This window comes from Hibiscus syriacus, unplaced genomic scaffold (genome assembly GCF_006381635.1).
Source record: "Hibiscus syriacus cultivar Baekdansim isolate YM2019G1 unplaced genomic scaffold, ASM638163v2 tig00111095_pilon, whole genome shotgun sequence".
Classification (NCBI taxonomy): domain Eukaryota; kingdom Viridiplantae; phylum Streptophyta; class Magnoliopsida; order Malvales; family Malvaceae; genus Hibiscus; species Hibiscus syriacus.
The window spans coordinates 66,920-139,008 of NW_024062980.1; the positions used below are offsets into that span (position 1 = coordinate 66,920).

General features: G+C 35.3%; 1 protein-coding gene and 4 pseudogenes across 1 annotated transcript; 3 read left to right on the plus strand and 2 right to left on the minus strand.

Annotated features, from left to right (window-relative positions):
• The first annotated feature begins 816 nt into the window (after positions 1–816).
• LOC120152597 lies at positions 817–4,641 on the plus strand (annotated as a pseudogene).
• Positions 4,642–15,023: 10,382 nt separating this feature from the next.
• LOC120152751 lies at positions 15,024–17,798 on the plus strand (annotated as a pseudogene).
• Positions 17,799–40,340: 22,542 nt separating this feature from the next.
• On the plus strand, positions 40,341–41,415 carry LOC120152752 (annotated as a pseudogene).
• Positions 41,416–42,258: 843 nt separating this feature from the next.
• LOC120152620 lies at positions 42,259–47,654 on the minus strand (annotated as a pseudogene).
• Positions 47,655–51,735: 4,081 nt separating this feature from the next.
• Positions 51,736–52,689, minus strand: LOC120152753 (F-box/kelch-repeat protein At3g06240-like). Its single transcript, XM_039164905.1, has one exon. It carries the CDS (start codon positions 52,687–52,689, stop codon positions 51,736–51,738), a length of 954 nt encoding a protein of 317 aa, XP_039020836.1.
• Positions 52,690–72,089: the final 19,400 nt, after the last annotated feature.

Below are 72,089 nucleotides of genomic sequence, written 5' to 3' on the forward strand. Positions count from 1 at the left end.
ATAGGTACTAATACCTAAAGGGTACCAATACCCAAAGGGGTACCAATACTACTTTACATAGTAATATAGATACCATGAAGGATAATATCGATATCGTCAAGCCCAACGGTCTTTAACGGCTAGTTTTATTTAAAAATAACAAAGGAAGTACTGATACTCATTATAGGAGTATCGATACTCCTTATCCTGGGCAGTTTTATTTTGTAGATAAAACATCTTCAACTGCTTCAAATCACTCTCAACGGCTAGAAACGGTTACAAACACATTACAACCTATAAAAACAAGCCAATGACACTTGAAGAATGGTTAGAACACATATCCAAGTAATCAAACAAAAGAGAAGAACTTTTCACTCTTTATTTCATTTCTCTTTTAAATAGTTGTGTTTTTGTGAGCTTCAATTTGTAAACAACTAACTTGTAAGAGTTTTCTTGTTTACACCTTTTCTTTTTATAAAAGGTGTTTTGGTTCTATCTTAGCCAATTGAAAAGATAGGGAGTTGTAAAGGTTATCTATTTATCCTTCAAAAAGAAAGAACAAATTAGTGAATTTGTTGGAAAATCGTTAGTAAGGAGCTAAGGTAGTGGATGTAAACTAATATTATTATACAGGTGAAAGGATAAAATCATGTGAAATTCAAAATACAAGTATTTGATCCCAATTTTATCATAGTAGAGGGACTATAACCATAGTTTCACAAAAGTAAAATTGTCTCCACGTGGCGCCCTCCACACATTCTCACTATATATACTGTTCTTCACCGTTTCATTCCTACGAAACAGCAAGCAGAAGAAAAGGATAATCACTACAAAAATAAAAAGAGAGGTTTGGAGGGGGAAAGTGAAGAAGGTTGATTAACGGTGGTGATGGAGATGAAAGACATCGACGATCTCCCGAAGAACGCCGCCAACTACACGGCGTTGACGCCTCTGTGTTTCTTGGAGCGAGCCGCCACGGTTCATCCCACTCGAAAAGCGGTGGTCCGTGGATCCCGTACTTATACTTGGCTGCAAACTTACCAGCGCTCCCGTCGCTTGGCTTAGGCTCTCGCCAATCGCTCCGTTGGCCTCAGTAGCACGGTAATCTGATCATTTTCTTACCGCTAACATTTCACTTCTTCTCTTTTGATTGCTAAATTGAAATATTAGACTTCTGTTACTTTAATTGTGTCTTCTGAAGTTTTTAATTGCGAATATAAAAATAGGATTCGTGCAGCTTAATCAGTGAACCAAATGTTTCATATTAATTTATTTTTACGGTGAACTGTGTATAAACTCGTAGAGATGTTCGTTGATATTCTGTTCAATTAGTAATTGATTATAATGAAGAAAAAATCGGATTGGAAGTTAAATTGGTGAGACTTCCTTTCAACCAATTCCGTCTTTGCTTCCAAAAAAATCATTTAAAAGAAATTAAATATTAAATACATTATTTTGATTTTAAATATGTATTAGTAGTAAAAAGAAAGTTTTATCAAATGGTACGGTCTTGAATGTGTAACTAAGAAGTTAAATTTATAATATATAAAAAAAAGTCGCAAAGTTCAATTAATTATTCCGGTTTTCTTTCAATACTGACCAATGGCTAGTTAGGTATCTTTATGGCAGCTATTGATCAAATTTTACTATAAAAAACCGAAACGTGAATATATTTGATTCCCTGTATGTACTTTGGTGCTGTTACTATTTAAATGCATAGAAATGCATCATGTACATATACATATTTTATTTGTGCTTTAGAGAAGATTCTGTGTATTTGTTTTAATATTTGATGAGAATTGGTGGATGTCTGTGTTAATCTATTGAAAAATGTTAAGGTTTTAAAGAATAGGTTACAAATACTAGTGATTTTGCACACTTTTGACTTATTTATAATTTATTTTGAAATTAGAATATCATAAATTATTGGATGTTTTAGCACAGTTCTTCAATCCTTAGTTTTAAGTCTGAATTAGCATGCGAATTTTGGCTTCCAATGATATGTATTGATAGTTTACATAATGGACTGCTTTATGCAACTTTGCTGGTTCTTTGCGCTGTTATAATATATTTTGTTTGTTCTGATTACATTTTATTATTGGCAGGTTGCAGTAATAGCACCAAACGTCCCTGCTTCATATGAAGCTCATTTTGGAATTCCGATGTCTGGTGCTGTTATAAACCCTGTCAATATTCAACTGAATGCGTCAACAATTGCTTTCCTTTTGAGTCATTCACGATCTGCTGTTGTCATTGTCGACCAAGGGTTTTTCACATTGGCTGAGGATTCTTTGAAAATCATGAAGGAGAAAAGCCACGGCAATTTCAAGCCCCACTTTGATTGTCATTGCTGACGGAAGCTGTAATCCGAAAACACTGAGGTATGCATTGGGACAAGGAGCTATTGACTATGAGAAGTTCTTAGAAAGTGGTGACCCTGAGTTTGCTTGGAAGCCTCCTCAGGATGAGTGGCAAAGCATTTCTTTGAGTTACACTTCCGGCACGACAGCCAGCCAAGGGGTTGTATTACATCACCGAGGTGCATATCTCATGTCTTTGAGTAATCCTCTCATATGGGGGATGAATGAAGGAGCTGTATACTTGTGGACACTACCCATGTTCCATTGTAATGGTCGGTGTTTTACTTGGTCACTCGCAGCTCTTGTGGAACAAACATATGCCATAGACAGGTAATTAGTAGGCAAAATAATTTTCACTTCTACTTTAGCATATGAAACATATTAGCTTATTTTTTTTCTCAAATCATCTATTGATCTAGCTCTAGGAATGATTATGTTGAAACCTCGAAGGTGCATATTCGGTATAATGTTGTCTTCTTCTCTTCTATGAAGCCGTCTGATGTTCTGTTTTTGTTCATGTCATGATTTGAAACTCTTACATCCCTTGTACCTTGGTGTCAGTGTTAATGTATGAATTATGTTGAAACACAAGATATGTATTCAGATAATGTTGTACTGTTGAAACCTCGAAGGTGCATATGAAACAAATTAGCTAATTTGTTCTCAAATCATCTATGATCTAGCTCTAGGAATTATTATGTTGAAGCCTTGAAGGTTCATATTCGGTTTAATGTTTTCTTGTTCTTCTATGAAGGATCTGATGTTCTTTTGTTCATGTCATTATTTGAAACTCTTACACCCCTTGTACCTTGGTGTCGGTGCTAATGTATGATTATGTTGAAATATGGAATCTGTATGTTTGGATAATCCTGTTATGGTATGAGGCCTTCCAATTTTATGTTTTCTTTCTTGTCGTAGACTCTCGAGAGAGTTCTCACATCCCTTGTACTTTTGCTTCAGTGCTAACATGCGTAATTATGTTGAAACCTGGAAGGTGTGTATTCGGTATAAATCTATCGTGCTATGAGGCCTTTCGGTGTAATGCTTTTGTTCATGTCTTGATTTGAAACTCTGAGAGTTCATACATCCCTTGTACTTCGGTGTTGTGCCAATGTGGGTAATTGTGTCCTCCCATGTTCCCCTTTCATGCATGTAATGATTTGAGCCTGCAAGAGTAATTTCATCCCTTACAAATTTGTGGTCGATGCTAATGTTTTTCTCTCAAATGTCCTTTAGCTATGGTCATAGCATGTTACTTGCCGATGACTGATCTTGTTCCTTTTGCATTTGCAGGTAACAGCAAAGGGCGTCTACTCAGCCATAGCGAAGTATGGCGTGACACACTTCTGCGCTGCACCTGTGGTGCTCAATTCCATAGTTAATGCCCCATCTGAAGATACAATTCTGCCCCTTCCCCATGTTGTTCGTGTAATGACAGCCGGTGCTGCCCCACCCCCTGCTGTTCTCTTCGGAATGTCACAAAGAGGCTTCCGTGTCACCTACACTTATGGTCTCTCAGAAACCTATGGTCCTTCAACAGTGTGTGCATGGAAGCCTGAATGGGACTCGTTGCCACCTGAAACCCAAGCTCGCTTAAATGCACGCCAAGGTGTTCGATATATTGGCTTAGAGGGCCTAGAAGTCATCAGTACCCAAACTGGTCATCCTGTTCCCGCTGATGGAAAAACTATCGGAGAAATAGTGATGCGCGGTAATCTTGTGATGAAAGGTTACTTAAAGAACCCGAAAGCTAACGAGGAAACGTTTGCGAACGGATGGTTTCACTCTCCGGATGGCCATATCGAAATAAAAGACAGATCAAAAGACATTATAATATCAGGAGGCGAAAATATCAGCAGTGTGGAGGTAGAGAACAGTCTCTACATGCACCCTGCAGTACTGGAGGCGTCAGTGGTGGCAAGGGCGGACGAGCTTTGGGGAGAGTCTCCTTGTGCTTTCGTGACGTTGAAGCCCAACGTATCGGATTGATCCGACGAACAACGGTTAGCGGAGGACATAATAAAGTTTTGCAAGTCGAAGATGCCTGCTTATTGGGTCCCGAAATCAGTGGTATTTGGTCCATTGCCAAAGACAGCTACAGGGAAGATTCAGAAACATGTACCAAGCCAAGGCAAAGGAGTCGGGACCTGTAAAGTTAAGTTATAATGTTAATTTAGAATCGAGATATCTCCGTATTTATTCTCTCCTTTCACTGAGATCCGAATCTGTAATTGTGAAATTACGTACAACTGATACACTGCTTGTATTTTATGTGTTTTATAGTTTGTTGTTCTATCAATAAAAGGCTCATCCAATTTGTTTTTCGAACAGGGGTGTAAACAGTGGCGGAGCCGCATATGTTTGAGGGTAGTCATATGTGTAACCCTGAAATCTAAATTTTCTTCGTCTAGTTCTTTATTTTACTGGTAGTGTCTATTCTGAAAAATATTTTTAGATCTGCAACTGCGTGTAAATGAACATACATTCGTGAACTGAATTTTAAGTTAAATAAATGAGTATGAATAGATGTTTTTATGTTCATTTAATAAATAGATGAACACAAATAGATGTGTGTTCGTGTTTATGTTTACAAACAATCTTATTTAAAACTCGTTTATAAATTTACTCGTTTACTTATTCTTTTTTTAAATCTTGATGAAGGTAGAAATTAGATCAATATAGTGTGAATTTCGGAATTTAAACTATGGAGCTTAAGGACTAGTTGTGTGATTTATCATTCTTCTGTACCTTCTAAATAAAAGGATAAAGAAAGACAGTTGGCTATTGAAGAAACTATAATCATATAAATAAATATGTTATAAACGTTAACTGAACATGTCGAGATAAATAAATAAATAAATAAAATTTACGAATATGGTCATGAATGTTAACGAATCGATTTTCAAAATAATAAATGATATAAATACAGTATTAAAAATTTAAACGAATACGAATCAAACATGAACACCTTAAAAAATAAAGAAATCAATATAGACATTACCTTGTCCAAGTTCGATTCATTTGCAACCTTATTTTGAATAATTAGATTTAATATAACTTATAATTATTAAATAGGCTTAATACACTTTTAGGTGCCTAAACTATACATCAAATCGACTTTTGGTGTCTAAAGAGTTTTTCGTTAAAAATAAGTGTCTAACATTTTTTTCGTTACACTTTGAGGTGCCTATATTTTCTTTTTGATTTTTTAATGCTTAATACACTTTTAGGTGTCTAAAATTTTTTCTATTATACTTTTAGATACCAATTATTATATATTTTTTAAGGCTTAATACACTTTTAGGTGCCTAAATTATACCTCAAATTGACTTTTGGTGTCTAAAGATTTTTTTATTAAAACTAGGTGTCTTAACGTTTTCAAAGTTACATTTTAGGTACATAGATTGTAACTGCCGTTAAATTTGGTCATAATCTGACACATATCATGCTTATAAAATTTTAAAAAAATTATTTAAAAATATTTAATATTATAATTAAAAAAACTCCAAATTCCACCGTTGGTTTGTGGACGTCACCGTTGATATTATCAGAACCGTCTCACCGCCGTGACCAAAACTCAGTCCCTCACTCAACGTGAAACTGCGTCGATCATCGTAAAATACGTCGTGAATGGTCACCGGTTTTCTAAGTTTTCCTTTATTTTTTTCGATGATTTTGACAGTTACTATTGGTCGTAAGTTACATGGCCGCCACCATTGAATTCCTCGCCCAACTCATAACAAAACACAATCGATTGTGACCATTCGTCGTTATCGAAGGTGGGGGATGGGAGGGAGAGGGACGAGGGTGGTTTTTTTTTTAATTTTATTAAAAATAATATTTTTATTATTAAAAAATAAAAATATAACGCTAGACACCTAAAAGTGTATTTTTTTAAATAGTACCTTTTTAAAATTTTATATGTGTAATATGTAACACCCCCAACCCATACCCGACCCGGATATGAGTCAGAGATACTACATTGACTTTAAAACACAACTCTTAATAAATAATAGTAAAATATTGGGACTTGTATTAAGAAAATACAATAATATACATACTTTAATATAAGTTTACAAAAATATTCAGAGCATACACAACTTAACTCTTTAATTACATGCCAACTGTTATTTACATAACAAAATAACCTACTGATAAGTTGCTTCTGATCTGATGGTTGCAGGAGTAATACTGTCAAGCTGCTTCACCTGTCTCTTCTATTTTCCTCGGATCCTACGTGTGAAACACTCACACGCTAAGTCATCGACTTAGTGAGGCAACAATAATAAGGCAATGTATTGTACTGAATATGTCAGGATCATATGAGATGAGATGCAAAACATGTAACTAATCAATGTAGTATACTTTAACAATATCCATACCTGTAAGCGTATGACTGTAACATTCATTATTCAGTATTAATAAGTTTATTGGCCCATGATAGCATATTGAGAACCTAAGTATTTGAGTAATGTGAGGTTGTGCACTATGCTGTCACCACAGCTCGTATAAATGCACCGAAGTGCCCGTAGAATTTGCACCGAAGTGCCCGTAGAATTTGCACCGAAGTGCCCGTAGAATTTTGTCCATAAGACCACGTAGAATCCTTTAAGAATCATATACATATACTATGGATCAAGTATGTGTCTTCCCAAGACTTCACACAGGTTCCAAAGGATATACATATGTCCTAAAGAACCGAGTATACCCTCTACCCTTGGCATGCCAACTATACCTATAGTTCTCATCTACATAACATGGGCTTATACATTTCCCGTAGTTCATATCGCGTAGCCATAGTATTTTCATACCTTTACACATAGGCTATCATTTACATACCTTTATCACATAATGCATATAACGTTTTCTGCATATTCATGTCATGTAATACATATAATATGAATTCATGTCATGTAATACCTTTAATACGAATTCATGTCATGTATCATAATATGGAATGTAATCATATGTCAAAAATGGAATCTAGACTTATACAAGTCTAGAACTGATATACTACTGTATTCGGCTATGCATATGCACTCACCTACTTCTTGGCCTTTTCCTCGCTCGATCCTACTGTAGTGCTCCCGAACTCGAGTAGGTCGTATCTAACAAAATTTTTAAGATGATCATCAGACGTCTATGTCTTGCAATTAAGCTTTAATAGCTTACTAATTAAAAGAATTAATAGCTTAGTCTTGCTTTCTTTCTTTCTTCTTCTTCTCATGGGGAACGGTTCCCCCCCTTAGGGGTATCGATTCCCCTAAGCAGTCTGGAATTTCATATACGATGAGGGGGTATCGGTTCCCCCCCTTAGGGGTACCGATTCCCCTCTAGCATTCTGGAAATCATATTCGTTGAAGGGGTATCGGTTCCCCTTGAATGGGTACCGATTCCCCTAACCCAGAATTCCTAATTTGAGCTCGGAAATCATCCCATTTCAGCTCAAACATACCTATTTCAATCCTTTTTCTACTCTTAGCTCTCATACACTTACTTAAACTAATTACTATCCATTAAATACCTCTAATACTTAGAAATCTAATTCTCCATGTAGAATTTAAGAATCCAACTCAAATTCCAATATGTTCTAATTTGAATTCTAACCCCTCATACTTCTTAATTAGCTTATTGACAAGTCAAAATTCTGATTCCAACATCAAAACCTCATCCATATCAAAATCTCATCTATAAACTCATTTTCCAAATCATTCTCTAAAACACTAATCTTGTTGTTTTAATGTCATATAAGCTTTCCTTTAGCTTATATAACATCCAAGCTTTCATTTCCAATCATAAAACATCAAAACTATCAAGTTCAGATTCTTACCTTAAATGCAAGCCCCACGTTGAGAGAAGGAAGAGAAGAAAATAAGGAAGAATGAAGAAGAAATGGGAGGTTCTGGAAATCCAAATCACACGTGGGTATATACCCCAACATTTTATTTTAATTAAAAATCCTTGCAAATGACCATTTGGTCCTCACCTTAATCTCATATTTACCAACCTTTATTTTTAAACTATATAATTGTTCTACTTTAATCACCAAATGTTGAAACTTTGCAATTAATCACTTACCCGGCATGGAGGATGTTACAAATCTCTCCCTTAAGAAAATTCGTCCTCGAATTTTCATTGCACGAACAAATGAGGGTATTGATGTGCATATCTTCTTCACGCTCCCATGTGCTTCTTCTACTTTGTGATTTCTCCACAACACTTTGACCAGAGGAAGGTCTTGTTCCTCAATTGCTTAACTTCATGTGCTAAATTTGAATCGGTTCTTCCTCATATGTCAAGTCAGGACGAACCTCAATCTCTCTGGTGTCACGATATGAGAAGGGTCAGATTATATCTTCGAAGCATTGAAACGTGAAAAAACATGTCTCTTTCCATCCCAGGTGGTAAAACTAGCTGATAAGCTACCGGTCCTACTCTCTTTACAATCTCATATGGTCCAATAAACCGAGGACTCAATTTTCCTTTCCGACCAAATCTCAACACCTTCTTCCATGGAGACACTTTTAAAAACACCTTATCTCCAACTTGAAATTCAATTTCCTTCCTCTTAAGATCAGAATAGGACTTTTGCCGATCAGAGGCCACTTTGAGGTTATGTTGAATTCTCGAACTTTCTGTTCTACATCTTGAATTAAATCCGGACCAAGAATACTTCGGTCTTTGAGTTCATACCAATTTAATGGAGTACGACATTTTCTTCCATATAATGCTTCATATGGGGCCATCTTGATACTAGACTGATAACTATTGTTGTAAGCGAACTCTGCCAGCGGTAAATACTTTTCCCATGATCCTTAAATTCCATTACGCACGCTCTCAACATATCTTCCAATATCTGAAATAGTTCTCTCTGATTGCCCATCAGTCTGAGGATGAAAGCCGTACTAAAGTTTAAACGAGTCCCCAACGCTCCATGCAAAGATTTCCAGAATCTAGAAGTGAATCGAGGGTCCCGATCAGAGACTATGGAAAAAGGTACTCCATGCAATCTAATAACTTCTCTAATATACAGCTCTGCATACTTTTCCATAGAGAAATCCGTTCTAACAGGGAGGAAATGCGCTGACTTAGTTAATCTATCAACAATAACCCAGATTGATTCTCTTTTGTTCGGGTCAAGGGTAACCCGTAACAAAATCCATCGTAACATTTTCCCACTTCCATTGAGGAATGATCAGCGGTTGCAATAATCCTGATGGAACTTGATGCTCGGCTTTGACTTGTTGACATATCAAACATTTAGACACAAATTCTGTGATGCTTCGCTTCATCCCTGACCACCAAAATCGATCCTTCAATCCATACATCTTGGTTCCACCCGGGTGCATCGTTAACGGACTGCAATGAGCCTCTGTTAATATCTCCTTCTTCAGTCGTCATTGTCGGGTATTACAATTCTTCCTTTACAATATAGATTTCCATCTGACTTAATCTCAAGTCTTTAATCTCTTTGTTCTTTACTTGCTCAATTTCTTTTCAAACATACTTCATCTTTACATTGCAATTCTCCTATTCGTTCCAACCATGCTGGTCTAAGGTAATTCTGCACAAAGACCACCGTCCCGTTAAAGATAATCTTGCATCCATAGCTCGTAAAGCTGCAAACGTCTTTCTACTCAGAGCATCTGCTACCACATTAGCCTTTCCGGGATGATAGTCAATTATCACATCATAATCCTTTAAGAACTCTACCCATCTACGTTGCTCAAATTCAATTCTTTTGAGTCATCAGGTACTTCAGGCTCTTATGATCCGTATATAAGTAGCAAACGTTCCCCATAAAGATAATGACGCCAAATCCTGAGAGCGAATACTACAGCAGCCATTTCTAGATCATGAGTGGGGTAATTCCTTTCATGTGGTTTCAACTGTCTCGATGCGTACGCTACCACTTTTCCTTCTTGCATTAATACACACCCAACCCGTTATGGGATGCGTCACTGTATACTACAAAATTCTTGCCAGATTCCGGTTGAACCAATATCGGGGTTTCCGTCAGAATTCTCTTTAAAGCTTCGAAGCTTTCTTGACATTCAGAGTCCAAACAAATGGTATGTTCTTTCTCATTAGCTTTGTAAAGGCAGCACAATCATCGAAAAATTCTCAACGAATCTTCGATAGTAACCGGCAAGTCCCAGAAAACTCCGAACTTCAGACACATTCTTAGGAACTTCCCAATCCATTATAGCTTTAACTTTCTGAGGGTCTACTCTAATCCCAACTGCCGAGATCACATGCCCCAGGAAAATTACTTCCCTTAACCAGAACTCACATTTGGACAATTTGGCATACAACTTTTTATTTTAAAATTTGCAAGACGATCCTCAGATGTGTGCTATGCTTCATGGGATTTCGAATACACCAGTATGTCATCAATAAAGACAACAACAAACTGTCCAAGTAGGGCTGAAAAATCCTGTTCATAAGATCCATGAAAGCAGCAGGTGCATTCGTTACTCCGAATGGCATTACTATGAATTCATAATGACCATATCTCGTTCTGAAAGCTGTCTTCGGAGTATCTTTCTCCTGGATCTTCAATTGATGATAACCCGAACGTAGATCGATCTTTGAAAATACCGAAGCTCCTTTTAGTTGATCAAACAATCATCAATGCGCGGAAGGGGATACTGTTCTTGATGATCACCTTATTGAGCTGTCGATAGTCAATGCAAAGACGCATTGATCCATCTTCTTTTTAACAAATAACACCGGAGCTCCCCAAGGCGATACACTTGGTTGGATAAATCCCTTCTCTAGCAATTCTTGTAATTGATTCTTTAACTCTTGCAATTCTTTCGGAGCCATTCTATAAGGTGCCATTGCAATCGGAGCTGTTCCCGGCATTATTTCTATTTGGAATTCTACCTCTCTATCCGGAGGTAATCCTGGCAATTCCGCAGGAAAAACATAGGGAACTCTCGAACTATTGGAATTTCCTCTAACTTTTTCTCTTGAGCTCTTGAATCAATCACATTTGCCAGAAAACCCTGACATCCTTGTAGCAATAATTTCTTGGCAGACATCACTGATATTACATTCGCTAACGGATTAAACTTTTCACTGTTCACACTTATCTCTATTCCGTCAGGACTTTTTAGAGTTACCTTTTTCAATCTGCAACTAACATCTCCATAATACGGAACAACCATCCATTCCCAGAATCACTTCAAACTCGTCAAAGGTAATTCCATCAGATTAGCAGGGAATTCAATTCCCTGAATCTTTATGGGGACACCCCTTACAAACTTATTCACCCGGGCACGGCCTAACGGAGTTGTTACTATATTCTCATTACTCGTAGCTTCTAAGGGAATCCCCAACTCCTTTACTAACTTACTTGTAATATAAGAATAATTAGAACCCGGATCAATCAGTACCAATACCAATATCATACAACTGAAAAGTACCTGCTATATATCAGGGTCAATCACGGTCTTCACTTGTCTTTAGGTTGTATACTCGAGCAGTGGATCGAACTTCAGGTTGAGCAGAGAATTCAGACGGGTTCCTTCCTCTGCCTCTTCCTCGGCCTCTTGTGAAAAGAACCAGCTCTTCCAGATGGTGCCGGCTCCCCAACAATCAAGGGACAGTCACGGACAAAATGTCCGGCCTCTCCCATCGGAAACAAGTCCCAGCTGCCATACGACAAGTTCCATAATGGTTTTTCCCACACTGCTGACACTGTCTCCCTTGCCCCGGAGTAGATCTCCCAACACCAGATTCCACTGACTGCGTCTGTCTAGGTCTTGCCTGACTTGCTCCCCTAGCAGACGATGCAACTGATTCTGATCTAGCTTGTGATCGAAATCCCGAGTCTCTTCCCCTTTTTGTTGGTGTGAACCAGAATAAGTAGTCGTCCTCTTTGATGTCTGAACTCTCGAGTCCCCAAATCTTTCATTCTGAGCCTTTCAAGAGCTTTTGCACGATTGATCACCTCCTGGAACGAGGACAGGTTTAATACTATCACATTTCCTTAAGCCTAGGGCGCAAGCCCTCCACGAACCATTCGCAAGCTCTTTCTCAGTGGGCACAAGCTCGGCTGCAAACCTGCTCAGCTTATTAAACTCACATTCGTACTCATATACCGAGCGGCTCATCTGCTTCAAATTCATAAATTCCTGCTTCATTTGGCGGATAAACTGATCTCCAATATACTTGCTTTTAAATTCTTCTAGAAACAAAGACCAAGTCAACTGGTCGGTTGACATCCTCATGGAGACATTCGTCCACCATATCCTCGCCTGACCCCTTAGTAAAGACACAGCCATCTAATTTCTCCACTTCGGAACAGTGGAGACCATCTAACATGATTTTCAAATCATTCAACCAAAGATCCGCTGACACCGGGACCTTCCTCAGCTTCTCCCTTAAATTCGGGAGCTCCTAAACTTCTCATTTTTTGCTACATTAATTCTTGGAGTTAGTGGAGCAGGAGGTTGAAGACGCGTCAGAATAGCGTCTAACGTTCTGAAGAACGTATCTTGATCTTGCACAGGCATTCCTTGAGATGCCCGTTCTTCACTGCCTGGCCAGGGCAGGTGGAATTACTGCTTTCAGCATGCCTATCTTCTCCCGCTCACTTCGGGAGCTATTATGTCCGGACATCTAATAAGAATACCCACATTATTCTATTAGCAAAACAGCATACTCATACTATACCAGATCAGAAGTTTCGCTATTAGTTGGCATGTATTCCATTTAAAGACTCCATAGACTCTGGTTTATGCCTAGAATCGGCTAAACCATAGCTCTGATACCATTAAATGTAACACCCCCAACCCATACCCGACCCGGATATGAGTCAGAGATACTACATTGACTTTAAAACACAACTCTTAATAAATAATAGTAAAATATTGGGACTTGTATTAAGAAAATACAATAATATACATACTTTAATATAAGTTTACAAAAATATTCAGAGCATACACAACTTAACTCTTTAATTACATGCCAACTGTTATTTACATAACAAAATAACCTACTGATAAGTTGCTTTGATCTGATGGTTGCAGGAGTAATACTGTCAAGCTGCTTCACCGTCTCTTCTATTTTCCTCGGATCCTACGTGTGAAACACTCACACGCTAAGTCATCGACTTAGTGAGGCAACAATAATAAGGCAATGTATTGTACTGAATATGTCAGGATCATATGAGATGAGATGCAAACATGTAACTAATCAATGTAGTATACTTTAACAATATCCATACCTGTAAGCGTATGACTGTAACATTCATTATTCAGTATTAATAAGTTTATTGGCCCATGATAGCATATGAGAACCTAAGGTATTTGAGTAATGTGGGTGCACTATGCTGTCACACAGCTCGTATAAATGCACCGAAGTGCCCGTAGAATTTGCACCGAAGTGCCCGTAGAATTTGCACCGAAGTGCCCGTAGAATTTGTCCATAAGGACCACGTAGAATCCTTTAAGAATCATATACATATACTAGATCAAGTATGTGTCTTCCAAGACTTCACACAGGTTCCAAAGGATATACATATGTCCTAAAGAACGGTATACCCTCTACCCTTGGCATGCCAACATACCTATATTTCTCATCTACATAACATGGGCTTATACATTTCCCGTAGTTCATATCGCGTAGCCATAGTATTTTCATACCTTTAACACATAGGCATATCATTTACATACCTTTATCACATAATGCATATAACGTTTTCTGCATATTCATGTCATGTAATACATATAATATGAATTCATGTCATGTAATACCTTTAATACGAATTCATGTCATGTATCATAATATGGAATGTAATCATATGTCAAAATATGGAATCTAGACTTATCACAAGTCTAGAACTGAATATACTACTGTATTCATGCTATGCATATGCACTCACCTATACTTCTTTGCCTTTTCCTCGCTCGATCCTACTTGTAGATTGCTCCCGAACTCGAGTAGGCTCGGTATCTACATAAACATAATTTTTAAGATGATCATCAGACGTCTATGTCTTGCAATTAAGCTTTAATAGCTTACTAATTAAAAGAATTAATAGCTAGTCTTGCTTTCTTTCTTTCTTCTTCTTTTCTCATGGGGGAATCGGTTCCCCCCTTAGGGGTATCGATTCCCCTCAAGCAGTCTGGAATTTCATATACGATGAGGGGTATCGGTTCCCCCTTAGGGGTACCGATTCCCCTCTAGCATTCTGGAAATCATATTCGTTGAAGGGGTATCGGTTCCCCTTGAATGGGTACCGATTCCCCTAACCCAGAATTCCTAATTTGAGCTCGGAAATCATCCCATTTCAGCTCAAACATACCTATTTCAATCCTTTCTACTCTTAGCTCTCATACACTTACTTAAACTAATTACTATCCATTAAATACCTTAATACTTAGAAATCTAATTCTCCATGTAGAATTTAAGAATCCAACTCAAATTCCAATATGTTCTAATTTGAATTCTAACCCTCATACTTCTTAATTAGCTTTGACAAGTCAAAATTCTGATTCAACATCAAAACCTCATATCAAATCTCATCTATAAACTCATTTTCCAAATCATCTCTAAACACTAATCTTGTTGTTTTAATGTCATATAAGCTTTCCTTTAGCTTATATAACATCCAAGCTTTCATTTCCAATCATAAAACATCAAAGAACTATCAAGTTCAGATTCTTACCTTAAATGCAAGCCCACGTTGAGAGGAAGGAAGAGAAGAAAATAAGGAAGAAGAAGAAATGGGAGGTGGAAATCCAAATCACACGTGGGTATCATATATACCCCATAACATTTTTTAATTAAAATCCTTGCAATGACCATTGGTCCTCACCTTAATCTCATATTTACCAACCTTTATTTTTAAATAATTGTTCTACTTTAATCACCAAATGTTGAAACTTTGCAAATTAATCACTTACCCGGCATGGAGGATGTTACATAATACGTGTCAGATACAACCAAATATAATGGTTGATATGGTCCATGCACCTAAAATATGATGTTGAAAATATTAGACAACTATTTTAACAAAAATTCTTTAAGCACAAAAATTAATTTAAAGTGTAATTTAGGCACTAGAAGGGTATTAAACCTATTAAATATAAGATTGAACCAATCTGAAGTAAACATTCTTTCCAGCTTGGACCGGGCCAGGGTCGGCTGCGACATTATTGTCCATCTTTAACTGGTAAACTAACGACGTCGTTTGGAAACTTTATTCCTTGCAAACTAAAACCAAAAGAAAAAAACCTGGTTCCATTTGGTTTGTAGCTGGTGATTTGCAGACGGGACATGGGAAGGCTTCCTCTTTAGCTTCAAGGTCAAAACCTTCACTCCATACCTCACAAAATCCCCAAAAAGCGTTTCCATTTCACACAATTCCCACTCACTCAACCTCCCCCTTCTTCAACAGGTAACTCTCATCATCATCCTCACTACATTTCCATTTCTCTCTCCAGAAATGATTGGTTTGTTCTGCTCAACCTCGAGTTAAAAGCCAAGAGACTAGTCTTGAATCCTCAGTTCGTGATTAGTCTCTTGCAAAATCAAGATAACCTACTGTCCCCTTTGAGATTTTATATCTGGGTTTCCAATATCGACCTTTTTCGCAAAGGATCGATCGGTCAAGGCCACTTTAGCTAATGCCCTTTATCAGAAAGGTCCCCTTTTGTTGTCTGTTGAACTGGTTAATGATATTAGGAATTCAGGGTTTTGTGTCACTGAAGATTTGATTTGTGTTTGATTGGGAGTTGGGGGAGATTAGGATTAGCTAAGTATTGTGCCGAGATATTTGGGCAGATTTCATTTTTGGGTCTTAGACCTACTACGAGATTGTATAACTCTGTGATTGATGCTTTGATAAAATCTAATTCACTCGATTTAGCTTATTTGAAGTTCCAACAAATGTCAACTGATAACTGTAAACCGGATAGGTTTACATAATATTCTCATTCATGGTGTTTGTAAAACCGGTGTCGTCGATGAGGCGGTTCGGTTAGTCAAGCAGATGGAAAGTTTGGATATTTGCCAAAGTGTATACCTATACCATCTTAATCGATGGGTACTGTAATGCTGGGAGGGTCGATGATGCGCTTAGACTTCTCGAGACGATGAGGAAGAGGAATGTGTTCCCCAATGAAGCCACATGAGATCATTGATTCACGGTGTTTTCCGTTGTGTTGCTCCACCTAAGGCATTTGGGTTGTTGATAATGTTTTTGGAGAAGGAGCCTATGATGCAGAGATTGGCTTGTGATACTCTTCTGTTTTGTCTATCGAAACATTTTATGGCTAGGGAAGCTGCATTGTTTATGAAGAAACTTTCGGGGAGAGGCTATCTGCCTGATAATTTGACATTTAACCTTACGATGACATGTTTGATAAAGGGATTTGATCTTGATGAGGCATGTCGGATTTTGGATAGCTTTATTGAGCTCGGTTTGATACCGGGGTTTAATACATATCTTGCACTTATGCAAGCCTTGTACGGTATAGGAAAATGCGCCGAGGGAGATAGGTATTTCGACTTGATGACTAAGGGTGGGTTGTTATGCTCCATTATTTCGTATAACATGGTGATTGATTGCTTATGCAAAGCTACTATGATGGACAAGGCAAGAAACACTTTTAGTGAGATGTGCCTTAGAGGTATAGCTCCTACTCTTGTTACTTTCAATACCCTTATTGATGGGCATTGCAAGATCGGACAAGTACATGAGGCTAGGAAATTTCTGGTATTGCTTCTAGAGTCCGGTTTTGATCCAGATATCTTCACATTTAGTTCACTAATTGACGGACTTTGTCGAGCACAACATGCTTGATGATGCTTTTGATTGTTTCTCCGAAATGTTTCAGTGGAATGTCACCCCGAGTGATGTTACATACAATATTGATTCGTTCTTTGTGCATAATCGGGGATGTTGCTAGAGCAATGAAACTTGTAAGAAAAATGCAGTCAGCCGGAATAAGTGCTGATGTTTTCTTTCAATGCTCTCATTCAATGTTTTTGTAGAATGAAGAAGATCGAGGACGCTAAAAAGCTTTTGGTCACCATGCTGACGTTGGATTGGATCCCGACAGATATACTTATGGTGCTTTTGTTAAGGCGTTTTTCGAATCCGAAAGATATGATGAAGCGATTGGGGTGTTTCACTCGATGGAAGCGAAAGGTTGTTTTCCTGATCCTTATACATGCAATTTAGTTTTGGACTCTTTAGTCAAGAAGGGTACTCGGAAGATGCCCGGGATATTATAAAACGATGCAGCCGGAGGAGTACTAAGGTAAACGTGATTCCCGGGCTCTAGGATTTGTGTATTTAAATGATGATGTTGGGATTTAGGCTGCGAAGGGCAGACAGATTAGCCAGTGGTTTTCAAACCACGGCCGATGCAACGGAACATCAGGCAGTCTATTCGTTCATTCACGTCACGCTATGTGCTCAAAAAGTTATGCTTATTATATGGTGGGATATGTGAGTGCAGTTGCTAGAAGAATGAGCAATGAACTTCATCGGCACCATTTACTTCAGATCATCTTAAACTTTTCAAAGAAATACTGGTATAGTGAAAAAGAGGAAGAAAGAAATTTCGCTACATACTAAAGGAAGTTGTGGCCGGAATGAAGAACGGCTATCGCGTTCGACGGAAATGAGTTGAGGGTGGTGAGTTCCAGCAGCTATAAGTTTCCCCAGGAATTGACATGGTTATACTTGAAGTGCTAACATAATTGAAATGTTCATTTTCAATTAAGCCTATTATTGCAGTACTAGTAAAGTAATAATGTATAGTAAAGGTCATCCCTAGCAAAAGAGACATGGTTTATTTGAAGAACAGATAAATATTTGTGCTTGGATTCCCTCTCCTTTTTGTCCACTTTTTTCTCACATATCAATTTGTCCCTTAAATTTTTGAGTCAAATAAGTCAAATACAATGCTCAAATCATTTAGTTATTAAACTTTTAAAAATTATAAAATATTTACACTTTTTTAATCATTAATAACACACATTCTGTGTCATTCGAATTCAAGAACTTTAGGTAAAACAACGCTCAATTCTATTACTAAGACTAAACTAAAAGAAATTCATTGTGAAGTAAGTATATGATATTGGTAGTTGTAATTTGACTTTGGATTAATGGAACTTAATTTATCATGTTCGCTTCATTTCGAAAAGCCTTTTTTCCCCAACACGTGTACTTCAGCCATCAAGTGGTTCACATAATACTTGTAAAAGACGTGTAACTTTAACAAAAAAAAACGCAAGGACCACTCAAAGTCTCCGTTTGGGATTTGAAATCAAAGAAACGTTATAAACTTTTTAAATTTACCTCCTTTAATAATATTTCTTTTATTTAAAAAATCAAAATCCCATCTTTACTCGCTCTCTGTCTGCATATATCGATTTGAACTACAGATTCTCTCTCTCCCTTTCTCACATTCAAAGGAGGAGCCTTTCCACTTTTGTTTTCTCAATAAATCTCAACTTTCAGCTTCGAAGTATATACAAGTTGAAAATTTTCAGCTTAAGTTAAGCTGATCTTATTCATTGGTTTCAATGTAAGTGTTCTTTCGTTTAAAGATTTGAGTTTTTGTTTTTGAGGTGTTTTGTTGCTTTTATGATATTTTTTCTTATCATTTTTGATTTTTTTTTACATTGGGCGTGTTTGGTAGCAGAGAAAATCAGGGAAAGTGGGTATGACTAAGAATTTTGAATGCTCAACTTCAGTGAGATTGAATTGCCTGGTTCATTATACAAGAAATATATAGTTTGATTTACTGATTGGGAATCTGAGGTATTTGTTATAGTGAAATGAGTGAATGCAATTAATCTTTATATGTTTTTTTATCTCCCATTACAGTAGAAACTTCAAGGATTAATGCTAGAATGTAGGTTTTAATCAGCTTAGTTTTGATAATGTGCCTGGAATGTGTGGAATCCAGGATTTAGAGATGGTTTGCGTTTTCATTTAATGTTATTCAGTTCTCGTTTGTTCGACAAATTTTGTTTGTTTGAATTTCTGCAATGTGTCTTCAAGTCTGATGTGAAATGAAGACTGGTATACTGCAGTTATCCGTGTTAAACTTGATGCATGTTTTGGACATCCTGAAGTCGAATTACTGATGCACATCGGATCTTTCATTCATTAATCGGATATATTCTCGACATCTGAACAGTGGAGTTTGTAGAAAAAGGGATTATCTCACAAATTCAAGTGTTTTAACATCTTACAGTGGTTTGGAATCTTGTAGGAGCTATATTGTAGTGTCTGATTGTGTTATAAATTCAATCCTTGGTAGCTGATTGTTCATTGTGTTTAACAACAGGCAAATTTGATCGGATTCTGTTTGTGTTTCTCATATAAGTAGAGTTCTCGGGGTTGCTTTTAGTAGGATGGGTGTAAACAAAGAAGGTTCGACGAATGGAAGAGGTTATGTAGGTGGATTCTTTCAGCTACTCGACTGGACTGCAAAGACTCGGAAGAAGTTATTCTCGAGCAATTTTCCAGGTATAACTGCCTTCCCACTGCATTGTCACATGCATATTCAAGGGAAAATCAGTTCTTGCACCATAATAGTTAACATCATATGTTGTTTCTGATTGGTTTATGTCTTCAAAATTTTAGTGTTCAAAACAGGGAAAGAGAAGTGATGGGAACATACCGATGACACGTATTCATCTGGTGAGAACAAAGAAATCTGAGATGATATTGGGTTGATGATTATCTGAAACTGCTTTTACAAGTGTTGTTGTGATTATTGCAGAAAGAAAGAGGATGAAACGGGAGCCAGGATGAGTTTCAAAGGAAGTAGTGATTATAGTTGTGCTTCTTCGGTTACGGATGATGATATGTATGGAGCAAAGGCCCGAGCGTAGTGGCTCGACTTATGGGATTAGATTCGTTACCTACATCTCTTACCTGTACTCCACCCCGTTTTCGAAACTCAATCTCTTCGAGATGCTCATTTCCATAACAGAAACCTTAGTTATCATCGTGATGAGCAAATAGTTTATCCAGATGATCCATTCAACAAGATCAAGGGTAGCCCTCTGAGAAACTTTGCAGATTCGAAACCTCGGAAAATGGTCAGCAATCCTATGAGAAATTCTGAACCAAAAGTTTGCCTCCGAACCAGCTAAAACAAATCCAATTACACACCATAAACTTTTGTCCCCGATAAAGTGTACGGGTTTTTATCCTACAAAGGATGCTGCTCGTATAATGGAAGCAGCTGCTAGAATTCTCGATCGTGGTCCTCAAGTCATTGCAAGAGCCAAAATGCCACTGGTTCGATCGTCCACTGTGCCTGTGGAAGTCCGTGATTTCAAAGAAAAAATGGAGGCTGCGCAAAGAAAGCCTCCGGTTCAATCTTCTTGTGTGCCTGTGAGAGTTAGAGACTTAAAAGAGAAATCTGAAGCAGCACAGAAAACATCCTGGCTCACAGAAACCAAGAGCTGGAATGGATTAACATAGGCACCACAGTTCTGACTTCCCATATCGAAGAAATTTCTCCGGTTATAAAGAGTGAGGGGAAATCTATTTCGCTTGCAATGCAAGCAAAAATCAATGTGCAGAAAAGAGGACTGATTTCAAGAAGCCGCCCAAGTATGATAGGATCAAAAGACGAGAGTGAGGTTAAGTCAAATAAATCCTTAAAGAGCCAATCAAGTTCTCAAAAGAGCTTGCATAAGAAATCTTAAATGCGCAATGCTTCCGGTGCATTCAAGCTGAACAACTAGAAGCAAAATTGTATAACTGATCAAAGCCTATAGGTTCCAACTTGCATGGTAGAAGAGTGCAGCCTATGGATTCTGCTTCGGGGCGACACAAGATATCAGCTAAAACCACTGGAAATTCCAAAACCGGGCCAAGGAAGTTCAATGTAGGTGCAATGGATAGTGAAAGAGATCCATATTCTAGTTCAAAGAACCCAAGGAAGAAAAAATCCATTGATAGAGATTTCGAGTTTCGGAAAAATCAGGGTGTTGATAGCATGTTGATTGAAGAAAACCGGAAGGAATATGCAAATGTCCTAGCCAACTCGTAATATGCTTTTGAAACAAATAGGCTACTATGCATGCTGATCATTTGATTTAGCCTACTTCTGATCATTTTCAACGTCATTTAGCTTCCAGCAAAATTGTTCGATTCAGAAACGTAATATCCTTTCAAAACTAATAGGGGACTATACATGTTGATCATCGGATTTAACCTACTTTGATCATCGGATTTAACCTACTTCTGATCATTTAGCTTCCAGCAAAATTGCTCAATTAAGAAACGTGAATAATCCCCTCTTCCCATTTTCATCATCTAGACAAAATGAAGTTTTAAAGCAAAAGATGCTTCAGTGTACAGAGCAAGAAAAGATGTTAAAGTATTTAGAACACTCGTACTATAGTCAAAAGTACAATTTAATCTCTGTACCATAGAAACGAGGAATTTAATCCTTTTACATTTGACACGGGGGCAAACAAGTCAAATCGACAAAAAGTTTACGGAAAACTGTCTAAATACTGAAGTGGATTTCTGAAATATCAAGTAAGCATCAAGTGACTCCATTCTATGGTACGGGACCTCATGTTAAAGATATATTAGCATCTCAAAACATGACCATGACAGAAAACAATTGTCTAACCATAAAACATTTGTATTTGCACGTTTTACTCCTATATTTCATTGAATTCAACGACCTGATCATTAGGGGAAATGAGAATCTACCTGGATGTATCGGTAGGGCCCATAACAATTGCAATTGCTTCCGGTAACATAATCTAGATAAGTTCAAGAGAAAAGATTGTCAAAAAACATATAATATGTAATTCATACATTTGAGAAGGATAAAAGGAACTAGATGTAGTAAGATTGAATTTACACAAGAAAATGGAGTGTATGCATAAACACTCGCATCTCAAGTACGAGTTCTTGTACCTGATACAAGTAATGAGTGTGAAGATCAAACGCCTGAGTAGGCTGTGTCTGAAAGAAAAGGCATTTAAAAGTTTTAGATGTGTAAAATTTGTCTACAAACTTGCACTCAAACATCAAGATGCACGCTAATTTCTTACTACCTAACACATAAGCTAAAACTCCAACATAAATCCGGCCTCACGAAGGAGATTAAGCAATGCATTGAATATTACAACAACATATAATGCTAATCAAAGGAAGAAAAAATAAATATCGGAGGAGATTGAAAAGAAAAATTGAGAGCGAAAACAACAGAACTAAAAGAAGCATGAGTTTCATCGAAACACATGTAGAGAAAACGGAACTACATTAGTGCAAGGCCCAAGAAAAAGAAAATCCATTACAGGTAATAAACCAATTACAAGCTACAGCCTACAGTAGAACCAGCTTGTCATATATCTAGAAGTGTTTTATCCATTACAATTACGTCAAGCTCAAGCAACAAACATAAGCTTCGTTAAACCCCAAAATCATGGGTTAACTTCAAAATAAGGTCATATCATGCTATTCATCCTTGGACTATGCGACATCTGCAAATTTAGTCCAACGGCACAGCAAGATTTTGGGAAGGGAAGAAGGCAGTTTGGGAAGGGAAGAAGGCAGTTTGTGAAGAGAGGAAGAAAACCTTCCTATTAGTTGAGTAATTAGTAGTTATATGAAGAAAAAATGATTAATCAGAAAATTTTGTAATCTATGAAGAACACCCAAACTGAATACACCCAGATTTTTTCTTTCTATATTTTCTCCAAAGTAAATAATTACAGCTGATTCCAAGAAACCATAGACAAGGTCTAAGCTTCTACTTCTACAAAATTAAAATTGTGATTAAAGACATGATTTTAAATACTAATAATGCAATAAATTAAAAGGGGGATGGTAATATCTCTTTAAACAATCACTCCTTTTGTAATCACTCCTTTTGTTCAATTTTAGCTTAACCTCAGTTGTAATCACTCCTTTTGTTCAATAAAGTTTTAATTGCTAACGAATTTATAGTTTGGATGATTTGATTAGCTCATTTACCGTTATTATTTATCTTAATATTTGAAAATGGTGGTAATTTAAGTGCTTATTAGCTTTAATTTGTAACATTGGCTTTTGTCGTAACCGGTTTTCGCCCGGGCACGAATTTTTAAATATTTGGCGGGACAATTGATGTGAATAAATGGTTTTGAAAATAATTTGGGAGTCGCCATCGGCCTTTTGGGTCAGGTAGGTCGAATACCTAAAAATTATTTTTTAAAAGAGTTTTAAGAAAACACCAATTAAAAAATGAACTGATCTGCGTTTATAACCAAAAATTCGTTCTTTTTAATAATAAAAAGGGATTTGTGGTTGATTACGTTTAGGGAAGGATTAGCACCCCTACAACGCCCAAAATTGGTACTTTTTAATTATAAATTGTCTCTATTATTAAAAATATTAAAAATTTCAAAATATATTTAATTTATAATCCTATTATTTCAAAATTATAAAAAAAAAATTTAAAATATCTGAAAAGGACTTCTAGGTGCCTTAAGACAGCTCTTTTCTTTGATATTGATAAATGTTAATTTAAATTAAATAATATTTAAAAAAAATTAATTATTAAATTTTAAAATACCAGAATAGGACATCCAGTTGTATTAAGACTGTCCTTTCTTCGATATTGAAAAATAAATAAAAATAATTTATTTTAAAAATTAATTTTTATTTATTATATATATGAATACATAAAAATATTTAAAAATATAAACAAGTAAAATTAAAATAATAAAAATACAACTAGAACGATATATTTAAAAGCAGTAAAATAAATGAAAACATTTAAATAAATGACTAAATTATAGTAAAAGTAAAATTAAAAACCTAATTCATAATTAATCAAAATTATAGGGATTAAACATGCTATTTCTTTATTTTATTTATTTAGTGACTAAAATAAAATTATCTAAAATTCGGATATTAGAATAAAATAAATTAAAAATATAAACTAGGGATTAAATATTATTTATTAAAATTAAGGGATTAATTCTGTTATTTATCCTAAATATATTATTTTAATATAAAGGACTAAAATAAATAAAATTAAAATTAAAGATCTGAATTAAAAGTATTATAAATTTGATTTAGTGACTAGAATGTAAAGTTTACAAGTTGGAATGGCTTCGGACGGGGTTTAACTATTATTTAATTATACGCATAGTCCTTCCCGAAATGACGTCGTTCGGGAAGGCCTATTTAAGGTCCAAAACGGCTGGCCCGAAGGGCCAGCTCTCTCATTTCTCAGTTTACTCTCTCTCTCTAAACTGAGAGAGTTTTAAAACTCTCTCGCCTCTCTCTAGCTTCCCTCATCGAGGGAAGCCGGTCACCGGGCGGCAGTCGTCTGCCGCCGTGACCATCACCGCCGGCCACCGCATCCGGTGGCCGGAAAATTTTATTTTTACATTAATGGGTAGATCGGACCGTCCTAAGGACGGTTCTGGTGTTATTTTCTCCTAAAAAGCTCCCAATCGGAGCAAATCTAGGAAAATACCTTCGGTTTTCGAAGGTTGTTGGTGACGTTTGGAGGGTTCCGGTGGTCGTGGCTTCCTCGGTAAGCTTCTCTCCTCCCTTTTCTTCTATTTTTGGTTGCTGGTTGTTGTGATTTGGTCTCTATTTTGTATCTTTTGCTCTCGGTTTTTGTCTCTCTGGGATATGTTGTTCTCTCTGTCTCTCCGTTTTTTCTGTCTCTTTGTCTCTGTCTCCGTTTTTTTTCTTTGCAGGAAATGGTGGCCATTTATATGCCTCGTCGAGAGGCTCCTCTGACCGGTCATTAAAGTAATTTTCGGTGAGTCACCGAACTTGTGGTGACTCACCCTTGAGCATTGACGTGTGGAGGGCAGCTGGGTCTTCTGGAGGCTTCGTCAACGAGGTGGCATGGTACTGTAGTGTCGGCAGCATCTGGTTGAACCATCTGGCTTGGGAGGCGTCGGCAGAGGCGGCTGCTGAGATCTCTTGGAGCGGCGGCGGCAGTGGCAACAGTGCTAGGGTTTAGAAACCCTAGTTGAAACCCTAAATTGTTTTAGGGTTTCCTTTTGGGTCTGGGCCGGTTCTGGTTGTTTGTAACTGGGCCGGTCCAGTTTTAATTGGGCCTGTAATTAATTATTTTTAATAATAATAATAATAATATATAGTAATAATAATTATTATAATAATAATAAATAAATAAAGAAAATGGGTAAAAAAAATTAGTATCTTCAGCTGCCCCTCTTTGCTCATTCTTGTGTTAACAGGAATAGGGCAAAGACGAAAAGATAATAAATTTTTTATCCATTTGACTTCTCTTGACTTTGATGGTAACGTTGAATAATTTCTTCTTTGGGATTAGTTCTTCTAATTATGAACTTTTCCACTGGGGATGACAATTTATCTCCTTCTGTGATGTAATCTAGCAAAGGTTGCACAAGCTCTTTTCATTGTGAACTTCTTCTTCTTCAGATGAGTTCTTCTCATTGTGAACTCCTTCTAGAAATGCTGATGATGATATATCTCTTTCTGTGATAGAGTCATGCAACATGTCGAACAAGCTCTTCTTATTATGAACTTCTTCTTTCTTCAGATGAGTTCTTCTCATGATGAACTCTCTCTGAAAAAGTTGATCCATCGAGTGATAAATTCGAGCGAAAAATTGAACAAGTTCTTCTTATTATGAACTTCTTCTTCTTTCTTCAGATGAATTCTTCTCATTATGAACTTGAACTGGAAATACTGAATCATCGAATGATGAATTCACGTGAAAAGTTGAACAAGTTCTTCTCATTATGAACTTCTTCTTCCTTCTTCAGATGAGTTCTTCTCATTATGAACTCTTTCTGGAAAAGCTGATCCATCAAGAGATGGGTTTGAGCAAAAGGTTGAACAAATTCTTCTCATTATGAATTTCTTCTTCTTCAGATGAGTTCTTCTCATTATGAACTCGAACTGGAAATATTGAATCATCGAATGATGAATTCAAGCAAAAATTTGAACAAGTTCTTCTCATTATGAACTTCTTCTTCCTTCTTCAGATGAGTTCTTCTCATTATGAACTTTCTCTGGAAATGTTGATCCATCGAATGATGGATTTGAGCAAAAGGTTGAACAAATTCTTCTCATTATGAATTTCTTCTTCCTTCTTCAGATGAGTTCTTCTCATTATGAACTTTCTCTGGAAATGCTGATCCATCGAATGATGGATTTGAGCAAAAGGTTGAACAAATTCTTCTCATTATGAATTTCTTCTTCCTTCTTCAGATGAGTTCTTCTCATTATGAACTTGAACTGGAAATACTGAATCATCGAATGATGAATTCAAGCGAAAAGTTGAACAAGTTCTTCTCATTATGAACTTCTTCTTCCTTCTTCAGATGAGTTCTTCTCATTATGAACTTTCTCTGGAAATGCTGATCCATCGAATGATGGATTTGAGCAAAAGGTTGAACAAATTCTTCTCATTATGAATTTCTTCTTCCTTCTTCAGATGAGTTCTTCTCATTATGAACTTTCTCTGGAAATGCTGATCCATCGAATGATGGATTTGTATCTTTGCTAAAATCTTTGAAATTTCTGTCAAATATTCAACATGGATAAAATGAATGAAAATGCTCCTATTTTGCAAATGTCTATATATGATGCATGAATGTTGATGCAATCTTCGTTTAACTTCAAAATGATGAACTCGGTTTTCCTCCACTTCATCATTTATTGCCAGGGTCACCTTTGGATATCAGTGTAGCAACTTATGCTATCAAGCTTGCATTTCTGAAGAACCATCTGATCAACTTGTATCTTTATGTCCTCTTTGCTTCATGAAAGTCTCATAAGAATTGTTTCATTTGTGGAACTCTTGTCGTAGTCAGAACTATGACCTTGATACCCCATTTTGTCTTGGATAAAACCAACTTTCTTTGCTTGGAGTTGTGCAGAAATCCGATAAAGCTTTCATCTTTGAAAAGAGAATCTGTCATCTTTAAAAAAGGAATCTACCATCTTTGAAGAGTGTAGATGTAGATATGCCTGACTCAGCAAGGATTAATTAGGAGAGTAGAGTCTGTTCTGATTTGACTCTTGAAACACATCACAAGGAAGATTTATTCCAAATTTTTTCATGTCTTCACATATAATCAGATCTCGAATAAGGCAACTTGGACCATATCATGTCGAGATGCTTAACAACAACTTGTCGTTTAACTAGTTTCTGTGGTTAAAATTTCAGCTCTCCATCTGCGGAAAGAAATCTTCATCATATCTCATCTTATAATCTTGAAGTTGAAAAAGACAAACTTCATCTTGGATCAAAATGGAAACCATATGATCACAACATTGGTTCAAATCATAATCACTGGGTCGTAAAACATTTGATAACATTATCATTCATGTGGCTTCTGCTTGGATGTAAAATATTTGACAACACATTCATTCTTTTCTTGTGGTTTCTGCTAAGATTTCTCAATCATGAAGCTCTTTTCATGGTGTTCAAAGTTTTTGTATGATGTCATAAGACCACTTGAGAACAAAACTCAATGGGGATTCAAGTGTAATGTTGGTATGACCAAAAAGTTGGTCAAATTCACAAGATATGCTAGTGTTGAATTGAATAGGAGACACTAACTGATCTTGATATCATCTCGGGCAAAGACAAATGTGATACTGATCATACTTTCTTTCATAATGAGAATTGTAGGAAGTAGAAACACATCCGCTATAGGATTCATGTACAGAAAGAGGTTCATGAAATTCTTGCTGTTGGGGATAAAACGCACATGATAACCCAAAATAGATAAAAACTCAGTTCTGCCGGCTAGCAATAATGACCCCAGTAACAACGGGAATAACAGTAATAAGTGAGTCGAGTCTCCCTTTCCAATGTCATCGATTAAGCGAAAACTATTGTGAAAAACAGCTTCGTAACCTCAACAATATGGTTGAAACTAACTGCCAGGAATCTCAAAGAAATATTTTCAATTGTCACCGACACAGAGAATACAAAATTCAAAGCTGAGATCTCGAGGAACTGATCCTTGGATCGAATGGTCTACAAAGGGACCATCTCTATTCATGCAATCATGATGTAGCTTAACAAAGAACACACTGTCATGTGACACATGGTTTAAGAAGATTGGGTATTTGAAACCATACTTGTTGAATAAATATTGTTCAACAACAGGACCCTAATGCAACTGCCTGATGAACGAAGCAATTATGTGTAGTAGATTGACTGTTATTGTTTCACCATTTCATTCTTCATATTTTTCTGTTTCATTGGAAATATCTGCTCAAGTCAATGATGATGTGGGCCTTCAGTATGCCCCATTTTTGCTGATATGATCGTTCAAAAATGCATTAACGGTCCTAATTTGATTGAAATGGGCTTTCAGCATGCCCCGATATTGCTTCTTATTAATCTGAGCCTTCAAAATGCCCCACATGGATCTGTCTGAAAGAACCTTTAAAATGCCCAACATTGCTGATACAGATGTTAAAAGTGTGGTCAACATTACTTCTTGTTGAGATGAGCCTCCAAGAATGCCCAAATATTCATATTGTTGTGAGCCTTTAAAATGTCCCAATATTCTATTTTTGGTTGAAAATGGGCCCTCAAGATGTCCCTCTAGATTTGTCTGATTCACTCTCAATATAAGTTTGACTGAAATGTCATGATCCCACGGTCCAATTTTGACAATTTATTGTTATGGGTACATGTGGATTTATTCGTGCCCCAAATATGTTTATCTTGAATGCTCTCATTATGGTGTCACTAAACAGTAGTATTGTCAAGTAACTGGAATTCTCTTCATGTTGTCACAAACTTAAGAAGTACTCAATCATTCTGACAGAAAACGTCTGAGATATGTGTCTTCTGAATGATGTGACCATTTTCTGTATCTGGAGGGATTTAGTCGGACAGAGCAGTAAAAATAGCTTGGTAATCCGTTCCAGGCTGACACAGTGGCTTATCATCTTTCAGTGAAGGCCATCTCTGAAATATACTTTCGGTGGAGAGAAACCAATTTATACAAACAGTAATCTGATGCAATAGCAAGACTACATACAGTGGTACAGGCTCTTGAAAAATCCACACTCATGCATGTTGATTCTGATAATAACTCATCTGATTATGAAGTGATCTTTCAGGATGATTTCACAGATATTGATAGTTCTTCTGATATCGAGGAAATCCTGAATTCTGATTCTGATGAGGAGAATAAACTGTTATACTTGACAAAAATGGGATTCTAAGAGGCTGAGGCTTCAATAGCCATGGAGAGATGTGGTTCAGATTCATCAATTGCAGAATTGGCAGATTTTATATGTGCTGATCAAATGGCTAAGATTACTGACGCACTTCTTATGGTAGAAGATAGGAAGCCATTATGCAATGATCCCAATTACAAGCAAATGCGAAACTTGGGCTATGATTTGTGGAAAAGGAATAAGCATAGGAAGCTTGAAAAGAAGCTTCTTAATGAAGACGATCATGCAGTTCATCTTTCAATTCCAATGATCGGTTCTGGGGTTCCTACCGAATCAGATCAGATAACTCAAAGAACACTTCCAGAAGATGCTATTGAGTCTCCTTATTTCTACTATGAGCAAATTCATCTTTTAAATCCAATGATTGGTTTTGGGGTTCATACCAAATCAGATCAGATAACTCAAAGAACACTTCCAGAAGATGCTATTGGGTCTTCTTATTTCTACTATGAGCAAATTCATCTTTAAAATCCAATGATTGGTTTTTGGGGTTCATACCAAACCAGATCAGATAACTCAAAGAACACTTCCAGAAGATGCTATTGAGTCTTCTTATTTCTACTATGAGCACATGGCACTTGCTCTAGTTAATGTTTGGAATGGAATATCACAGTACTTATTCGATGTAGAGCCAGAATTTGTAGATTCGAAGCATTTTCATGCTACTACACTGAAAAGGGCTATATTCATAATTCTGCCAATTGAGAACAGATTTTCTTATTCTGCTTCCTCCATGTGCTGATGCTTTTCCATTGACAAAGAAATGATGGCCTTCATGGGATCCAAGAACAAAGTTGAACTGTTTATAAACATGTACAAGAAGTGCCAAATTGACAGAAAGGATCTGTAAGGCTCTTGAAGCTTATGACAATGAGCCACCTTCGAGTGTCCAGAAGTATGTTCTTGATGAGTGGTGAAAATGGAATCTGGTATGGGTTGAAAAGAATAAAATTGTTACTGAATTGATGAGGTGGAAATGCTTCTAGGTTTCCCTAAAAACCTACACAAGGATCTGTAGAGACATGTTCCATGGTGGTATCAATGTCCTGTCTCTTTTCTCTGGGATCAATGATGCAGAAGTTGCCTTTTACTGTCTTGGCATACTTTTGAAAACAGATGTGCAAGAACTGAATGATGATCGGTTGGAGCAATTGATGAGTAGTTTTGTCGAATTCGACCTTGTTGTAAGTGGCATCCAGCGTAACAACCTTACTGGAAGAAATAAACATCATTGTGATGGGCTTGAAGATTTTTGTTGGTGCATTTACTTGCAATGATTGCTACAACAAACTGTCTCTTCTGCTGCTTCAATATCCACTCTTTCGAATTATGGAACGGTTTAGTTGACAGTAAAATTTGTCATCTTCAACTTGGAATCCTGTAACCAATGTTACCCTATATAAAAGGCCTATAAGGGTAGATTCTGTTCCAATGTCTTATTCGTGCATAAGTCCTCAAATTCAAATTCAGCAATCTCTGAAGGAAATAATGAATATCATCTTGACAAAGAAAATGATCAGCATAGAAGAAGTAGCAATAATGTATCAAGACTTGAGCCAGCATCACGGTATAACCAGAGTGCAGGTAGTGACTTGTTCATGGCTTTATGATGTAATCTTCTAGAGAACATGAATTGATGGTTGGGGAAAATAATCTTTCTGGTGATGCTTATCGCCCTCAGCATGAGATAAACGATAATCTTTCTTGATGAATTGCTAATGTCATAGGAGAGTGTCACAAGTTCAATTCTCCAGAATTTCTGGCTTCTTAGACCACTTGCCTTCAAAAATGTGAAGCGCTTCATTCTTCTGGCTTCGTTCATTCTTTTTCTACAACAGAGGTAGAATAAGCAACAATTGCTTTAAGGACCTTCCTCATTTGAGACTGTACTGTTTGAAATGTTTTTTCTCCTTTCTTTATTGAAGAATGAAAGAATTTTGCAAAGTATTACCCCTTTCAGGTTCACAATATAATCGAATCATAAACAATGAGTTTAATGAATATCAAAAAAATCAACTACACTTTTAAATCATTCAAAAATTATAGTCCTATGGCAAGTGTCAAAATTATTGATTGATTTGAGGTGTGGGTGGATTTTGGTAAAGTAGGTTCTTTCAAGTTGGTTCAGTATGTCGTTTTGGCTTACACTATCTTGAAGAAATGGTTGTTATGCCCATCTTGTAGATGCTCTTGTTTCACTACTCTCAGGACGTCTTTGGGATGTGCGTGCTTTATTAGAGATTAAGATCGTCTCTTATGTCATTGTTGCACCATTCATTATTCGAGCCGCCTTTTTTAGGTTTTCAACTCGAATCCTCCTTTGGTTTCAAGATGTTATTTAAAAATTTACATCTTGAACCCCCCTTTATCATTTTTCATATCATGCATTAAAGATTTTAAAAAAAACAATTTTGCAAATAAAAATCAATCTTGGAAGGCGGAATAAATTCTAAAGATATCATCTTTTACTTAGAGATCCATGTATGATTAGAATGGACTTTTCAGGTACGTAACGTAGGCCATGGCTTATGGTTACGAAAGAAAGGGATAAAAGGCCCAAATAAGTGTTTAAGGGTAATCAAACCAAGGATCAATTCATTCTGATGCCATCAATCTTGCCTTGCTTAACTTGGATCTGCTTTGTTGGGGATTTTCCATCATGGATCCCTCTAGACTGCCAAATTTGGATTCATTTCCATTTTCTCATATCTCCAGCATTTCTTGCTCTTCTTGTTGTACTTGATCAACCTTGTAACTTGAGGCTCAATAAGTCACCCATCTTGATTCAATTTTCCTTTTTCTTCTTCTTTTTTTTTTCTTTCTTTGCTGGATGAGTATAATACTTCAACTGCTTTGAGCACCTTTTCCTTTTGTATTTTGGAGGTTTTCCATTATTCTTGATTGGATTGATCTTCAAGCACTCGTATTTGACATACTTTGTAGTTCAAAACTTTCATGACTTCATGGAAACTTGTCTTCGTAATAAAAACTGTATTGACAATCTTTATTCTTGTGAGCCAATATCCTTTACCTTGCCCCCCAATGTAGAGGGGGATCCTTGGTTAGGGTTGAATTAGAAGAAAAATTATTCAGGCTCAAATGGGGACAACAAAGGATATATATATATATATATTAAAGGATAAATGAAACAATACCGTTCATCATCTCATACACAGAAACCTTTGTAAAAAGAGGTATCCACAGGTGGATGAATATTCAAGATTAACTTATTTACATGAAAAAATGTAATTAATGCATGATATATTATTTCAATCAATCACTTTCCCTTCTTCTTTGAGTATGCCCTAATCACTCGAAATCATCAATGAGTTGGTCCCTGATGCCTCATCTCGTCTCTTCTTGCAGTAAAATTCACGGATAATTGAAAGTTTGGTTCTTTTGAGGTCTTTTGGTTTATGATGGTTTTGTGTTTGGAAGGATAAATGTGTGACTCTTAAAGTCATGTATATGGTGGAAGGGGTAATATCATAAACCAACCAACTCTATCCGAGAAGGTAAACATCTAGAGTTGATGTCTCAAAAACAAGTAGAGACATTTCTTCAGAATCTCTGTCAGGATTTAGTTTTGGTAAGGGTCAAGTAGTTGGTATTGGACGGGATATTGAAGATATAATTTTACCACTTGCCAATAGATCTATAACTTTTGAAAAATTAAAAGAATATTTAATCTACTTGATACTCAATAATCTCAAGATTAAAATTTGATTCCTTGCTCATAACCATAAAAGAACACATATTTATTTATTGCACAAAAGGCGGAGAAAGGAACAAAAAACATATTCAAACAAGATTCTGAAAATAGAAAGGTACTACAGTGGTAGATATCAACTTCCACTTGTTTATGCATCATTATTCCTCTATTGTTGGGTGTGTACTTGGCCCAGGATTTATCTTTATTTGCCCCCCATTTCTTGATCGTTTCTTGTGTCAAGACTCCCTTGTCAACGAGCGTCTCTATTTCCTTTAACAGTGACCAACAATTCCCTGTTGAATGTCCAGATACTCTCAAGTGAAAATTACAGAAGCTATTTTGATCATAGCAATGGGCATAAGGCTTTGGTGACACCTTCACCAATCTTGGTGTAATGTAGTGACCTTTAACCAAATGAGGGTACAGGTCTGAGATAGATTCTTGAAACACCTTCAGAGTTTTTCTCACTCGCGAGGCTATCACTTTCTTTGATCATTCTGACCGAATGAATGCTCTCATGTTATCGAGGGGGTTCTGAATGCTCATTTCAGCTATAACTGGGGTAGTATTAACCAGACTCCTTAAGTTTCCCCTTGCCTTACTGGTTTTCGAAAAATTTGATATAGGTATCTGAGGTGTCTTCTGGGTTATATCTGCCTCATTCTTTCTTAGACCTATAGGCCAATCTCGAATTACATCCATGGGAGCCTTTTGATTTCTTTTCCCTTTTTCTTTGCAGGATTTGGTCACATTAGTCTCTGTTGCAACCATGGTTTCTGAACATTGAACCTTAACCCCTTCTTTATCTTGCATTTTGAATTGCTTGCTAAAGGGTCTTGGAAATTTCCCTTAAGGTTACCAGGAACCTAGATGAACAATTTGGAATTCCAGTCTGATTTATCCAAGGACTTCCTTATAGGTCCAATTCATTTGGAGGCCACTGTGATTGATCAAGTTGTGGAGTAATTGATTTGGTTGATAGTATTTTTGGATGCAATTTTTCACTCGACAGTGGAAGGAGGAAATTGAAATCCCTGCACATTTTTCTTCTTGATCACTCTATAAGGTTTAGCACCATGTTTAACTAAATAAGACCTCACTGTATTAACCCCAGCTTCTTTCTTGACTTTAGTATTGTCAGAGCCTCTTATCTTGCCATTCTTGATAGCCATTTCGATGATTTCTCCCCTTATGATGATGTCAGAGAAATTATTAGGGACAACCCCTATCATATGATTAACATAAGGAAATTTTAATGTACTGATGAACAAAGTAGTGAACTCTTTTTTAGTCAATGGTGGATGTACTTGAGAAGCAACGTCTTTTCATCGTTGTGAATATTGTCGAAAGCTTTCATTGCACTTCATATTCATGCTTTGCAACATTGTTCGATCAGGGGCCATATCAGTCATGCTTGTATTGACCCAAAAGCTTGAGCTAAATCCCTCCAAGAACGTATTTGAGTACGTTTTAGCTGATTATACCATGGATGCAGACCCAGATAAACTGTCTTGGAAACAGTGGATCACAACTTTTCATCTCTACATAGCCAGCCATACGACGACAAACTAGTGATATGATATGAAGGGCATGTGGTCCCATTATACTTCTCAAAATCTGGAACCTTGAACTTTGGTGGAATAACCAGGCCAGGGGCCAAACTTAGTTCTTGGCATCAAACCCATAAATGACTCAACTGTCTCTATAGATTTATCACCTCTTCTATATTTTCCAGTAGTTGAGTGAATTTTTCCTTCTCAACTGATTTGTTTAGGTCAAGGATCTCATTACTAATACAAAATTCATTAGGCTTCAACTCAGAAGTAGTAGGACAATCAGTGGGGAACGATGCTCCAGCTTGATATGGTGAGTTCTTAACAGCAAAATAAATGGTGACTGAATTTCTTGGGGTACAGAGGTGAACTAGGAATATGAACAGGTGTAACACCCAAAGAATTTGTGGGGTTTTCAACAAGACTCTTTCCAGCAGTCAAATGCTTATCAATCATTTCTTTCATATTGTCAGTAGATCGATCTGAGAATTAGCTTGATTTGTGCCAACTTGCTCCTCAATTGTATTTCTTTATGCTTTATCTCAAATTTGGCTAGCCTATCTTCAGTTTCTTTAGACATTTTCTTGTCGTGCTGAGCGTTCTTGCTTCAAGGAAAAACCAAGATCACTTCATTTGGAATCCTTATTTTAATGAATGAATGTTTTAATGTATTATGAAAAAAACTGCAAATGCCAAATGCAATGTAAATATGTGATGTAAAATTGTAAATGTAAATTATTTAAAATACCAGAATAGGACATCCGTATATTAAGACTGCCCTTTTCTTGATATTGAAAATAAATAAACATTATTATTTAATTAAATATGTTTTAATGCATGTAAATTTAAAATGTAAATGTAATACAAACGTAAAAATGTACAAATGCAAAATACAAATGCATGTATGAAAAGGTGTGTTATCAAGAGTGATCATCTTAGAACAGATTCATTGAACGCAAAAGTTTCGGTACATCAAACAAAACTTTACATATAGGGATATATTTCATTCCTAACTTCTCCAAATCCAAATTAGTCTATCAGCTTAAGGGATATATTGCTTGTCTGGACTGCAACTTCTTCCATGACATTCTTTCTTCTGTGTCCCTTCTCGGAGTTGCTCATTTTCCCTTGTAAGAGAACTTTTCTGTCCAAGAAGCTCTTGAACAAGATCTTCATATATGTTGCAGTTCTTTTTCAGCTTGGTGACCCCTGTTATCCATTCTTCTGGGGTACTTCCTAGGCCAGCATTTTGAAAGGCTGACTGATCTTCTGAAATCTTCATGCATGGTTTTTCATTTATGTGCTCAATTTCTTGTTTGGTCGTTCAAGTCCTTCAAATAATATGCTTGAGCTTCATAAAAATCTCCATTACTCTGAATGCCCTGACTGATGCTCTTACCATAGATTGCTTTTGGTATCATCTGGTAGGATCTTTGTCTAATACTTTTGGTATTAATATAACCGGTTCTCTATGTACAGAACTTCCCTCGATCCTCGTAGTTTCTTCAGGATGTCTTTCTTTGGCCGCATCATATTTTGTTTGATCATAAAACTTTTTCCATTTACGATTTCTTTCCAATATGATGAACAGTCTTTTAAGTCAACACCTTTGGTTTTGCCATGATCATGTAATGCAAACAAAAGAAATCAATATGAACGGATTAGAGCAATGTAATATACATGAAAAAAAATATAAAAAAAAATAGAATAGTTAGTACCAACTAAAAAAAAACTATATATCAATGTATAAATATTAACCTCATGCTTTCTAGTTCCATGCTTTGTTTGGAAAATTTAACTTAACCGCATGATTTCTAGTTCACATGCATTTATTCAGGAAAAAGAAAAGGAAATAAAATAAATTAAAAGCTAGAGCTATTTCTCCTTTGTGTATACTACTGACAAATTTCGGCATAGTTTCAGATCGGGAGAGTTTCTAGGGTTTATTAATGCAGGTTTCAGTTCTAGGAGTATAGGTACTCGAACTGTCCTTGTTGATGCCCCCTTGGGCTATCAAACCCTCGATCATAGTCCATTACAGACTTAAACGGATCGAGTTCAATTCGAGGGGATAAATTTCTCTATGACTAACACGGAGAATAAATTCTCACGAATACATAGAGCATATGAACCCCGAAAGTTACTTGCTAGGTCTGACACGGAGAATAAATTCTCACGAAGACGTCGCTTTCACTCCCACTTAAAAGGGACAAACTCAATTATAGAGCTTTATGTTATGCAAGTGTTGTGTGTGAGGAGAATGTTAAAACCTCTAACAAACAAATAAAATAATTAATTCTTGAATATAATAAATAATAAAATAAAAATATAATATATAAAAAAATAATAAGTAATAAAAAATTTGAAAGAAAAGAATTAAAAATTAAATATGAATTTTTAATTTCTAACTGATAGAGACAATTTACAATTGATTTTAAAGTTTGACTTCATCCCCAGCGGAGTCGCCAAGCTGTCGTAACCGGTTTTCGCCCGGGCACGAATTTTTAAATACTTGGCTGGACAATTAATGTGAATAAATGGTTTGAAATAATTTGGGAGTCGCCATCGGCCTTTTGGGTCAGGTAGGTCGAATACCTAAAAATTATTTTTTAAAGAGTTTTAAGAAAACACCATTAAAAATGAACTGATCTGCGTTTATAACCAAAATTCGTTCTTTAATAATAAAAAGGGATTCGTGGTCGATTACGTTTAGGGAAGGATTAGCACCCCTACAGCGCCCAAATGGTACTTTTTAATTATACATTGTCTCTATTATTAAAAATATTAAAATTTCAAATATATTAATTTATAATCCTATTATTTCAAAATTATAAAAAATATTTAAAAATATCTGAAACGACTTCTAGGTGCCTTAAGACACTTTTCTTGATATTGATAAATGTTAATTTAAATTAAATATATTTTAAAAAAAATTAATTATTAAATTTTAAATACCAGAATAGGACATCCAGTTGTATTAAGACTGTCCTTTTCTTCGATATTGAAAAATAAATATTAAAATAATTATTTTAAAAATTAATTTTTATTATATATATTTATGAATACATAAAAATATTTAAAAATATAAACAAGTAAAATTAAAATAATAAAAATACAACTAGAACGATATATTTAAAAGCAGTAAAATAAATGAAAACATTTAAAATAAATGACTAAATTATAGTAAAAGTAAAATTAAAAACCTAATTCATATTAATCAAAATTATAGGGATTAAACTATTTCTTTATTTATTTATTAGTGACTACTAAAATAAAATTATCTAAAATTCGGATATTAGAATAAAATAAATTAAAAATATAAACTAGGGATTAAATATTATTTATTAAAATTAAGGGATTAATTCTGTTTATCCTAAATGTATTATTTTAATATAAAGGACTAAAATAAATAAAATTAAAATTAAAGATCTGAATTAAAAGTATTATAAATTTGATTTAGTGACTAGAATGTAAAGTTTACAAGTTGGAATGGCTTCGAACGGGGTTTAACTATTATTTAATTACACGCATAGTCCTTCCCGAAACGACGTCGTTCGGGAAGGCCTATTTAAGGTCCAAAACGGCTGGCCCGAAGGGCCAGCTCTCTCATTTCTCAGTTTACTCTCTCTCTCTAAACTGAGAGAGTTTTAAAACTCTCTCGCCTCTCTCTAGCTTCCCTCATCGGAGGGAAGGAAAATTTTATTTTTACATTAATGGGTAGATCGGACCGTCCTAAGGACGGTTCCGGTGTTATTTTCTCCTAAAAAGCTCCCATCGGAGCAAATCTAGGAAAATACCTTCGGTTTTCGAAGGTTTTGGTGACGTTTGGAGGGTTCCGGTGGTCGTGGCTTCCTCGGTAAGCTTCTCTCCTCCCTTTTCTTCTATTTTTGGTTGCTGGTTGTTGTGATTTGGTCTCTATTTTGTATCTTTTGCTCTCGGTTTTTGTCTCTCTGGGATCTGTTGTTCTCTCTGTCTCTCCGTTTTTTCTGTCTCTCTTTGTCTCTGTCTCCGTTTTTTTTTCTTTGCAGGAAATGGTGGCCATTTATATGCCTCGTCGAGAGGCTCCTCTGACCGGTCATTAAAGTAATTTTCGGTGAGTCACCGAACTTGTGGTGACTCACCCTTGAGCATTGACGTGTGGAGGGCAACTGGGTCTTCTGGAGGCTTCGTCAACGAGGTGGCGTGGTACTGTAGTGTCGGCAGCATCTGGTTGAACCATCTGGCTTGGGAGGCGTCGTCAGAGGCGGCTGCTGAGATCTCTTGGAGCGGCGGCGGCAGTGGCAACAGTGCTAGGGTTTAGAAACCCTAGCTGAAACCCTAAATTGTTTTAGGGTTTCCTTTTGGGTCTGGGCCGATTCTGGTTGTTTGTAACTGGGCCGGTCCAGTTTTAATTGGGCCTGTAATTAATTATTTTTAATAATAATAATAATAATATATAATAATAATAATTATTATAATAATAATAAATAAATAAAGAAAATGGGTAAAAAAATTAGTATCTTCAGCTTTCGAACGCTTTGTTTATTTATGTTAGCTTGAAATTTTAGGTATATTTGCAGGTTTTTTAAATGTAATTTTAAATTTTCAGGCGAGCATTTACCGAAACGAAAAGAACATAGTAGATTTGTATATAATACTACTTAGATATTCAAGGTGAGGGAAGCTCGTTTTCCTTTTTTATTTGGATGCAGCCTGCCAACATGGCTGTTCATTCTTCATGGAATTATAATAACGATAGTAATCAAATTGACAAGCAGTTCCAAAAGTTGTGAGTTATTTTTCCCCTCGTTAATGATGATTTGAACTTGCATCCTCTAAGCCATACCTTTGCAGTCTGAAAATCTGCAGTTGTATGGTTGGATCCATTAAAGGTCAACTCTGTGCTTTTAGTTGAAACCTATTAGAAAAGGAATTAATTGATGTCAGAAGCACCACCAGGCATAAAATTCCGTGTGTTACTTCTGCTTTACAGCATCTTGATTTTGTTGGTCTTTACTTATTGTCATATTTGTTTGTGTTTTCCAATAACCCTCACAAAAAATTAATTATTTGAAAACATTTTCTCTAAGGCTAACATGTTCTAACCATTTCTGGACTGGATATGTTCAGGTCTATTAATGTGCCACGTCCAAATAAAGAAACATTGTCTAGACACTCATTTCTTGGTCCTAATGGTCTTCGAAGCCAGTGGCTTGGACCTGGTGCAGAGATAAAGGTAAACCTCAGTTTGCTATGTCTCCCGCGCTCCCTATCTTCTTTCTCTATTCTTTGTTTAATATTTTTTTCATGCTTAACTGCAAACCTGCATCAAATAATCTATTGTGCTATATAATGCAGGTTCAATATCCAAGCAGTACGGACTTGGTTCCTTCAGAAAATTCAGGGTAGGCTTCCAGAAAGTCCAATCATTCTTCTTTAAGCTGATAATCTTTTCTATCTTATCCATTATCATGTAATCCTTTCCCTATTCTGGATAAAACTTAGAATATAAGTTGTGACTGGTTTTTGTTGCTACAATGTGGCTGCTTTAACATTTTCTCTTTGCTGTTGGAATTTATTATAGGTCGAATCAGACTGGACAACATGGTTGTCTGGCTGTAAAAGATGCTGATATAGGACAGGTTGGTTCTGCGATGGAGTCGGTGCTCTCCTTAGATGATGGTCGATGGTTAAATCCTGCTGAAGGCCGTTCATGTCACCCTTTAATTACTGAGGCAAAGGAGGATCCCTCCAGTTTGTCGGTATCAAACAACCGTCTCCTCCTCCTGTTCTTGCTCAAGTCCATCAAGACTTTGCTCCAATACTTCCATCAAAAGTTGCTGATCCAAGACCTGGTCCAGCAAAGCCTTCTCAAGATGGAATGCCAAATAGTAGTTCATATCAGCATTTACATGTTGTATGCCCGCTGTATCAAATTCTGTTCTTTCCTATTACTTGTTGGAATTTTATGATTATAAGATTTTGGTCTTCTACATCAATTTTTTGAATTGTTGACATATTCTGCAGCCAGTGCACATGATGGAGGATTTCTTACGTCTAGCTCAGAAAAAATTTGGAAACATGTGGTGTTCTGGCTGGATCATTGGTGGGAAACTATAATTTGAATCTTCATAAGCATTTAGTTTGAGAGAATTAGGAAAGAGGGGCTTATAAGTTTCTGCGGGAGGTTGTTTATACTTCTGATTTTGTGACTGTAGAAAAACAGGGTTTTCCATATCGCCATACTTATAATCCCAAAGCAGGAATCCACTTCAGATTCGGTATGATGTTTAACTCTTTCTAATATATTTTATTTCAATCCTGTGAACTAATATTAACTCTATTGAGAGTTAAACTATGAATGTGTCCATATTCTTTATTACTGTTGCAATGAATTTTTTTTTAACTTTTCAGTGTTCAACATTAAACGAAGAAGAAATTTTTGAAGTTCAAGATAAATTATCTCTGTTTCCCCTGGGTTGGATTCATGTAAGTGTGTTAGTTCACGAGCCTCGAGAGTTAGTTCACGAGCCTCGAGTTTTCAATGCATATTTGATTACATTTTCTTTTCTTCTATGGGGCTATGTGCTCTTTTTCGATGAACACATTTGACCATGGGGTAGGCAAAAGCTCACTTATCCTGCATTCTATTTCAAAATACTATTACTTATCATCATTGCTGCGGCACTCCATTATTTCAGTCATGCCAACACAAACATGTTATTTTAAGGTCAAATTATGCAATTTGTTCTTGTACTATGCGATAGTTGTTGATTTGGTCTCTTTACTCCAATTTGTTCAAGTTTAGTCCTTGAAATTCACAAGTCTTAGCCCTGAGACTAGCAGAAACTGTAAGCTTTGTTAACTAATATGACGTGGCTTTTTTTACTTGATATGATGTGGTTGTTTTTTTTTTGTGTGGTTATTACGTGAGAAAAAGCTGATGACATGGCATGACAACAAGGACCACATCATTATGTTATCCATGTCGGTATAAACAAAAAAAGGAGATAAAAATGCAAGAAGGAAACCCAAGAACTGAACATTATCTTTCACAAGAGAGGTGTTGAGGATTTTTTTTATTGGTTCAATTGTTTACCAGTAAGTTTATAAACAAAAAAAAAAAAACTTTTAACTGCATCGACCCCTCACTCTCACCTCTTCTGATTTGTATTTTGCTTGATCCACAACCTTTTTAGGATCTTAGAAATAATTTCTTTATTCAATTTCTTAAAATTGTCCATCATTTTACTTAACCCTTTTTGGAAACTCTTAATTCCTCTAGGAAAGTTAATGAATTTTCTGGGATTTTTTCTGGGTTGTGCCGTGTGTGTTTCTTTGTTTTGGCTGAGGTGTTTCTTTTTTACCCTAATCTCTTTAAACATTTGGCAAAATCGTTCCAATCAGTTGAACGGAGATGGTAATATCTTTAACAATCAAACTTTACTCCCACGGTTTTACTATTACCTCTTGCACCGACGGCAGTTAATTATCATCGTCGCTGCTTATTTGGGATTCACCTTCTTCCCCATAAAGAACGTCATCTACATCATCATCGTCATCTTCACTTTCATCCATGGGGTGATCGCTCGTGGAGTTTTGACTTTTGATCTGAGATGCCTTGTCGATCTGTTTCGAAAACATAAGGAATACAATCAAGCACAACAAATAATATAATCCACATAGGAACATTAAGTTACGAGCCTGTGTTGTTACGAGCTGCAATCGCCCGGATAACTGAAGTGCTGACCCTCTCGATTTAGTATTCTGGAAAAAAAAAGGGGGGGCATTGTGAATCTTAATTACAGTTACTATATTAATCTCATTTTCTTAAGATAACGACAGGATAATTACACACAGGAAGATAAACGTGTAATGACTAGGTTCCTGAATGTCTGTTCCTCGTTGCTGTATGCACCTGGGTATGATCATAACCCGTTCTGTGCTACATCAAAGGCATTGTCCTCTTTGAGAACCATTGGCCCCTCAAGCATTGTAATTTGCCGGTGGCCTTCCTTGGTTAGAGAACCAAGGGACACTTGCGGGTGAAAAATACTTGAGAAGCCGATGGCTCTCCGAAAGAACGATACCTTTCACAGCATAGGGTGATATGGCAAGGTTATTTTGGAACCCAGTCATTACCAAAAGAAAGCTTGATACAAACAAGGGGTAGGGAATTTTCCATTTAGAAAAGTTACCTTCGATAAGGAATTAAGCATCTGGGTTACGGATTCTCGAGGCAATATAAAATGACCGTGAGTCAGCAATAACCATATATCCACGGAAGAACATACTTTCCACTACATGTCCTGTTGAAGAAACTAAAAGCGTGAATGTTCAAGCATATCATGTCTGTAGCTATTTTCTTGCCAGAAAGGATAAACGAATAAGCTTAAAATAGAGTAAAACTCTAGAACCAAGTTATTGGACTGGGTGAGATGGGCATGTGCCCCACACATGTTCAATTGCCCCCCCCCCCCGCGGTTTGGAGACCTTCAAAGGTCATGTATCCCCGAATCCATGTCCGATAAGTGTCGGATACACGTGTAAGATGAATATACCAACAGAAAAGAAGAAAAGTTGGAGCAACATAGGTTTAGCTGCCTAGCAAATAAAATAATGAAGCTTCATGCTTGGTTCAAGCTTAAGATACTAAATGTGAGAATTTTTATCGTCAATCTACCAGTATTCCGACAAATATCAAATCAAATTGATAGACTGGAATTTTACTAATATAAAATTCATCTCCCAGTCGAAGATAGCTATTTTACTCAAATTAGTGTGTATGTCAGATACGTGTATGTATCCAACATGGATATGTTCTGCTTATTTATTACATATACACAAAAACACACATACATTTCCTGTATTTGAAGGTCCTTGGAGGATAGTTATTTTATTTGGAAATCGAATGAGCGTTAGATACGTGCACGTATCCAACACAGGCATGTTTTGGGTTTTTTCTTCTTTTTAACAATGTTTTCCATGTATTTGAAGATCCTTTTCATACCCATGTCGGAACATGTGTCAGACACAAATACTTCAAAGGAAAATGTAGAAATCAAAGCAACTACGGAAGACAACCTATTAACCTCGTTTTGACTGGTTTTAATTATGTATCTGCGATGTTGCTCCAACTCTTCATCCGTGTCCAATTCATATACCAAAATGGGTATGGGGATATAATTCTCTAATGATCCTCCAAATACAAAGAGGAGCTTAGATAAAATCGAGCATACCCATATATGGGTATCCGACACTCACATCAGGGAATAGGTTACTGGTATATAAAATGTTAGAAGGTAGAGAATGCAAGTAACAAAGACTTAACTAACCTTGATTGCCACGATTTCATCAAGTTTTCAAGCAACTTATGAGCATCACAAGGCTCCATAGGAGAAATAACTGCTCTCATCTGATAATTTAATTCAAAAATTAGCTAAATGAAACAAAATAAATCTTAATTAAAATAAAATCGAAAGATATTTGCAATGATAAAACATAATTTGCATCTTTATCGACTGAATACAAACCTTCTTTGGTGGAAAATTAGCTTCAAGATTAATACCATCAAATAGCATAGAATCAAGTGGAAAGCTACATGTATTAAGTATTCCTAGTGATTTTAACTGATCCTCCATGCAAAGAGTTTTTTATCCTGCTTCCAATTTCATCGAGTAATCTGCATAGGCCAGAATAATTAAAAAATTGGTAATGGAATACTAGCATTGAAAGAAGGTTGACACAACATATACAAAAAAATACTGCAAGAAATTAACAAGGATTCATATTGCTTCCATCCAGTCCTTTGTTTCAATTTGTTTTCTATTATTGAACTCTGTATCAGCATTGATTTTCCGGCTTATGGCACATTATTAAAGATTAAGCTCCAAGCACTTGAAAATTTGAATGCTTCATTTACCTTTTTCTGCCACGCATTCCAGTTGTCTCACAGAGTTGAAGGAATCAGTCATTACATCGTTAGCACCAACTCCCAAACTTCTATGTCTATACTCTTTTTCCTCATGAAGATGAAAAACCTTTGGGACTGGAAGTGCAGCATCCTCAGCATTTGCAAGATCCAATGCAATTACTATTTACATAATATGAAATCAGCTATCATGCAAAACTGATCAAAGATAACATAACATGATCCTATATATAGACTCACAAGCATCAAACCCAAATTGCATATGAACAAGAAACTAGCATTAGAAGTCTACAGAGCAAAGAAAATTGTAAAAGAAGCATTTAAGTAATCTACTGCGAGAAGTCGAAAACATAATAGGAGCACATAAACAGAAATAAAAGATAAATAGAAGTTTTTTTTTTGGGGGGTGGGGGTGGGGTGGGAATTGAACCAGGCAAAAGGACATTACCATTTTTGCATCCCCAACAAATAAAAATACAGATAAGTATAATGTTCAACTAGATGAATCCAAGAAATCAAGAAAAATAATTAAAGGTTCAAGTTTTTTTGTATTGAGGGGTTCTGCGAGAATGGAAGGTTTACGACACATTGCAAATGATTCAGAAGTTAGTATTCCAGCATAATCATGAATTATGGTCACATGTACCTCTATTCTGGTCATTGAGTCCTTTCTTTGATTTGTTAAGGGGTTGGCTCCTTGGTAAAAGGACCCCATCCTGAGAGCTACTCAACAATATGTCCGAGCCATATTGCACCACAATTTTCTGAAACAATGGCTTTACCAACAAACCATTGGCAAGAAACACATGCACGGATTCTGGCTTGGGAACACCTTGCAATTTTGCAGCAAATATTGCAGGCGCACCTTTGTGATGTTTAGATATACTATCTTCCGAAGATATTGAAAGTTTCGTGGGCTTAGCATTGCACAATGTCTCAACATCCTGAGCATACCAAAAATAACAAACACCAGTTTCCGAAATCGCAAAAATGTAGATCTCCTCATCAACACATATGCTATCTATGAAGACAGCAGGGTGATCCATTGCTAAAACACAACTAGCGGACTGCTTTTTGCCGCCTTCTGCTTTCCATACAGCTATATATCTTTCAGCAACAGCAGATGATAGGATAAATTTTCCATTTTCAGTAAATATCATGCACCGAACAGATCCCTATGAATTTAAAAACAACTAATTAACTAATGGAAAAAGGAAATAAGATTACAAGAATGACTGTACATATCCACTTAACTGGATGACCACAAAAGGCACATAAACTTGAAAACACTTACAGGATGTCCCGTGAATTTCTGTATCTTTTTGTGATTAGAACAATCAAAAGTCTTCAACTGTGCAGCTGCAGTGACTAACCTCTTGCCATCTAAAAGAAGGGTTGGAATCCAAGTTATAGCATTAGGAAAATGAAACAAAAATCAAAACCAGGAAAAAACGATTTCAAACCAACACAAGCAAGGGAAGCTCCCATAAGCTATCTAATGTGTTATATGACAATTGATGTTTATGAATATGCAAACAAGTTGGTTTAATGTGGAAGACTCCCACTATCATTCATTGACCACTAGCATAGTAACATATGTCTGGTGTACCAAAGAATAAATGATTGCCTGGTAAAATAAATACCATCATCTAAGACAAATTCCATATCAAGATGATGAATTCAGCATGAAGTACGTTTTGATGGAGTAGAAATCAAAGGCAGAGCACCAAGAGTGCTGCTAACACCTACCTGATGAGACAGTCATACAGGATATGGACTTTGTTGAGGCTCTGAACTTCCCCAAAAGGTTTCCGGTCAATGAATCAATTTTGCAAACCATCCCATCAGCCCCAGCACTATAGATACAAGAGCCATTCATAGCAAATGCAATAGCACTGACACCCCTGTGAGATATTATGAGAGAAAATTAGCAGAGAAAACAATACTAAGCAATAATAGATCTAAATGACTAATGCATTCATCCAAAATAATCATAAGCTCATTACAGTACATTAGAATCTTGTTTAGTTTTTCCAGTATGCAAAATGCCTATTAAAAAGGACTGAGCTATTAAGTTTCACAATTTCCTGGGATCTCATTCAAGGGAGTTGAAAATTTCAGATGTTTTTATATTTGCATACGGTAGTAGTTGAATTTCATCTATTACTCACAGTGACTTCACTTTATCGTGAATTTCCACTTCCACTTCAGATAATTGCTATATCATATTAGATGCTTTGGGGTTCAAAGGTAAATTAGGGGACCAAAAATTAATTCAACAACATGTGCAATACCCAGGATGACAGTCACTAACTTTCCACTTCAACTGACCATCAGACACATCAAGTGCTAAGACATCGCCACTTCCTGTTCCCAATACAAGCAAAGAACTTCCAAGTTTCCTTTTCTTCTGCAAAAATAAAGTGTTTTGGTTCAAAAGTTAGCTATCATAGAAGAAAAGGCATGTCATCAAAATTCTGCAAAATTGTTTTATAAACATAAAATGACGAACCTTTTTGTCAAAAGACAACCACTTCATACATTTGTAATCAATTGAAAGATGCCCTCTTTCTGCATTAGCATATACGTTTGTTGCTTCGCTTGATACAATGTCTGCAAATTCGGTTTGAATTTGACCCTTCAAAGTGTCCCAAATCTAAAAAGACAAAAATATCTCTTTTAGATAAGATGCATAATTGTTCACGTTGAACCATAAAATGCAACCTCTAGTCCTCAAAATCATCATTAAGCTCTTGAAATGATTTTAGCTACCTTTATACGACCATCTCCAGCACTAATAGCAAAGTAGTCCAATGAAGGACTAAATGCTGTCAAGATATCCCTGATGTTCGAGGAACCCATATCCTGACCTATCGAAAGGTAAACTGCATTAGCATATGCAAAAACACAAATTTCTCAATTCAAAATAAAGAAAACCCAAAGCTGAAGACAAAACCAAAGAGAAACATAAGTAATACCCAAATAAGAATTCAACTGAAAAATCCAATCCATGGATTAAAATTCAGTACATCCCCCCAATGGCTCTTCTTAAAGCTAAACTTTCAATAAGAGTTACTCAGTAAATAATAAGCTTCAAAAAGGGTACAACAAAGAACGAAGATAAACTCCCAATGGTTTTTAAATGAGGCTCCAAGTTCTTTCAACAAAGAGCTTTATTTGTTATTCTATTAAGTTTAAAAGTGGGTTTAAAATACCCATGACCATTAAAGACCTGAATAGCGTGCAAAAAGAATTCACGTCAATTGCAGAAGCAGTTGGCGGTGGTAAATATCACTGCAAAGTGAAACAGATAACATAAACCGAACCGTAACCCAAAATCTATCCCTCATCTATTTTTCTCTTATAAGGTGGCATGGTCCTATGGAATGAATTTTTGAATTTTTGGAATATTAGTTCGGTCCTTCCAGGAAATGCCTAAGAATTTTTACTTGCTTGAAATGACATGATGTTTTTTTCTTCTATTTGATCCTTAATTCCGGGGTAGTGCTTTGGATCATTTGAAAATTTAGGAATACCGTGGTGTTTGAAGGAAGATCTTTGGATCACATTGAGTTATTTTTCATGGCTAGGCTAAGGTTTGCTTCTTGGTTCTTAGCTAAGTTCAACGAGACTACTATTACTAAAGACTCTATGATAAGTGATCCATCTATTGCAGATTTCTGTTCTTCTTCCAGAAATTCAACTACTAAAATTGTGTGTTGGATTCCTCCTCCAAAGGGTTTTCTAAAACTGAATGAAGATGCAGCAGTTTGCAATGATTGGCGAATGAACGGTGTGGGTGGTTTACTAAGAGATGAGGCTGGTAAGATTATGGGTTCTGTTAAAGAATCTACAAATCCAGGCCCTCCAATTTTGCTGGAGCTTATTGCCATCAAGAGGGGTGTACTTATTTTTGAGCATATTCTTCAAAGGTTTAAGAATCGGTGGATTGTTGAATCTGATAGCAAACTTGTTGTGGATTGGGTTAATAATTTAGATAGTTGTCATGGTGTTTTCCTTCATCTAGTCAAAGATATTGTTGCCATGATAAGAGTTTTGGAAGGAGCTATCAAATGGGTTGACAGAACGACAAACATAGAAGCTGATAGCTTAGCTAAGGCTGGTATTGGGTAGTTATTGTTTGTTGGGTTGGGGTCGAGAGACGGCTAGGGCCAGGAACTGGAGGAGGAGGAGGAGGGGCTTGTTCGGTGGCGGGATGTTCGAAGAGATGTTTAATTTAAATAGCTTAATTTATACCCAAAATTTATTTGTATATAACTTTAGGGTAAACTACATATTTGGTCATCCTTCTATTTCCATATTTCTGTTTTGATCATCATTTTTTTAAATCATGCCTAATGTTATATTTCATTTCTATTTTGATAAATTGCAGTTAGGTTAACTATTCTTTATTTTAATTAATCTAGTACGATTATAAGGGTTAATATATGTTTTAAAGACTCTTAATCATTTAACAATGAACGTTCAAATACCCTGCATTCACTGGTGTTTGAATCCGGAAACTATAGAGATAACAATCATTCATTCAACCACTCACGTCATTTGATTCATGTTTAACTATTCACTTAACGGAAATGATGATGTTACAAAGTATAATAATAATTTTAGTCTTTTAAATTTATACATTGTATCGATTTAGTTTTAATTTAAAATAATTTAATAAATTCTCAGTATTTTAAAATTTATGTATTTACTCTCTTCATAGAATATATTATTTAATCATAAATAATAAATTATTTAATTAAGTATTGATAATAATAATAAGATAAAATACACATTTGACATTTTGTTTATCATTTAAATGAGATAAAATAACAGGTAAAGAATTCTCAAATTTAAATATTGATAATAAGTATATTTGTTCGAGTTTCTTGGTTAGATTTAATTTTTCCTTGTATGGTCCTTATATGATCTTAAGTTACTAGTTTTGTTTCAATGATTATAGGAAATTTTCCTAATTATATGCTTAATTTACAATTGTGATTGTAAATCTTTATTGTAATTTGAGATATTTTCTATTTTGAATAAAATTAATTGCTTCTATAAAAAAAATATTGATAATAAGTTAAATCTGATTATTATTATTTTTGTATGTACTCTATTATCATTTCATGTCAATGGAAAAAGAGAAATAACTAAGCTCGTAATGAAATTATTTGACTCCAGCTATTTTTTTCAACACCAGCTTTCTTCCTTCTCTTTCAACCAACCACACTGATTTTTTTTGTTGCTTCCACCGGGTATGTATGAACAAGCTATCCCCTCTCCCCCGTTTATAATATTATCACCCCTCACCCATCCCATGAAACCAACAATACACCAATAATGCACTGTACCACTAAGCTACCATTCATTCACGGGTGCATGCATTCATTCACGGGCAACACCATTTATTGTTTCAGAGATGCCTATTGAAGGCGTATGGAAATCTTGTAGTCTTCACCTTGAAGACGTGTAGAAATCCCGGGGCCTTCAAATTTCTCATGCAGGTTGAAGACGTGTAGAAAACATGGAGAGTTAGGCTTGAAGACGTATAGAAAGCTTGAAGTTTTCTCCAAGTCACATGGATTGCTATGTGTCTTTAAAAATTACTCTAGACTTCACCCTATTTGGGGCAATGAACAATGGGTTGGATTATTTGAGGAAATAATTATTCCAAAAGCATTATTCCGGCACTTTTACCGATGAAAGCTTTACATTGTATTTTTTTAATATAATTTTTTTTTCAAATTTATGAAAAAACATATAAACTCTTACTATACGTTTGCCAGACATAACATATATGCATCCAATAAATGCCTGATTCCAAATGACTTTAATCTCTTCAATCCAATAGACAACCTCTCCATGTTTGTCGAAAATAAGCCAAAGCCCATGGTGGTGATTGGTGAAGAAGCTCTGGAAGGTTGAAGACAATCAACCATAAACAATTTCCTCTTTGCATACTTTCTCGCCTGATTCGCCATTGAAGACCTTCAAGCAAAAGGTTTGTATCTTACTGCCCTCTTTACGAGATTGGTTCATCCATATCAATTGAACGTTAAACCAAACTTCTTCCACGCCATAGATTTCCACGACCCAAAATTCATATAATGAATGTCAATAAAACCTTATACAAAGATTTCCCCAAGCCTAACACGATACACAATATACCGACTACTAACACCCAAGAAGACACACTGAAAGACACCTAATAAAATTCGGTCAAGACACAAAGAGTTCCCCAAGCACTAACACGATACACAATATACCCAATCCCATCATAATTGACAAACTCCATACAGATACGAACCACCTCGAAACAAGAAAACACTATAAATTGGGAGGACACTCACGCCCAAAACAAGAAAACAGACAGCATACAAAGGAGACATCCATTTCAAACAAATCGACTCTTGTCATACAAATCAAATCAAAGAACCAATCAAAGCAATCAACACTCAAATCAGACATCCATTTCATCTCTGCAGCCATAGGTCACAATAATCATATCCAACAAATATAATAAGATACTTACACTACAACACATGGATTGAACTTGTTCTTCCAGTTTCTACGATAACACATATAGGATGACAAAGACAACTCCAATCAACAATCGTTAGAAGATTGTGGGCAGCAAGACTACCCAAGGCTGAAACCAACATGTTTCATCGAACTTGGTTTAAGCTCCTCCTCCTTGACCTCATGAAAGTACAAATTGACCCTAGAAACATCACAAAGAGTATTCTGAATCTAAAACCTCATACTCAAGCAGAATATCAATACAAGTTCCACCATAGAGACACCAAGGCCAACATGGATAAAAACCAACATTAAGAATGACGATTAAAAGCTTCGAATACACACATCAACCACTTAACTATAGACCTTCCAACCTTCAAATATGTATGATTAATTCATATATAATTTACTACGAAATTTATAAAATTATTGAACAGAACAAACAAAACATAAAAACATATAGTAGAATTATATATTTATAACACAAAAGTTCTAACATCTAAAGAGAAACTAGGCTCTCCACGTATGAAAAACCATAATAAGCTTCTCTCGGCATAATTCACCCTTCTATGAGTCTTATCTCGATGATTATATATGAACAAACACCCATTGCTTATGATCAAAGCTTCTTCACTCCTCGGAAAATCGAGCACGAAGGGCATGCTCCGATAAATGAATTTCAAAACAGTCCTTTTCCACGAATTTTCCTTGCCATGGATTTCCATGACCAAAAATTCATAAGATGTTTCATGATTATACCCAATACAAAGATTTCCTCCCAATGAAAGCAAATGAAGCCATACATAATCATCTTGGTGAATTGGTGTCGTGATCCTCGAGAATTCTTGGTTCGATAGGTCAAAAGCAGTGATGCTCACAACCGATTCCGATCCGTACAAAGTAATCCAATGGATAACTCCATTAACGTGTACACCACCACCTATGATTTCTGCATCATGAGGGAAATCCCCAATGGGACTCCATGCACAGTATTTTAAAGAGTAAACTTCTACCATGGTACGGTCAATTATCACTACGACCTTATGATCATCGTGCAAGGCATCGTATCCAAACCCACCTAATAATGGCTGTGGTTTGGGCTTATTTTTGGGACCATGACTGCACAGAATTATATTGTTTTGTCTGGTTGATGGATTAACCAACGCTATGTTCCGTGGATAAACATAAACACACAACAAGCCATTGCATGAATCCCATACATGCATAGTCCAACCATTATCTATGATTTTCAGGCCGAACGATGAATCCACCTCCACCAGCTTCACTTCGTTTCCACTAAACAAACGTCCGTAATCCAACTCGAAACGACGAGGACGCAAGACGCATATGTCTGTCTCTGACTCAATAGATTGGCTTATATCCATCACACATCTCCCTCTCTTGGACTCAATAGATTGGTTTAGTTGCATCTTCACAAACCGAGTATCGGAGATTAGGTTGCACCATACCTTCGACGTGCACTTGAACCGGCAGAGAGATTTAACCGGCAGTCTTGAAAGAAATCCCTACAACCACATCTTCAGGGACTTGTTTCATAGTCTTTGATTGACATCCAGGTGCTGCTGCTCCGGCTTGTTTTCCTTTTGGGTTCATATCGGCGGCCGTCTCCCAGATTCACACATTAAACCCTAAAACTTCTACAAGCCTGTACTTATAGAATATTAAACATTTAGGGTAAACTGTACCAGTAACCAGCGAATTATATCTCTTTTTCATTTTGACCACAATTTTTGATTTTTTATCAATCAGGCATCCAACTATTTAAACGCATTAAATCATGCCATCAAACGTAATCTTAATCATTGATGTAAATGATTTAGATCACTCAATGATAGGAGACTCAATTATAAATGGATAGGGTTGAACAAAACTTGACTCGACACGAAAAATTGATTTTTTCTACTCGACTCGATTCGAAAAAACTCTTGAAATGACTTCGAGTTGTAATTTCATAAACTCGACTCGGCTCAAAAAAATTCAAGTTCAAATCGAGTTGTAAAATACAACTCGAATAACTCAAAATTTTTAGTAATTAGTAGATGGATTTTTAAGTTTGAGTCGAGTCCCTCAATTCTGTATAATATATGTATATCACAAATGAAAGAAATATACATGTATTATTTTTTTTATCAAAAATTAAACATGAATGTATTGTACATGATCATAAAAATAATTTAAATTGAAATCAAATAATACCATAATATTATAAATATTGATAATTAAATTTGAACACAAACTCGAAAATTCAATTCAACTCGAAAAAATTTCAAGTCAACTCCGAGTTATAAATTATGACTCGTCAATTCGAATAATTCAAAATTTTTTGATTTTACTCGATCGAACGCTCACCCCTATATATAGTGACGTTTTGGATATCAGTCAGGATACACAAAAAATTAAAGGAGTTCTCTTCTTCACTCCAAAATAGTAAAAGCTAGCATTTGCTATATATTTCTCTTGCTCTTTTCTTTTCTTTTCTTTTGATTTCTGTCGTATTATAGAATCCCTCAATCGACTCGTGAAGTTCATTAGTCAGAGGATTAGGAAGTTCAATTTTTTGGGATCTTTGATACATTTGTTGACCCATATTATTATATTTATTATATTATTAGTAAATATTTTTAAAATAATTATTATGTTTAAAACATTTATGATATTTACTTTAATTAATAGACACTATGATATTATTTTTATTATGATTTATTTATTATTATATTTTTAAATAAAATAATATTATAAAAATAAAAACAGAATTACAACCCCAAACTGCCTGTTCCTCTAGCATCTAAATTTAATAGGGAAAGGAGACTAGCCGGATGTTCCTCTAAAGTATAATACTATAATTTATATTTTATATGGTATGTATTTTAAATATATTACATGATTTATATGGAAATATTAACTAATATAGTCTTTATGTATATAATATTAGTATTATCTCATATCATGTATAATTTTACTTAGTAGTATATATTTATTATCTTATAAATCTTTTTTAGAATCAAGACTAAGTTATTACATTTTGAAAAACCCTAAAAATGTAATTTTCACTCATTCGTGTGTCACTATCTCTTTTCTTTTTCATCTTTGTTGATCGACGACGGCACCAACTTTAATGTTGGTTGCCGACCTCCGGTTCTTTATTTTCTTTTTCTTTTCTATATCATAATTTATTTTCTTTTATTTTTTATTTTCAATAAGTTTGCATGCGTTGCACGTTTTTATCTATCTTTATGACACATTTTCTTATTCCTTTTGGTATTTTTTTGGTTCTTTGTCCGTTTTTATTTATCTCTTTTTCTAAGGGTTGATTTGACATCGCCACGATTGATCAATATGACGATTATCTAATATCTTGTGATCTTCCCTGCTTTGGACCTTCATATTGGATTTGGATACCCGATTTGCATTCATGGATAACTTTTCACGTGACTCGAGTCTATTTTGTTATTTGTCGGTGGTCTTTCAATAGCTTGATCCCCTTTTATGGTTCATTTATCGATGCAATCAGATCTGTTTGTATCTATCTTTGTTCAAGTTTCTTGGTTAGATTTAATTTTTCCTTGTATGATCATCGTGTAATCTTAAGTTACTAGTTTTGTTTCAATCATTATAGAAATTTTTCCTAATCATGTGCTTAATTTATGATTGTGATTGTAAATCTTTATTGTAATTTGAGATACTTTCTATTTTGAATAAAATTAGTTGCTTATATAAAAAAATATATTATCTTATAGGATATATTTTGTAATGTATATATTATTTATAAGTGCAAATGATATTCTTTTTATGATTAAAAGGATCACATTTTAGATCTAGGTTTGAATCCGTAAATTTCACTATCAATATAACTTGCAAATGGTTTAATATTGATTTTAGGCATTGTGAAAACACCCATTGTGAAGGTGTTTATCTTTCAACATGCATAATTCACTCGTAAATCATTCAAAATGAATCTTTGGTAAGGTGTATATATGATGAAAGTAATGTTTAGGTATCCAACACTACCTAATCAAAAGATCGAAAATGACAAAAAATAAATTATTTCACTTAAATTGAAATTCAATTCAGACTTAAAGCACTGTTCCGATACTAATATTGTTAAACAACGTGAAGAAAGGTCCATTGTCCGAATAAAAAAATCAATGAAAGGGGAAAAAAAAGACCCAATTTCCGAGGGGCCCCTAAGAGTTCGGAATTTTGCATGAAATGGTAGTATTGGATGTGCAACCCTAATGTTGCCTCATTTTACTCCCTTGCCCTAATCATAAGGGATAGGTTGACGAGATGGGTGGACAGTCGCCCCTCTAAAAATTTAAAATTATTATATATTTTATAATTTTTGTATATTTTCTATTGAAAATTTGTTTTCATTCCTCTGGAGTTTTATAAGTTAAAGTTTGCCCATCCCAGAATTTTATAAATTCAAATTTCCCTCCCAACTTAAAATCCCATGTCCCGTCTCTGCTTACCATCGTACTCCATTACTCCAACGAGCCCCGTTTATTTCCTGTCCTATATCCAGCATGTTCTACCTATAAAATATAAATATGCTCATTATTGTAGCAGATGATGCTAAAACTTTGGAAATTTTACTGTGTTTTACTACTATTCTTGCTCCTCTATGAAGATGTGTGATGATAGTCTTTATTCAATTCAGGCATGACCCTAGCATGTCAGATTGTATGGTTGCATGATCATGATGGCAGTACTCTCACCATACATGTGTGGGAGAGGTATTTTGGACTTTGAATTGTTAGAATCAAATTATATCAAATACAATTTTTCTTTTAATTTATCGGACCGATTCAAATGTGAGTTTTTAACTTAAAATTTAGGTCAGGTTTCGGGTCATATGAAACTTTTTGAACTTGAATCGAATTCAAGTGGAGGGAATATACTGGTCAGGTCGAATTGAATTAATTGAAAATCCGACTCGTTGTCCTCCATAAAACGAAGATAACCTCATAATAGATATTTTAGGGGGTTTGTAATTAAAGCTATATTATGTACTATCATAATAATTAATCAAAAGATTAACCAAAAAAGGAGATGTAATGACGGAGGACAATCAAACACACGGTAAGAGCTAAGTTAGTGAAGGCTGATGTTGTCTGCATTTCCCCTCACAGGTTCTATAAATACAGCCTGCTTTTGGCTACACTCACCAACATCACCATTGAGTTTCATTTCATTATCTTTCTAGTATAGAAGAAACTGTGAAGCTCAGGAGGGATAGCGCCATGAATGACATGTATTATGGTTCTCATTAGCGCTATCCATCCTGAGTTTCATCGCTTCTTCTTGCTCTTGCTCTTTGAGTAGAAAAAAAATGTTATGTGATTGAAGGAGAATGGTGAAGTGAACAGGGGGCTTTGATTTACTCTATTCTGGTTGGTTTTCTGTTTCCTTTTTTTCATATGATTTTATTGTTGTTTGCTGCTAACAATTCTATTTCTAACATCTAATCATCATGTGTTTGTGATGGAATTTTTATTCATGTGTTTCCTCATATTTGTGAATTGATTTAAACATTTAAATTTACATCTTATATATTATAATAACAATTATACCAACTAATAAGTCATTATCTTGTCTATTCCTTCTTAATTTAGTTGATATAGTTATTATTATAATATGTAAAATATAAATTTAAATATTTCCATGTAATTCTTTAGAATAAATAAGTTTAGGGATGGATGGTTTGAAAGGTTCATCGTAACCGTATCTTTTTTAATGACATATGTTTTATGCCCACTACAACTATTGTTGTTGGAAACAAATGAATTACGGTGACTATAGACAATTCATCCTTTTTTACTTGAGAAAAGAACCCACCATCGGTAGTGGATCGACTTTTCAAACGATAATAATGACGATGAAAGTGATATATAGAGAGTGTACATATTAAGATCTGATGAGAATACCCTTTTTCACCTGTCATAGGGGTTTGTATATTGTATTTTAGTGCTTGTGTTAGTGTAAAACCATGATAACTTAGACTGATAAAAATAGGTAAATCTACTGATATGATCGGTTGTCAATTAATTTTAACTATAACAATCATGTGAAACCTACCAAAGTTTCGATAATAAATGAATCTCTTTTCTTTATCATATCATTAACCAAACATTATCCCCAAAAGTACCAAACCAATAGAAAAAAAACAAAAATGCCATAGAGCAAAAATCGAAGAAAGATAATAACTTACAACATAGGTAACATATATAAACAGGGTCAATGTTCAAAAGACCTTGGATTGATGGACCTCTTTAAGAGATTTTTAACTCATGAGTTACCGACAACAAATTCAACAATAGACTCCAACATTACAAATTTATCTTCCGAAGTCTCCAAAGTATGTCACATGCACAATTAATTATACAAACAACATATAGTACACAAATGATCTTTCGACTATAAGAAGTTGCTTTATTGAGTTTTCTGACTATTAAAAGCTATTACATGATCCATAGACTATATGACGTTACTTTGTTGAGACCCTTGATAAAAGGATCGATCCATCGAGGAAAAGGATCGATCCCTTTAGTATAACAGTTGAAATATTTGAAAAACGATCGATCCCTTTGGTAAAAGGATCAATCCTTCGTGCCTTAAAAGTTGCAGGTAACGACTCTTTTGATCTCCAACGGCTAGAAACATCTAGTAACTCTTTCGAACTTATAAAACCAACCCAATGACACTTGAAGAAGGTGACTAACACCTATCCAAGAAATCAAACACAAGAGAAAAACTTTTCATTCTTTATTCTCTTTCTTTTGTAAATATTTGTCTTTTTGTGAGCTTTAATTTGTAAATACCTTCATTTTTAGAGGCTTTCTTGTTTACAATTATTTTTCTTTAAAAAGTGTTTTTGGTTCTAGCTAAGTCTTTGAAAAGTTATGGAGTTTGTAAAGGTTATCTTTTTATCCTTGAAAAGGAAAGAACAAATTAGTGGATTTGTTGGAAAATCCTAAGTGATGAGCTTAGGTAGTGGATGTAGATTTCATTAAGGGAGTTGAACCACTATAAATCATTGTGCAAAATTTTCTATCTTTATACTCCTTTCTCCCTAAATTTCAAAAAGTCAATTCACCCCCTCTTGGCACATTTTCGGTTGATCGATTCGGGCCCAACAATTGGTATCAGATATTGACTCATTAGAAGGTCTAACAACCTTGAGATGATCCTTGAAGAAGCCCTATCTATTTTTGAAGCAACCGAAAAGATGGCTTCCACCTTGGTCTCGTTCTACATAGAAGACTCCCAACCGATCGACAAGCCTCCATACTTCAAATGAGCCAAATATCATCGTTGGAAGAAATTAATGAATCTATTCATCCAATCCAATGATATTGATGCATGAAAGATGATCGAGAACGGCTACTCTTCTCCAAAGAATAAAAGGAGTTGAGTGCCTAAGAACAGAAAAATACTCAACAAAATGCTAAGGTAATGCACATGTTGTTTTGTGCATTTGGTCTCGATGTCTATGAGGGAGTTTCTTCTTGTTCAAATGCCAAGAAGCTTTGGAATAAGCTCGAAGAGATCCATGGAAACAAGAAAGAATAACCAACAAAGGTGGTGTGCTTAATGGCTCTTGAAGAACCCAATGTATCTTTCAACACTAATGAATTTGATTTATATTCTTTTGATGAGTTAAAAGATGCATATGATGAATTGTGTTTGGAGTTTAAGTGTAACACCCTAATTTAGGGGCTAAAATTAAGAAATTATAAAGTGGCAGATTTAATTGGTATTTTGAAAGAAACATTGGGGATTAAATTGTAAAGTTTTAAAGTTGGCAGACCGTTTTATAAAGTGCAGGAAATTCAGTGGCTAAACCCATGATTTAACCATTTCTTATATATGATGAATTATAAGCTCCTCCCCGTGCGCAGGATTCATATTTTCCAGATTTCCCTTCTACAACAACCCAACTTCCAACTCCGATCTACTCGCCGTCCAACCTTCGATCGACGAGCCGAAACCACCATCGTGTTCGTTGTCAACCGAGGAACAAAACCCCTTAAACCTTTTGTCGTGAATCATCTCCGTTCGTCATTAATTTCAGTCAGAAGTATCATCAGTAATAACTCGGTTTTAGTTGGTTTTTCATCGATTCACGACGATCGGGTCATCCGTTTACGGCACCTCCCGCACCGTCGTGTTCGTTGCATCGTTCCGAGTTCGCTGGTGTCATCCTTGGTCTCCGTCGACGGCGGCGCGTGAGGAGGTGAAGCGGTCAAAGTTTCCGATTTGTTGAAATCGAGCTCTCCGCCGTTCAAAATTGTGAACCGAGCTTTGTAAGTATCTCGAAATCGCTCAAAATAAATTTTAGAAAATTTTCCGAGATTTTATCACTGTTCACGCGCCCCCACGTGCCGCCACTGCGCGTGGGGAAGGGAAAAGTGACCGGTTTGACCGGTTTTGGAACTGTTTTGACCGGTCATGACCCGACCCGACCCGTTGACCCGACCCGACCCGTTGACCCGTTGACCGTCGTTGACCACTGTTGACCAAAACTTTGACTGGCTTTGACCGGGCATTAAACGACCTTTTACTTCGACCGAGTATACCTATCATGATATTTTTCGACGTTCCAAATCTGATTCCGCTGTCCGTTTTTCGAAATTCGAACTCGAAGGCCTGGAAATTGCCGGTCAAACCCGTTGACTTTGATTTTGACCGAAAATTTCAAATTTCCGAAAAGTCACATTTTATGCTTTCGACGTCCTGAATCCGATCGTTTCGCCAAATTCGAACCCGGTAAGCCATCTTTCACTGATTTATCACCCGATTCGATTCGTTTATCGCAATTAAGCTACGTTTCTGATATAATTTATGTTTATATGTATCTGAGGAATTATTGGAAGTTGAATTGAAGATCAAAGGCATTCGAATGGAATTTTTATGGTCGATCAGTATTGCATAGAAATCGAGGTAATACTTTACTACCTCTTTATGCTTTATAGAACATGTTGGTATTGGTAAATGCATGAATGGAAATGCTTGGTCTCATATGTGTAGTTAATGAAGATCTACACTAGATACGAATACGGTAGAAAATAGATAACTGAATATGGTTCAGATGACTATTATAAGAAATTGGAGGACAGTTGGAATTAAATTACAAGTTCTGGAATTAAGTGATAAAAGAATCAACCATGGATTGTAGATTATAATTTATCTCATTAAAGGTACTTAGATGATAAATTGTGAGAATATTTCGATTAGGTAAAATTACGAAATTACCCTTATGTTGGAAAATTACAAGAATTGTCTTTGGAAGTGGATTAATAAATCTAAAAAGAATTATTGATCTGCTAAAACTATTGATGTGCATAAGAAATGTTAGTTTTACTTGGAAAATATGGATAACCGGTTTTTAACCCAAGAAGGTTTATGCTAGATACTAAAAGTCTTTTAAAGAATCATTTCAAGATCAAAGAATGTTTGATGAAGCAATTAATCATAGGATCTCTATATTATATAATTTTCGTTAAGAGCTAATATCGAAATTATCTGATTAAGAAATTACGAAAATGCCCTTGAGAGATAAAATAATCAGAGTTGACCCTGAAGGAGAAAGTACTTTGAGGATTTGTACTTAACTCGATTAAGTACAAATTTAATTATTAATATTCTGTCTTTGTAAAGAAAAATTCATAGTATTCCGTTTGTAAAATCCGAGAAGGCACTTGACCCGAAAATATCTGAGTTATGAGTAAATACCTGAAGAACAATTTATCGGAGGGTGCTCTTTTATCAGAATTATTCGAACGAACTGGAATAGATAATAAATTGGAATTAAATAATAAGACCGGATGGAGGAAAAAGATTGAAATATCGTGGATCTGTAAAATGACCAAAATACCTCTGTAATAGAAATGACCCAAGAATATCACAAAGCTCAGGAATGATTGGATATCCTCGAGCTCTGAAATGAATGGAATAAAACTGAACATCAAAATTACCAAAATACCCTTATGGCCTAAATTAAGTAAATGTCTTGGATTAATTAAGGAATACAAGTAAGCATAGGTATTGAACTACCTTTAAAGGTAATGAAAAACAATTTAAGTGAGTAGATCAACCCTAAAGCTATATCAATACCTGAATGGCATAGATATTATTGGAACATGTGTTCGTCTTCTCAAGTTTGGCTCAATGATAAAGTTTGGAAGTGTTCATCTCAACTCAGCTCTAGATCGTATTCAGTACTGAGAATTGGACGTTTGATCGACAAATCAACCACGAAGACCAAATTGAATGGAATGGAAGTACAACATGTATCTGAAATTCAGGAACGTTTGAATTACTCTGGAAAATCCTAAAGTAACTGGAATGGAGATGACTGCTAAATGAAATAGGTAACCTTAATGACTGAGGATTTAGTAAGTGATTTGGATAAGTCTGGAAACTCTGATGAGTTTACGTAGTGTACAATTACAATGGGTTATGAACAAATTAATCAAGTACGTCAGCATTTCATGATATTGTGGAAGTGTGGAAATGAAATAAAGACATTGGAAGATCTATTCAACGATGATTCTGAAAATGGTCTATGGACAAGAATTGTGGTATTAAAGAGTAAATACCCTGGAAGAACAATGAATTGACCAATCGACATGCATTAGTTCTGGAAACTATTCATGTAAGAGTTGTCTGATAATCCGATCAATCGACATAGAATATAAATGTCCTGAACCTTCATTTCTTCCTTATCAGCTCAAGTCACATTCTAAATAACTGATGATTCTATCAGTCATTGAACGTTTCCAATAGTGATTCTGAATTCTGATATTCTATCGGTATACTGAAGATCCGTATTCCTCTACTTGTTAAGATTATCCAATATCTTTGAATACTATCTGTAAATTCTGGTGTGTTCCCTACTCACATGAATATTTTATCTGATTTTCGATTTGAATTCTGATCTGATACTTGACATGGATTCTGATATGATATCTGACATAGATTCTGATATGATACTTTACTTGGATTCTGATCTGATACTTGACCTGGATTTTGATATGATACTTGACCTGATTTATGTTTTGATTTTTGATATATCCGTTTACGGACGGACATATTTTACTTGGGGGGGGGTAATGTTGGAGGAAGTATACCTGGAGGCTCCTCGGCTGTGTGCTCAGGGCCTTATTTACTGGTTCCTCGGCTGTGTGCTCAGGGCCTACTGGACTTGATGGTGGGTGTATGGTTCTGGGGAACCTACACAATTTGGACTTGTTGGATGGGGTATATATATATATATATGTTTTTTTTAAAAAAAGATCTGAAAAGTTACATGATTTTTGAGAACACACTAGAAAACCTGTTCTGATCTCCTGAACCTAGACATCCGAAATATTTCCATCTGAAATGAATACTCTTTGTTACTACATGCGATATCAATGGACCTCAGCTCAACATAAAGATCTGTAAATATCTGAACCAATAAGGAAAATATGTTTATCTGTATCTGCACGTTTTTCAGCATCATCTGGTAGTTCTGTATTATTGAGCTTTTCGAAGTTCACTATATTACTCATATTTTTAGGTTAAAAGAATTGTACCAGTGCATCTATCGACTTCAGTAAGGGAGTTATTCCGGTGTTGTTGCAGAGTATGGTACATGTGATTAGGGGGCATGTAATTGTATTTTGATTTATATACGAGTCTGGAAATCTGTTTTATTTTTAAATAGTGACAACTGATTTTATAAGTTACATGTTTCAATAAAGGTTTTAAATTTTCCGCTATTTTTACAGTGGGTCGCTCCGGTGGCCCTAATGTGACTTCCCGGATCAGATCAAGCTACCCGTATCTGGCTGGGGGGTTACATTAAGGCCATGAACTCCAAATACAAGAAAATTATTTCAAAATTTAAAGTTGAAAATCATTTTTTTTCGAAAGCAAAAATGGATTTTGAAAATCAAATTGAGATTTTGAAAAAGGATTTAGAGCTTTTAAAAATGAAAATTGAAAATTTTGAAAAAGAAAGTTTTGATTTAAAAGTTAAGCTTGAATGTTTAACAAAATAAAAGGAAATCATTTTAAGTAATTCATCTAGTTTCATAATGGCAAAATGATCACATTGTCATTATCATGGTCATATGGAACATGCTTGTCCTTTAAAGAAAGGAAAACATTTTAAAATCAGACAAGTATGGGTTCCAAAGAGAACAAGGGGCATTGAAACTAACGTTTAAGGATCCAAAGCAATTTGGCTACCAAAATCCAAATAAATATATCTTGTAGGTGTGTGGGAGGAATGGTGACAAAAATAAAGATATTCTAATGCTCTAGCCACACTTGATAAGGAATGGGTAACCTCTAAGCTTATTTTGATTATCTTGCATAATTGGTTGCTCATTTGGTTTAAGCATGCATGAGTTTTGATTTTAAATGATTTTATGTTTTCTATCTCATGTATGTTAAAAAGTGTTGTGATAAACATTTTTTAAAGTTTTAATGATTCTTTATAAATTTTTGTTCATCATAATGAATTTTGGTCAAAATTGGTTTTAATGTTTTGTTTTAACAAATATTAATTTTTGACCTTAATTTAAATGTTTATGCATGTGGTTTATTGTAAATGACATCTCTCTAATAATTGATATCAATTTTTCAAATGCATAACATTTTTGGATAGCTTTATGCACATGCACTTAAATACAACAATTGTTATTGCATAAAGTATATTAGAGTTGGATATATTGAATTTCATGTGCTACTAACATGTTTGTTAATATTTGTTAAAATTCAATATCTTTTAAGTGTCAAACTTTTAAAGTCAAACTTTTGTTTGGAATGCATTTGTTGAGGGGAGCTTTTGATTTTTCAAATGATTTTAATATTAAAATTACTACTTACTCTTCATTGTTATTTTGTACTTTAAAATTTTAATTATTTTTGATATAACAAAAAGGGAGAAAAGTATAGGTTTGAAAAAAATCTTTTTATAGAATGAAAAAGTGTGAGCTTTAATATTTTTCTAAATATTTTTTTCATTAAATGTTTTATTAAAGGGGAGTTTTCCAAAAACCATTTTTCAAAGATTTTGTTATATCAAAAAGGGGGAGATTGTAGAATTTATATTTTGATATAACAAATAAGGGCAAAATATTTTTGGACTAAACTAAATTTATTCAAAGTCTTCAAAAATAATTCAAATTCAAAATGAAAGTTAAAAATATATTTTTAAATGTTTTTCAAATTTAGTCGAACCTTTTTAAAACTTACTTGATCATTTTCATGCTTTAAAGTCGTGTTTCTAAGATTCTTTGGCTCAAAGGATCGAACCATTAGCAAAAGGATTGATCCTTTTTACCAAAGGATCAATCCCCTTGAAAAAGGATCGATCACTTGGACAACAGTGAGTTTGGGATTTATCCCTTGACGAAAGGATCGATCCCTCGAGGAAAAGGATCGATCCCTTCCCAAAAATAATCGATCCCTTTGGTATAACAATCAAAATTTGAAAAAGGATCGATCCCTTTAGTAAAATGATCGACCCTTTGTGCCTTAAAAGTTATAGGTAATGACTATTTTGATCCCCAATGGCTCTGAAACATCCCCAACGTCTATAAACGACTAGTAACTCATCCCAACTTATAAAAACAGCCCAAGGACACTTGAAGAAGGTGACTAACACCTATCCAAGCAATCAAACACAAGAGAAAAGCTTTACATTCTTTATTTTCTTTCTTTTGTAAATATTTGTGTTTTTGTGAGCTTTAATTTGTAAACACCTTTCTTTTTAGAGGTTTTCTTGTTTACAATTCTTTTCCTTTGTAAAGGTGTTTTGGTTCTAGCTAAGCCTTTGAAAAGCTAGGGAGTTTCTAAAGGTTATCTCTTTATCCTTGAAAAAGAAAGAATAAATTAGTGGATTTGTTGGAAAATGCTAAGTGATTTAGGTCGTGGATGTAAACTTCATTGAGGGAGCTAAACTATTATAAATCATTGTGCAAAATTTTCTATCTTCATACTTCTTACTCCCTAAATTTCAAAAACTCAATTCACCCCATCTTGGCACATTTTCAATTGATCGATTCGAGCTCAACTCCATTTTTTTAAATAAATTCTAAAATTTACAAAAGGTAGCTTAAAACAAAGCTTGAAGGATAGAGGAAAACATTTTTACATTGGATACAACAAACTAAACTTAGAATACTTAAAACTTGACTCTTGAAAGGAAGAATAAATGGAAACTAATGGAAGGAAGAAGAAGAAGAATATGTAAGATATTATGGGGAGTTTGGTTTCGTGAAATGATATAAAAAGAGATAGAAAGCTTTTAGCTTTCTATTTAATTACTTTTAAAAACACAAATTTCCTATAACTATTGGGTAAACCTAAACCCAACACTCTTAATAATTGGTCTAAAATTGGCTTGGAAAATCTAATGGGCTCTACTGACGAGTTTCAGGTTGACCGAAATTACTATCCTGGAATTCAGGGCATTACAACTCTCTCATATTAATAGGAAATTTCGTCCTTAAAATTTCGACAATGTACCTACGAAAAATATCAACCACTAGAACATCTAATTATAAAGGCTGAATACTAGTTTGACTATGGCGGTTACTGGAATAGGGAACAAGGTAGGCTCCCCACTGGCTCCGGGCTGTACGACACCTCGACCAATCTGACCAAAAGAAAACTCTCCTCTATTGAATCATCTACCTCTCTGAACTGTAGTAGCTGACTGCTGGGTTAAAATTGGAGCTACATTCTGAGCTTCTAGATAATCTCGAAGAAAATGATATAGGGATCTATAACGGTAACAACCTCTTGACCCAAGCCTACAGGATTCTGGGTACCTCCTACCACAAACAGAACAATAAGGATAAGAAGGCACTCTCGATGATCCTTTAGCACTAGTTATCGGTGCAATATACAAAGGCGTCTGCGCTGACTAGTCATACTCTCTCCTGTACTCATGCTCTGAACTAGTCGGCTAAACTAGACTATCGGGCTCTCCCAGACTCTTGAGATTCTCAATACCTATTGGATGGCTGAGATAATTCTACTGAATCAACCAATTCTCTACCCTGACATGAAGTGGCACCCTCTTCTGCTACTCTCCTTCCCACAGCTCTTTCTACTGCCTTTTCCTGATAAACTAACTCAAATTTTTTTTTTCGGTGGATTAACGACTAAATGAGAGATGATGTCTAGTCAAAGACCCTCTCAGAACTTTATTCAACGCTGATACTATGAGGAAACCAACTCTGGGGAATATCTACTTAGCCAGAGAAATTCTACTTCATATTCGAACACTAATATGTTCCCTTGAACCAACTAAGCAAATTGATCTCTCATCGCATCCATATGTGCCTCCCAACATACTTCTGATGGAACTCCTCTAAGAATCAGTCCCAAGTAGGTCGTTTAGGCTCTAACAACATCTCTATTATCTCTCACCAATCTATCACATCACCTTTTAGCAGGAGATGACACACTCTGGAATACCCTATGGAGTGAAATGCAACTGACTAAGAATCCTTAGGGTTTCTATTAACCACTGGTTGGCTACTACAGGATCATCATCCCCTGACCCAAAGAACTCGATGGTCTGGTACCTCTGGAGCCTTTCTACTGTTGTTTCATGATATACTATAACTGGAGGAACGAGTTGGGCTAGCTAAATAGGCATTCTATGAAGGGGCTCTTACTATACAGTCCAAGGTAGTAGTCCGATTTCTAAAGAAGTTTGCCTCATCTACCCCTGCACCTTCAGGCTAATCAAACTCTATATCTAGGACGAACTCATCTCTCAGATCACCTGCTAAATAAGATCTACTCTCATATCTACCCTCTATACTATGATCTGGGCTATCATCCATCTCTATAATTATAAAATTAAGAGGAATCGAGGAATTACTACTACTACTACTACTATACAGAAGTACAACATAACTCTGTAGAGCATGTGTACTCATAAACTCTTTCATCGACACTGGGTCGTGGGCCCTAGGAATGTCAAACCTGACGCTCTAATACCACTAAATGCAATACCCTAGACCAATACAACACACATTCGACCGATGTTGGATGCCACACAGAACCACCGGAGTGGCTGACCAACACCTTACTATTTTCTGGTACTATAAAACGACCATTTTCACAAATAAAACATCCATGAAATAGTATAATTTATAACTTTATACTAGAGAGCTCCAAAATTACAATCAAAATATTACATACTGACTCTTAATAAAGTTTATGAGTCAACTGATACAATAGGGTTTATAAAATATACATGCCCTTCAAAAACTACTGAGACGTACTATAAATCTGTACTAGGTTTGTACCTTGATCTATCTACTACTCCTCGAGCTCTCGATCTACTGACTTTCCCACGGAGAACAATATGAAGGTTGAGCTAACTAACTCACATCACACTAACAACTAAAACATACTAAAAATTTGTCACTGAAATGATCAAGCTATCAAGTCTACTACTATCTGGTCTACTGGTTTGTTCTGTTCTACTTTAGTGAGTATACTCATATACTCACTCTCTATTCCTTGGTAGACATCATGGTGTGGTTGAGGTTTCTATATCTCAGAGCTCATATACCTCTCTAGTCTACCGAGAATATGGCCCCCGAAATCTCTGCATCGAACACCACATTATCGACTAGCCTACTCCTTGAGTGTCGGACCTTGCACCCAAACTAGTTAGCTTAAAGTGCCTTGCACACTCCCAAAGGATATCCAGACTGAATCTATGCTTTCAACTTTGCTATCTTTTCTAAAGGAACTCGGGTATCCTGATCGTTTTCTTTAGCATTCAAACAAGGGTAGTCTTATTTCACCTTACTTTATTCTTGTTTCTACATTTGAATTAAATATCATTAATGTTCTCACTTGAAGTCTAATGTGAGGAAATACTGAAGTGTTGGGGTATCTTCAGTCTAATTCCCTTAAAAACTGACCCTTTTGCCCAAAATAGAGTGAAAGTATCGATATTAGCCCAAGAGTATCAATACACATGTAAAAGTTTCGATAATTTATATAAGTACCAATACTTTTAAACATTTTGTTCTGCCCAGTTTCGAAACTTTCTTGAAGTTTCGAAACTATGACCTAAAGTTTCGATACTCTTGCTTATAAACTCACGAATTTGACTAAAATGAAGAATAAGTATCAATTGTCCCTATAGTATCAATACTCTACCTGTAGAAGTCATAAAACACATACGAAAATGATATATTTCAATCCCAAAGACCCTAGTGAGGTACCCAAATATTCTTCAAAGTCTTATGTGATTACAAGGAGCATAAATAAGGTTTTATATCATGCTTATAACATAAATCATGTAATCTACCATTAACATATAACACTAAGCTTCATAACTTACTCTGAAGCTAGAACTCATTTCTAATGATCACTAAGAGTATGAAAGAGTTGATATTTTGTTACCTTGTTTCTTGCTGACAAGAAACTCTTTCAAATTAACCAAGGGACAACTTCTCTTTCCCTCTTATTTTAGAGTTTTCTCCCACATCCCTTACTAAACAAAGACAATAATTTTTTTAGTAAACTAACTAAGCTCTTGTATTAAAGCTTAAGATGCTCTAGGTAACTTTAATACACTATAGCCAAGCTTGGATCATGGATCCCCTTAACTTCCATAAAACCCATTTTGAAAACAAATTCTAAAACTTACAAAATGGAGCTTAAAACAAAGCTTTAAGGACGGAGGAAAACATTCTTACATTGGCTACAACAAACTAAGCTTAGGATACTTGAAACTTGGCTCTTGAAAGGAAGAAGAAATAGAAACTAATGGAAGAAGAAGAAGAAGAGTGGGTGAGATATTATGGGGAGTTTGGTTACGTGAAATGATATAAAAAGAAGGGGACAGTTTTCAGCTTTAACAAAAAGGGTAAACTATACTTTAGGTCGTTCTCCTATTTACTTACTTTTAAAAACACCAATTTCCTATGGTCTACGGTGTGATTTCACGGTGTGAACAAACCATGCAGGATGAAATTCAAGCCCTTGAATCAAATCAGATATGGTCTACGGTTCCTCTACTCCTGATAAAGTTTTCATCGGCTGTAAATGGGTCTACAGAATCAAATACAAAGCTTCTGGTGAGGTGAAACGTTAAAAAGCCAGATTAATATCAAAGGGATATAGTCAAAGGGAAGGTGTGAATTATATGGAGACCTTCTTACATGTGATTAAGATGATCACTGCCACGTTTTTGCTTGCCTTGAATTTTATTTTTAATTGGCCTCTTCTACATTTCGATGTGTTCAATGCGTCCTTACAAGGGACTTATCTAAAGAGGATTACATTAATTTACCTGCTGATTTTTGCACCCAATAGAGGCATAACAGAAGATTTGAAATCAATCTTGCATTAAAACTTTAAAATAAAAGACTTGAGAGAATTAAGGATATTCCTTGGCCTTGAAGTAATGAGATCAAAGGAAGGGATAACACTTAACAAAAGTATGCAATAAGTCTTACTAAGGAAATTGGCATGGCGGGTACAAAGCCAGAATCAACATCTCTTGAGCAGAACATTAAGCTGACTGTACAATATGATGAAAGTGTACAAGAAGTTGAAGCAGATGAATTATTTGAAGATAAAAATCTTTCAAAAATTCATTGGTCGTTTGATCCATTTGACACATACTAGACCAGAAATAACCTTTTTCGACTAACATTTGGGTCAGTTTATGCAAAGTCCCAAGAAATCACATATGGAAACTGCTTTGAGGGTGGTCAAGTACATTAAAAAGTGTCCTGATCAAGGGATATTACTAGATGCCTCAAGCAGGTGTCAACTTATTACATATTGCGATTCGGATTAGGCATCGTACCCGATGACAAGGAGATCTGTCTCGAGCTTCTGCATCAATTTGGAAATTCTTTGATCTCCTGGAAATCAACGAAGTAAGCTATAGTTGCACAATCCTCAACAGAAGCTAAGTACAAAAGCATGATTGTTGTGACATATGAGATTATCTAATTATAATGGACTGATGAATGAATTTAGGGTCTCAATTTAGCAATTAGTGCAACTATATTGTGAAAATAAAGCATCACGTCAGATTGCAGCAAATTCTTTTACCATGAGTGAACTAAACACATAAAGATTGACTGTCAGTTCATTAGAGAAAAGGTCCATGAAAGTTTGATCAAAACTGAGCACATCACCTCTACAGAATAGCTAGCAGATGTGCTAACCAAAGCTCTAGGCATGTATCACCATGGTTATTTGATTTTCAAGTTGGGGATCAAAAACATCTTTCACCCTCTAACTTGAGGAAGAGTGTTGTAACTAATTTAGGTTGATACTTAGGCTAACTAATTAGTTAGTTAGTTAGTTAGGAGAAGTTGTTAGTGTGTGTATAAGAACTTTTTTGTAATATTATTATCATATAGAATAAATTTTTTCAACAGTTTTTGGTTGAGGTGAGTAGTGAAAGAGAGTCGAGAGGAGTCGACTCGGCCAAGTGAGTCGTAAAAGGGGAGAAGTCTGTTGGTAATGCTTCAGACATTATCCCACATTAAGTGGGAAATACAACGTACAAAGGTATTTATTCTTCCCTCATTTGTTGAGTGATAAATAACAAGGGCCCATCTCACGTGTTGTTATTGCCGTCGTTCATCCATCTCATCTCAGCTTGTGCACGTGCTCGTGGTCGTGAAAAGTGGCAATATGTTTCTTCAAAACGTCTGCACGTGTACTATCTTTTTGGAAAAAAAAAATCATAGGAATTTTCTGGTGAACAAAAATTGTGAAAGAATTTTTCTCTAATATTTATAGACTGAACATTGAGCTATTTAAACGATTTTATGTGAAATTAAATTTACAGAGGTAATAGTTAAGCAATTAGTTGTCGTTTAATTTATGTGAAATTAAAGTTATAACAGTCAGTTGTTAATTAAGACGTGATTTATGAAATTATGTCTGTGAATGTTGGATGTATCATGACAATATTTTAGCTCTGTTCAGAGTAAACTAATGGGTTGTTTTATTGTGTCATTTATAGGGATTAATCATTGAATAAACAGTTGTTGTAACTAATTTCGAATCATGAATCTGGACAGCTTTGGGGTCAGATTCATTTCGTTTATGATAATCGCTTAAACAGAATTAAATTTGAAAAATTTAAATCAAATTTATATATGATTTTTTACTTGGACGCTTTTGTCCCTTAGTCGAACCTATAAGTAGAGAGGCATTTTCAGCTTTTAAACTTACTCTAAGGTGGTGTTTGTTTTCACTGTTCTACCTCTTCAAACCTTTTATGTCTATGCCACGCAGACCACGCGCAGACATTGGACTTTGCAGACCGTTTGTGTTTTAGAAAACAGAAGCTCTTCTAACGTCTGCGCGCGCAAACGTGACCTTATGTCTGCAGACGTCTTCTAACATCTTCAAAGATGTATTATATTTAATTTTATATTATATATATTAATTTTAATATTAATTTTTAAATAATTAAATATTAATTTTTTATATTATATATAGATATTAATTTTAATATTATTTTAATAAATTAATATTAATTTTTTAATATTATAGAGATATTAATTTTAATATTATTTTTAAAATAAATTAATTTTATATTATTTTAGATATTTAATTTTATCATATAAATTATTTTATATATTATTAAAATTTTATATTTATTTTAATTATTTTGATTTAAGTTTAAATATATTTGTTATTTTTAAATTATATTTAAACTTTTTATACGAAATGTAAGTATTTAAACCACATTGCTTAATAAAAAATGATTTCATTGTTTGATAATTAAGATTTTAAAATA

What these genes read in the sequence shown, in the direction of transcription:
- LOC120152753 (XM_039164905.1), bottom strand. Translation starts at nt 52,689, where the DNA reads ATGCAACTAAACCAATCTATTGAGTCCAAGAGAGGGAGATGTGTGATG.